This window comes from Humulus lupulus, chromosome 1, assembly GCF_963169125.1.
Source record: "Humulus lupulus chromosome 1, drHumLupu1.1, whole genome shotgun sequence".
NCBI lineage: Eukaryota > Viridiplantae > Streptophyta > Magnoliopsida > Rosales > Cannabaceae > Humulus > Humulus lupulus.
The window spans coordinates 304,619,519-304,689,225 of record NC_084793.1 but is presented as its reverse complement, the minus strand read 5'-3'; the positions used below and the strand labels follow the sequence as shown (position 1 = coordinate 304,689,225).

At 35.5% G+C, this 69,707-nt stretch overlaps 8 protein-coding genes across 9 annotated transcripts; 3 read left to right on the top strand and 5 right to left on the bottom strand.

Moving 5' to 3' along the window:
• Window positions 1-7,488: 7,488 nt before the first annotated feature.
• Window positions 7,489-9,703, bottom strand: LOC133812655 (gamma carbonic anhydrase 1, mitochondrial). The gene is made up of 5 exons (XM_062246446.1): window positions 9,462-9,703; window positions 9,178-9,321; window positions 8,552-8,677; window positions 8,300-8,451; window positions 7,489-8,127 (listed from the first exon to the last, which is right to left on the bottom strand). The coding sequence occupies exons 1-5, from the start codon at window positions 9,574-9,576 to the stop codon at window positions 7,849-7,851; spliced, it is 816 nt and encodes a 271-aa protein (XP_062102430.1). The 5' UTR covers window positions 9,577-9,703; the 3' UTR covers window positions 7,489-7,848.
• A 6,992-nt stretch (window positions 9,704-16,695) lies between these two features.
• On the bottom strand, window positions 16,696-20,490 carry LOC133812654 (soluble inorganic pyrophosphatase 1). Its single transcript, XM_062246445.1, has 9 exons — window positions 20,335-20,490; window positions 19,326-19,471; window positions 19,110-19,138; window positions 18,771-18,836; window positions 18,103-18,210; window positions 17,943-18,008; window positions 17,363-17,483; window positions 17,098-17,179; window positions 16,696-16,931 (listed from the first exon to the last, which is right to left on the bottom strand). Exons 2-9 carry the CDS (start codon window positions 19,462-19,464, stop codon window positions 16,889-16,891), a joined length of 654 nt encoding a protein of 217 aa, XP_062102429.1. The 5' UTR covers window positions 19,465-19,471; window positions 20,335-20,490; the 3' UTR covers window positions 16,696-16,888.
• A 14,129-nt stretch (window positions 20,491-34,619) lies between these two features.
• LOC133812653 (uncharacterized) lies at window positions 34,620-38,272 on the bottom strand. The gene is made up of 11 exons (XM_062246444.1): window positions 36,768-38,272; window positions 36,537-36,647; window positions 36,403-36,435; window positions 36,145-36,322; window positions 35,875-36,059; window positions 35,657-35,793; window positions 35,478-35,573; window positions 35,206-35,275; window positions 35,042-35,116; window positions 34,907-34,952; window positions 34,620-34,795 (listed from the first exon to the last, which is right to left on the bottom strand). The coding sequence occupies exons 1-11, from the start codon at window positions 37,995-37,997 to the stop codon at window positions 34,740-34,742; spliced, it is 2,217 nt and encodes a 738-aa protein (XP_062102428.1). The 5' UTR covers window positions 37,998-38,272; the 3' UTR covers window positions 34,620-34,739.
• A 518-nt stretch (window positions 38,273-38,790) lies between these two features.
• LOC133812652 (eugenol synthase 1-like) lies at window positions 38,791-41,920 on the bottom strand. Its single transcript, XM_062246443.1, has 5 exons — window positions 41,578-41,920; window positions 41,355-41,489; window positions 41,008-41,245; window positions 39,374-39,577; window positions 38,791-39,288 (listed from the first exon to the last, which is right to left on the bottom strand). Exons 1-5 carry the CDS (start codon window positions 41,758-41,760, stop codon window positions 39,122-39,124), a joined length of 927 nt encoding a protein of 308 aa, XP_062102427.1. The 5' UTR covers window positions 41,761-41,920; the 3' UTR covers window positions 38,791-39,121.
• Window positions 41,921-43,019: 1,099 nt separating this feature from the next.
• On the bottom strand, window positions 43,020-45,084 carry LOC133812648 (pheophytinase, chloroplastic). Its single transcript, XM_062246439.1, has 7 exons — window positions 44,911-45,084; window positions 44,724-44,825; window positions 44,492-44,630; window positions 44,192-44,362; window positions 43,806-44,046; window positions 43,498-43,589; window positions 43,020-43,404 (listed from the first exon to the last, which is right to left on the bottom strand). The coding sequence occupies exons 1-7, from the start codon at window positions 45,014-45,016 to the stop codon at window positions 43,131-43,133; spliced, it is 1,125 nt and encodes a 374-aa protein (XP_062102423.1). The 5' UTR covers window positions 45,017-45,084; the 3' UTR covers window positions 43,020-43,130.
• Window positions 45,085-45,408: 324 nt separating this feature from the next.
• Window positions 45,409-48,415, top strand: LOC133812647 (uncharacterized). Its single transcript, XM_062246438.1, has 4 exons — window positions 45,409-46,279; window positions 46,382-46,484; window positions 47,690-47,868; window positions 47,966-48,415. Exons 1-4 carry the CDS (start codon window positions 45,648-45,650, stop codon window positions 48,228-48,230), a joined length of 1,179 nt encoding a protein of 392 aa, XP_062102422.1. The 5' UTR covers window positions 45,409-45,647; the 3' UTR covers window positions 48,231-48,415.
• Window positions 48,416-48,740: 325 nt separating this feature from the next.
• LOC133812650 (phosphopantetheine adenylyltransferase-like) lies at window positions 48,741-50,167 on the top strand. The gene is made up of 6 exons (XM_062246441.1): window positions 48,741-48,973; window positions 49,056-49,127; window positions 49,218-49,277; window positions 49,395-49,489; window positions 49,654-49,723; window positions 49,849-50,167. Exons 1-6 carry the CDS (start codon window positions 48,854-48,856, stop codon window positions 50,023-50,025), a joined length of 594 nt encoding a protein of 197 aa, XP_062102425.1. The 5' UTR covers window positions 48,741-48,853; the 3' UTR covers window positions 50,026-50,167.
• A 2,622-nt stretch (window positions 50,168-52,789) lies between these two features.
• Window positions 52,790-56,134, top strand: LOC133812651 (phosphopantetheine adenylyltransferase-like). 2 transcript variants are annotated; one of them, XM_062246442.1, is made up of 7 exons: window positions 52,797-52,914; window positions 54,646-54,976; window positions 55,059-55,130; window positions 55,204-55,263; window positions 55,369-55,463; window positions 55,628-55,697; window positions 55,823-56,134. In XM_062246442.1, exons 2-7 carry the CDS (start codon window positions 54,755-54,757, stop codon window positions 55,919-55,921), a joined length of 618 nt encoding a protein of 205 aa, XP_062102426.1. In that variant the 5' UTR covers window positions 52,797-52,914; window positions 54,646-54,754; the 3' UTR covers window positions 55,922-56,134. The 2 variants fall into 2 exon arrangements, 1 of the variants encoding a protein (XP_062102426.1); XR_009884004.1 differs by lacking the exons at window positions 55,628-55,697; window positions 55,823-56,134 and having other exon boundaries at window positions 52,790-52,914; window positions 54,857-54,976; window positions 55,059-55,263.
• Window positions 56,135-69,707: the final 13,573 nt, after the last annotated feature.

The following is a 69,707-nucleotide window of genomic DNA, read 5'->3' as shown; positions in this document are numbered from 1 at the left end:
CCATTTGAGGGGGAGGTTACTATACCAAAAGTTCTACACATTTCAAAACCTCTCTATTCTCTTCATCTTCTTCTTCTTTTTGGTTATTTTCTATGTATTTTTAGAGGAAAATTTTGGGGGTTCATCCTCCAAATTTTCCTATTTATGTTTGTAATTTTTAGTTTGTATTTGCTATTCTAGTTATGTGTTTCTAATCTTTTTAAGATTATTAAGGTGATGATGAAACAATGTATAACTAGATAGTGTTTATTTTGTATCTTGATTTCCCATTTTGTGCAACAAAGTTTATGGAATTTTCTTCTTCAAATATCTTCTTTCATCTTAAATATCATGTATTTTGGATTGTTAGCACATATTTACACTTTGTTCTTCATTAGTGCAAAAACATAATATCCTTTATGTAAGATATGTCATTAAATTGTACACATCCATGCTTAGAACAAAAATATTATGTTTTGCCTTATAAATAATGTTCATTGATTTATTTGTTATTTCATTAGATTGATTTACATTAAATGCTTTGAAATTATAATTTTGAAAAGTGAAGAAAAATCCTATCTTTTTATAAGAAATTTGTGCTTAAAATTATAAATCTTTTTGGAAAATGATAGTTTGAATTATTTTAACTATCACTAAAACTTGGGAATCAATATACTAATAAATATTATTAAACTTACACTTTGTGGATTCTAGTATCTAAATAATCTTTTCTTTTAACACTTATTTTCAAATTATTATTGGTTTATTTTTATTCTCTTAAATAGCTTTATTTTTCAATCTTTTATTTTATGTTCATAATATTAAAACTCATCAATCTTTGGAGCTAGGTTAGAATTTATTAATTTTTCCTTAAAATAGTTTTCTTTTCGATTTTAGACAAATCTTTTGGGTTCGATCTCGTGCTTACACGAACACTATATTCCATATACGATTCGTGCGCTTGCGAGTTATAAATATTTTAAACATACTTGTTTTGGGTCCATCATTCTTCCAGCGTCGCGACTCTGTAAGGATGCAAATGGATGTTGTGAATGTGCCTCTCTGGAATGCATAAGCGTCGTGGCGTTGCTTAATAGGTGTAATGCTCCAAATTTCCTAATGAGGTTTAAGACCTTGATTAGGAGGTCGGGAGGGCCATAATTGATTTATTATAGTATTTAATGATTATATGCATGTTTACGTGAATTATATTATTATATGATGGTGAATGCATGCATATGGGCTCATATGTTAATTATGAGGGTAATTTGGTAATTTGGCCACTGTGGGCGTAATTGTATATTTTGGGTGCATGAATGTGATTAATTAATTTAGCCACATTATAAGGTGGATTTGTTCGAGCTAATCGACATGAGACGATCATGAGATGTAAGTGTTCGGTCTAGTCATAACGGGTGTAAGTTTGGGGCTCGGGGTGAGTCTCAGGGTGAATTTAATGATTAGAGCATTACCGGGAATTAAAGGGTAATGGGATATGATTTATTGGTATTTGGGAATATTGAAAATAGCGGGAATTGGAGAGCGTTAATTATAATTAACGGTATAGGTTGGAAATGACGAATTTACCCTTGGGAGTGTTTAGAAGCTTTTAAATTGGCCTAGGGGCATTATGGTCTTTTGACCTTAAGGATTTATATCAGCTTTTGGGGTTTGGAAAGCTGTGGAAACAGAACAAAAACAGAGCCTATCTTCATCACTTCTCCTTCTCTCCCGTACAAGGTTCCTCCTTCACTTTTCTTTGATTTTTGAGAGCCCAAATTGAGGAATTGAGCTAGGAGATCAAAGGTGGGAGCTAGGGAACTTGATTCAGACATTTAAGGGGATTCAAAATCATTTTTAAGGTGAGTTCTAGCCATTGAATTCAGGTTATGCTTTGTTTTCCTTTTGGTTTTCAGCTTATGGTTTTTGATGTGGAAAGTGGGAATCAAAGGGAGTTTTTGTGTTGGTTTGATTGGGATTTGATGAGGGTAAGCTATGGGTGTTGTCTAGAGGTTAAATTGAGCGTTTGGAGGAGGTTTGGGGTTGGTTCGAAGGGTTGGTTCCAAGGGAAAACGCAGGGGAGAGTTGGCTGGTGCGTGCTGGTTTCTTGGCTGATTTGCGAAATGAGCCGCGGCCTGTCTATGGTGTGCCGCGGCCTGTGATGGCTTTAAAGGTGAAAATGGCTCTGTCAGGAGGGTGAGCCGCGGCCTATCAAGGCAGATTTGGCCAAAAATGGGTTTTTGGCCTAGGGATGCTAGCTTAAGGCCTCGGGGTTGGTCCTAGTACCTGGTTAAGTGGGGATTGATGTCCCGGAGGCTAGATATTGGTTTGGAAACTTATGTTGACCATTTTTATTGATGGTATCTTATATTTGGTTATGACTAGGTGACCGCTAAAGGACTAAAAGTTGATCGTTCCCAAGGGTTGTTCTTTTAATCGTTCTAGCTCGACTTTGAGGTAAGAAAACTGCACCCTGTGTACATGAGACATGCATGGTTACTATTGGTGCATGTCGGTTGATTATTATGTATGACATGCTTGGTTATTATGATGCATGTTGGTTGATTAGTGAGTATGACATGCGTGGTTATTATTGATGCATGTCGGTTGATTATTATGTATGACATGCATGGCTATTCTTGATGCATGTTGGTTGACTACTAAACGTGACATGCATGGCTGTTATTAGTGCATGCTGGATTGCTAGATATATTGCATATGATGCATGAGAAACATGTGTATGGGACATGCTTTATATATTGAGTACGATAATGTTCAAAGCTTGTGCCTCTGCGTTTATGCATGGCCCTAATAGCACTATTACCTGTTTAGTAAGCATGCTAAATGCCTCGTTTATGGATATGGAAGATGTGGTATATGATTGGTGGCATGTCTTACTTGTGAAAGACACTGACTAGTCAGGGACCGACTCTAGAGTCGAGAATCATGCATTGAATGGCTCTATGGCATTAATGCCAGACCGACCCTAAGGTCGAAGAACTTATAAGCGCTTGCCTGGTCTATGACCAGATGTTTATGGCCAAGGTATATGACCCCGGTGACTGTTTGTCACACGGCCAAGGGACGCTGTCCGTGGCACGACTCTAGGGTCGGGAGGAAGGTTATGTTGGTGACCACTCACCATGCACCTGTCCTAATCAACTTATGAAAAGATCATTTGTCAGTTAAGCCCTGGTGACCCTATCGTCACATGGCTAGAAGGAGCGATGCTCATTATTGTGACTTTTGGCTATTGTCACCTATTTGCTTGGACTGATAGTCCTGAATGGTTATTATGATTGTTGTTGATATTATATCATGTTCTATTGTGTTTTCTTGCTGGGCTTTGGCTCACGGGTGCTACGTGGTGCAGGTAAAGGCAAGAGGAGGCTGGACCATCCTTGAGTTGAAGGGCTTAGGTGATGACGTGTACATATGCAGCTGCTCGTCCACCACGGCTGAGGTTTAAAGTGGAACTAGGGTTGAACCCTGTTTTGGCGCTTAGAACGGCCTGTTGTAAATATTTTCTGTAATAAACTCTGAAATTATATTTTCGGGATCCCAATGTATATATTAAACGTTCTAGTGAGACGTTACATCTTAACCAAAGTTTTTAATCCCTAAACCGCTAATCATACTTAGTTCACGATTTTGGCCAAATGACTCGATTAGCGAGTTTAGCACTGTTTACAAGGCACACCGTAACGGTCCCTGGAGTTTGGGGCGTTACAATAGGTGTCGCAACTCAAATGTTGTTTTCCTCATAATCAATACTTTGGCTCTAAACACTCCATGCACTCAGCATACGTAGTCCACGAACTATTCCAATTACCACATTTACGTTAAATGTGCCAATTTCTTCTCTGTTAAGGGAGTTCTCCTTAATCCACTCCATCCCATCATTAAATACTAAAAACCTGAAAACAAACATAAAAGCAAGCGTAATACCACACAAACAAACCTAATTAACTAAAATAAAACCTAAAAAGACATAACAAAACGAGTCTAAAACTCGTTTATCAAAAACTAAACCCAAGAAAAGATTGACTTAAGACACTAATTGATGGATTTCAAACACTTATGTACAATATTTTTTCAGGGGACGTTTGGTATAAGGAGTTCAAAATTATCTAATTGATGGGAATATTAAGGAGGATGATAAGACTTTCTAGAAACGTGTAGCCTGTATTTGGTTGTGCATGAGAATATTTGATCAAATTCTGTTAATTAAATTACATTGTGTGGTTGAACGCAAGAATCTTATATATTATTTTTAAAAAATTAATATGAAAATTTTAGTAAACTATGTTGTGATAATTATATTTTAATATTTATAATTTAAATTAATTATACATAAATTCAAAAAACTCAAGTATATTTGATAATTGATATTATAAAAAATTCATAAATATCACAAATCAAAACTAATTATTGTAATATATATATAGGACAATTATTCCATAAGGACTTCACTTTAAGTCCCACCGGTGGAGTTCTCAGTGTTTCTCGACCCGTGAATAGTTTTCGCCGCAATTTTTTTATGACCGTGTATATTGTAGCTATTTAGAACTTTCTGCAAATTTTCAGAAAATTCCGAATAGTTTACAGTACCGAAAACTAGGTTCAAACATGTTGCTTTCCACGCGCAAAAAAAAAATTAGTCACACGTGCAACAACATGTTTGAACCTAGTTTTCGGTACTGTAAACTATTCGGAATTTTTTGAAAATTTGCAAGATGCTCTAAATAGCTACAATATACACGATCATAAAAAAAAATTGCGCCGAAAATTATTCACAGGTCAAATACACTGAGAGCCCCACCAGTAGCTTAAAGTGAAGCCCCGGTAGAAGAAGAATAAACTATGTTGTGAAATGGTATATTCAATTTGCAATTCATCATACGTTTTTTTCATTAAAAAAATCATGTTTTGAAATGTTCTTATTTAGAATAAACTATATTAGAAAAATCATAAGAAAATAATTATGGTCATGAATGAAATATATTGATGTGGACCATTGTACAATGATTAATGAGAATATTTAAAAGGGTATATACTTTTTTTAGACCCTGGGTTAACCCTGTGTTTTTAGAGTCTCATTACCTATTTAGACCATATGTTTTGATAAATTATTTTTTAAACCCTGTGTATTATAAAATAGTTCAAATAGATTCCTAAACCCGATTTTGATCAAAGTTTTTTGAACTAAAATCACAAATAATTCATCAAACTGACAACTCAGAACAAAAATACAATCATTCTACCTAAGAACTGTGTTGTTATATTCAAACTAATTATTGTAATATATATATAGGACAATTATTCCATAAGGACTTCACTTTAAGTCCCATCGGTGGAGTTCTCAGTGTTTCTCGACCCGTGAATAGTTTTCGCCGCAATTTTTTTATGACCGTGTATATTGTAGCTATTTAGAGCTTTCTGCAAATTTTCAGAAAATTCCGAATAGTTTACAGTACCGAAAACTAGGTTCAAACATGTTGCTTTCCACGCGCAAAAAAAAAAATTAGTCACACGTGCAATAACATGTTTGAACCTAGTTTTCGGTACTGTAAACTATTCGGAATTTTTTGAAAATTTGCAAGATGCTCTAAATAGCTACAATATACATGATCATAAAAAAAAATTGCGCCGAAAATTATTCACAGGTCAAGTACACTGAGAGCCCCACCAGTAGCTTAAAGTGAAGCCCCGGTAAAAGAAGAATAAACTATGTTGTGAAATGGTATATTCAATTTGCAATTCATCATACGTTTTTTTCATTAAAATATCATGTTTTGAAATGTTCTTATTTAGAATAAACTATATTAGAAAAATCATAAGAAAATAATTATGGTCATGAATGAAATATATTGATGTGGACCATTGTACAATGATTAATGAGAATATTTAAAAGGGTATATACTTTTTTTAGACCCTGGGTTGACCCTGTGTTTTTAGGGTCTCATTACCTATTTAGACCATATGTTTTGATAAATTATTTTTTAAACCCTGTGTATTATAAAATAGTTCAAATAGATCCCTAAACCCGATTTTGATCAAAGTTTTTTGAACTAAAATCACAAATAATTCATCAAACTGACAACTCAGAACAAAAATACAATCATTCTACCTAAGAACTGTGTTGTTATATTCAATTTTTTGTTCATCAAAATCAAGTGTAGGGGCATATTTGAACAATTTTACAAAACACAAGGTCCAAAAAAATAATTTGTCAAAACATAGGGTCCAAACAAGTAATAAGGTAAAATACCCTATTTAAAACCCACTATTTTGTATGGATTTAAGATTACCTTGTCATGATTAATCATTTCTATTGGATTAACTTTCTAGGAGTTAACAAGTGAAAAAACTCATATCAAACATAGGAATTTTAAAAATTACCATTCCCATAAAAGATTCCCTTATACCAAAAATCCCCTTAGTTTTATTTGTGTTTATTTTCTCCTAGATCTGTAACAATGAAAATTGTAGATTTTTGATTAAAATCAATGTTTTTGCAATGGTGCCATGCAAACTTAATTTTTTAGGCAAAGAAAGATATTTAACGATGTTTTTGAGATAGTGCCATGAAAAACTTAATTTTTTAGGCCAGAATGATGCTTTTGTGAAGGTTTGCAATAGTTTGTGATGAAAATTGCTAAAAACTTTGATGAAACATGACTTTTAACTCGGATGTCAATTTGATGTGATTTTTTAGTATTTTTCTTTCGAGATCTACACGTTAAGAATATGTAAAAACTTAAATTTGGAGTGTGTAAAATACAAAATGTCAACCATTTAAGTCTCAAACTTCATTATGGCCCCAAACGGACAGTTCTTCAAATTTGTTATTCATTCTACCCCTCCAATTTAAGATTCGATGTGTAGATCACAAACAAAATACACAAATTAAAAAAAATTACTTCAAACTAACATTCGAGTGAAAGTTATGCAAACTATCGCAAACCATCATCAAGCATCTTCTTTGGCCTAAAAAAATCAAATTTTCACAACACCATCATTAAGATTTCGTAGGTGCTTCAATGGTGAGAGAACCAAGCTTCCATGGTTTTCATTCTTCTAATGGTCGTGGGCAGGGAGGAGAAAGGAGAAAGGGAAGGAGGAAAAAAATTCATTTTGGTCCAAATTACTCTAATGAAGTGGAGGAGGGGTTAGTCAGTTAAGGCCATTTGTATACTTAGTAAAGGGCATCAGCAAGAAAACGCAGCTAATCAGCCATTTCTTATAACTCGATGAAAAGATTGGAGTTATTTTGTTATCTAAACTATTTTGGTATCTGGAAATGGCAGAGGGGAAAAAGACTTGGGTTTCCAAATGTGAGCTCCACCCTATACACGTTTAAAAGGGCACAAACTGCAACAAAAGAACTGATTGAAAGAAAGACTATAGATAAATCTAAACAAGAAAAAAATCATGAGGTAACGTGCATCATAATACAATACAATAAAACTCTGGAAATAATCCAAGGATGCCTAAAACGCAATAGAATGGTCCAGTTACCTGATTTGATAACTTTTATTAGATGCAAAGCAACTGTTATCTAGTCTAAGAATCAATCAGACAGTCCAAGATGACTTCAATCATCTGAATATATGCTTTCCACTACTGCAGTTTTTGAATTTTTTTTCTTCTCAACAAACAAACAAAAAAGAAGTTTCCGTTCAATCAGACAGGGCAATTGGAGCCTTAAGCCAGAAATGCACACCACGATTGACCTTGACACTACATTCGCCCCGAAAATTATTGGAAACGAGAAAAAGGTGGGTGTTCTCCATACATCCGAGCATAACTAAACACCCATGGATACCAACTGAAAAGAGGTATCAAATAGGGCATACGAAAATGCATTTAAGGAGCCTTGGCTACTTTATCTGGAAGAACATTATCAGGAAGGATAAGCTCGGGAGGGGTTTCACGAACAACACCAAGCATTGAATCATAGTCTTCATCGCGGCGTGCAAACTTCTTGCGGAGCACCTTCTCGAACTCTATCTCATCAAAGCCCTTTGCATTTTCAGCTGCATGAACCTGTGCCAAGTTGGTATAGTTTACAGCTGACTGGGAGATGAAGGCTATCTCTTCTTCAGTGAGCTTCCTCAGAAACTTTGCTGGGTTACCTCCCCATACCTGTATAACAAAAAATCAACAATAGATGATTTTCAAATCCAAATTTTGTATAAAAACTCATTGAATCTTAGTATGCCAGCAAATGCATTCTAACAAAGCAGTTCATACTCAGGTAAACAAACTAGATATAGTCATCGGAATTTCAGGGAATCAATAAAAGTGTAGTGTTGACCTCTCCGTAAGGAATTCTTGTATTCTGCCTTACGAGGGCTCCAGCAGCAACCATGGCATGTTTCTCAACTATAGTTCCATCAAGTAAGGTTGCACCCATACCAACAAAGGCCTCATCCTCCACGGTACATCCATGTAGAACAGCGCTGTGACCTGTTATGTTCAAATTTGAAGTCATCACACAAAATCACAAAATGAAATTAACAAAAGGACTGTTATTTGATACCATTTGGTGGAACATGGCACAACTCACCTACTGTAACGTTATCCCCGATGATAGTTGGTAACACCTTTCCACTCAAGTTAGATTTTGCTACATGAACAAGGGAATTGTCTTGTATATTGGTCCCAGACCCAATACTGATGCTGTTAACATCACCTAATTACAAAAAGAACATCGTGTAAGTTAAAGGAGATAAATCGCCATTATATAGCAATATGTTTCTATACTCCACTCCTATTCTCTTTTTAAGAGAAAAATTCATTCACCATAAGCAATTTTATTCCTTTTTCCATTGCATGAGCAGCAACCGTGATTGACAACCTACAAAACTTATACTATAATAGAACTTGCTACAAATAGTTCTTTTAATGTCCTCAAATCTTGTTAGTCGTTGTTTCGCAATTATGAAATGCATTTCCTCACATAGACTCCAGTAAGAGTCCACAATATGGAAAAATGAAGTGATTTTTAAAACGGAAATCATACCATTGAAAAACCCTAACAGTGAAAAACCCAGTCTGCTACATATCATTACACGAATTAAGCAACAACCCATTACGAAATTGGCTTAGAAAAAGCTAAAAATGACAACAGGTCTATCAAAAGCCAGTTATGTTCGTCGGTAATTTCAATATCTAAGAGCTCAAAAGCTTTACCTCTCAAAACGCAACCATACCAAATGGAGGAGCCACATCCCACCTGAACATCGCCGATTACAGAGGCACTGGGTGCAACAAAAGCCTCCTTATCGACCACAGGAGCTTTATCAAACACATTCATGAGCGTCCGATGCCTCGACACTTAAACATAACAAAATAGATAAAAGAATCGGAGTCAGCCCCAAAATCGTGGATCTCAAAGTTGGAAATACTGGGCGCAATCTCATACTCAAATACGATTCGAGGGCATATTGAGATTGGAGAGTAGAAGAAAGGCTTACGCTGTTCTTGGAAGTAGTAGTTTCCTTGAAGACGAGAGCCAAGGCGATCCATGGCTTGGCCGGTTTCGCGGATCCAGAATCCGACTGTGTAGATTGCCTTACCCAAGGTCCCCATCTCCTTAGGCCCACTCTTGCTTCTCAATCGCTGGTTTCGCTACTTGGATTGAAGGTTGAAGAAAAAGAGGTCTCTCTATTAGTGAGAGAGGAAGAAGAGATGGAAATGTGGGTGGGGAATGGGGATGACCAAAACGGCTCTCTCGCTGGATCCTCGACTATCTATCATTCGACCCGACCCGACCCGACCCAGTTCTAACCCTAATTTTTTTTTTTGAAATATGGCTTCTTTTTTTTTTCAAGAAAAGTTAATCTATGGCTTTTTTTTGTTTTAATTTCACTTTTATGGGTTTAGTTTCTCATATTTTTGTAATAAAAGTTTGTTTATGCCATATTTTCACTCTTAATCAAGCTTTATGAATTTGGAATGATATGTTTGTAATTTGATTATTTTTTTTAGCTTATTTGATTATTTTTTTATATTAATTTTATATAACTATTTTTATATTAAATTTTTCCATGGTTGTTTTGCAATTTTTTTTTAATATGAATTGTGTTTATTATTTTTTTTATTTATTGTAAACATTTTTTTTCTTCTTTTTTTTAGGTTGTACATTTTTTTTTAAAACATGGGTAAGGTAACCAGTTACTTAATTAATTTTTCAAAGTTGTGTAAAAAAAATCATACAGCTAGCTTAAAAAATATTTATCTAAAGGGGTAACCAGTTACTTGTTTGTGTGTTTTTCACATTTATGTAAAAAATAATCTTAGAGACTAAATAACATGTATCAGGAGGGGTAACCAGTTACAGTGCGATCAGTAACTTACTGCCATAAGAGTGGTAACCCGTTATCATAAGAGGTTGACGAGTCACTCATATTAGAAATGAATAAAAAAAACATCACATTTGAAGGAAAAAAAAGAAGAGTAAGTATGATTTATTAACCTAGGTAACCGGTTACCATATAGAACCCAGAAATATACACACACATCAGAATGTGAAGGTAACCAGTTACCTCCTAAAATATACAAACAAACAACGTGAAGGTAACCAGTTACCACAGATCTCAAGACTAAAAAAAAACCAGATCTGACCATGAACCAACCTCCTCCCTCGCCTCCGACCACCACCAGAAACCCCCATCCCCTACGCACAAAACCCCGTCGCAAACCCAGCCATCCCCGTTGTTTTGCACAGATCCGACACCACAAATCGTACACAGCCCAAGCGCCACCCTTCTTCCTCGCCTCCGACCACCACTAGAACATCTCTCACCTCAGCCTATCCTCGTCTTCTTCTTCTTCTTCCTTCTGATGATTCTTCAACTGGGGTGAGATGAGCAGATCACCTTTGGGGAGGAACTTACTTGCTTCCTCAAACCCTCTCTTGAACTGGGAGATTGAATCACTTTCCCTAAATATTTTCTGGGCCATGGCCAAATCAAACTAAAAATTGTTGTCCATGGGAACAAAGGGTTGCAATGAAGAACTTACTGGAAAATTGGTTTCTGGGTTTTCAAGAGACTGATTGGTTGAATAGGGATAACTCTCGCCAAGAGCATCGTAGAATGATTTCTCTGTGAGTTGAAGACCCAATGGGTCGTTAAACATACTGGTCTCCTCCTCCTCCATGTTTTCTTCCATGAGGATCTGGTTGATGAGCTTGAGAACGTAGATTGAGAACTCATTTTCATCAATGGAGTCACCCTCTTCTTCACTTGGGCTCACTGTGGTAGATGGAAAAGATGGTTCTTCTAAAGAGAACAAGTTGATGGCATGTTTTGTATTATGAAACTGTTTGTGAAATCTGAGCAGTCAGTGAAACTTGGATCCATAATAATCCCAAGTCAAACCCCAACAACCCAAACCAGATATAATAACTCCATGTTTCTCTAACAAAATTATTGCTCATGAAATCCCAGAAAACTTGAACGAGAATCAAGGAATTTATCAGAAAAGAATAAAAGAAACGACAAATGAAAGAAGGGAAGTCAGAGTTGAAGAACCTTAACAAAGCAAAGAGAAGGCTCTGGGCTATGGATTCTGGCTTAGAGATTGACAACGAAAAAGGATGTAAAGACTGATTCTTTATGCATATAATATGAACGAGAAGGAGTTTTGGGTATGGTAATTATTATAGTGCCCCTCCTTTTGCTTATTTGTTTAGAGAAATTTTGATTTTCAATATGGGATTAATTTTCCCATAAATTAAGTTTTTCTTAATTAAATTTTCCCATACAAATTAAAGAAAGTTGAACTCCCATATTTTTGCACATTAATAGCTAAAAAGCCATATTTTTGAAAAATCCCCTTTTTTTTTCAATTTTTTTAATTTTTTACAACAAATACAATTGGAGATGAAACATCTTCCAACTAGTATCCACTCTTAAAGCAAATTTGGCTAAACACATGTGTTGCATTATGAGCCGACCAAATAACATTGAGGGGTGTTTGGTATGAGGTTTGAGTTTAGGGAAGTAGAGTTAGAGGATGTTTAAATTAAGGGAATGTGAAACTCAAGTGTTTAAAGGGGTTAATATTACCCTCAAATCAAACTAAAAAATGTGACCCACTTGGAAACACAAACCCCCAAGCCATTAAAAATAAATTTACCAAACATGGGTTGGATTTGACATTCCTATTCGAGAAATTATAGGAAATGACCCAAAATAAAGCCATCAAGAAGCTAATGTCCTCATTTTTAAAATTGTAGATAAATGACCATTTTACATTGTTGATTACATAGATTGTCATTTTTTATAATTTATTTATTTATTTAGGACTGTATGACTTTAATATAGTGGTATATGTATATTAGTTTTGTTTAATTAGTTTTTATTTTAAAGTTATATTGATTTTTTAAGTTTTTTATAGGTTGTTGGTATATTATTTTCCAATTAATGTATATGTTTTTTGTGGTATGGTATATAATTTTTTTTTTGTGATATTTAATTTCTATTTTATTATACATAGTGGTAGTATATAATTTTGTATCATGGTATATACATTTTAATGGTAGTATATAACTTTGTTAGCATAGTATATACATTTTTGAGTAATAATTTTGTAAGTTTTGATGGTATATTATTTTTCAACTCAGTATATATATTTTGTGGTATGGTATATCATTCAACAATCCATAAAAAACGAAAAAAAATCAAAATAACTTTAAAATAAAAACTAATTAAACAAAACTAATATACATATACCATAATATTAAAATATTTAGAATAAAATAGTAATTTGTTAAATGGTGTATTTGGTAATATATGATATTAAATAGATGATTAGGCTATTTTACTACAAAATTAAAAACATGGACATTTACTTACTTTCACACAATATTAAGGGTCATTTTGCACCATGTCCCTTCCTATTCCCACCAAACCAAACCCTTTGGTGTAAGGTTGAAATTTGTGGGAGTAGAGTTAGAGGTGATTAGATTAAGGGGGTGTTTGGTATGAGGTTTGCATTTGGGGGAGTAGAGTTAGAGGGAGTTTAGATTATGGGAATGTGAAACTCAAGTGTTTAAAGGGGTTAAACTTACCCTCAAATCAAGCTAAAAAATGGGACCCACTTGGAAACACAAACCCCCAAGTCATTAAAAATAAATTTACCAAACATGAGTTAGATTTGACATTTTCATTCCCACCAAACCAAACCCCCATACCAAACACGGGAATGTGAAACTCAAGTGTTTAAAGAGGTTAAAATTACCATCAAATTAAGCTAAAAAATGGGACTCACTTGGAAACACAAACCCTCAAACCATTAAAAATAAATTTACCAAACATGAGTTAGATTTGACATTCTCATTCCCACCAAATCAAACCCTCATACCAAACACCCCCTGAATGTGGAGAGTTTGCGTATTGTGTATATGCATTCAACTCTAAGGTGCTTATTCGATCTGATTCAATTTTTTTACCTCAATCAATTTAATCTAATTAAATGTTGTATTTTAAAAATTATTATTCAATCCAATTTAATTTAGATTCAAAATTCAATCTAATCCAATCAATAATTAAATTGGTTTGGTTATTTTAGTGGGTTTTTTAATTTTTAACCCTAATTTCAATATTAAAGAAATAAAAAAATAGCACACAAAAAAAAAAATTATACAAAAAAAAAAAAAACTAAACATCATTAAGTAATAATACTACATTAAATCCTTAACATCATCTTTACAACAAAATTACTACGAAATAGGTGTGTGAGGTGAAAATGAGGGAGAGAAAAAGAGGCGAGTGTGAGAGAATAGAAAGAGTAATGTGAGGCGTCGATGTGAGATGAAATTGGGAGAGAGGGAAAGAGACGAGTTTGACTAATTGAGATAGGTGGTGTACTAAAATGAAAAGAGTCTCTTCAATATTTTAGGGTTTTTTCACTATGGTGTGGAAGGGTGTGTAGTACGCTTAACTGACAACTAATCAAAACTTACAAAATCAAATATATTTATATTTTATATCATAAATATAAGACAATATTTTATATATTTTTTAATAATCTTGGAATGGTTTGGTTGATAGTTAGATTTGAACAGTCCCATTCGCCAACCGATTCAAACCAATTAACATCCAATCCAATTGAATTGGATATCCAACTTTTGGTAATTTGATTGGTTTGGATTGGTATTCTGAGCAACCTTACTCAACTACATGGCAGCCACGAATCTTACATCGAGTCTTGCCTAAAAATCGACCTGACCATCTCGGTGATGCTATGAAATGAACTAACTCACCAGACAGTAACATGAAATCTTCATTGTCGAGAATCCCTGCTTCATTTCCAAATAACATCCCTAGCCATACTGTGTAACTGCAATGGTTTTGGACCGTGAATACAATTCCATGCTCCATATTTCTTACAGTGAAAAAGAGGATCATAAGAAGGTGTAGGGTGGGACTAATAATGGTCATAAGTGATTTTGGGGAAGAAGAAGAAGAATGAAGGATGTTAAATAAGTGGTCAAGAAGATGACGATGAGACAAGACTGATGTTTCAGGTGGTGGTGGCGGGAGGCAAAAGAACTGACACAAATGGCTAAAACTTTATATGGAAATTGGCCATAGGAATAAAGTAAAACGAAAGAAAAGGCAGTGGAACGACTAAATGAGAAAAAATGAGACGAAACAGGGTTAAATATATGTAAATTGAGAGAGCTGAATGTTGGAGAACATTGACGTTGCAGAGGAGAGGACGATTGGTGGTGGGCATAGCAATTTTCAGATGAAGAAATTAAAAACGAGGAAAAATTGTCAATAGAATAACATAATTACCACAAAGCACTCAAGACTGGGCAGACACTCAATTCAACATAAAACTAAGTAGAGTTGATCCTCTAATTTTGTAACGTCCCAATTTCCCTAATAAGACTTAGTGCATTGATTAGTGGGCCAGGAGGGCAATAATAAAATTAATTATGTGATTATATGCATGATTATGTGAATTATGTGAGTTATATGATAATGTGACTATGTTTGCATGTTTATGTTTATTAAACATGCATGTGGGCCCATTTCTTATTAGAATGTCATTTTCGTAATTTTGACCTGTTTTGGGTTTAATTGTAAATATATGTGTGTTTGTGATTGAGACCACATTATTATGTAGATATATTTGAGTTATTCGACACGAGGCGATCCTAGTGAACAAGTTAGCGGTTTAGTCACAACGGGGTCAAATACCCGGTTTAGGGTGAGCCTAGGGGTATTTTGGTAATTTAATACATTGCCGAGATTTATCGAGTAATGATAAATTATTTGGCGATTACTCGAGGATATTGGAATTAACTAAGAAATTATGAGGTGTTATTTGAGATTGGTGAGAAATGGTGGCAAAGACGATTTTACCCTTAACAGATTAAAGAGACGAGGTTTGGGTGAGGGGACATTTTGGTCATTTATTGCCACAAGATGACTTAGGCTAGTAAGAAGCCTTTAGAAAATCAGGAAAACAGACTCTCCAAACTGCTCTCCTCTTTCTCTCTCTTGGAAGTGGGGTTGAGTTCTTGAATTTTTGGCGTGAAATCCTTGAGTTTAAAGCTTGGAGAAGGTGTAATTGGGCTTAGGGTGCAGCTCAAGGTCGAATCATCCATTTGAGGTAACGTTTTTGTCACTTAATCTCCGAGTTTTCCTCTGTTCATGGTGTGTTCTTGGGTTTTTTGGAACTCAAGGTTTGAATCATATTTTGAGTTATGTATCTGATGTGAATCATATTTTGAGTTATGAAGATCTGGAGCTTGAGGCATATCTCTCATTTGAGGAGCAGCCAGTCCATATACTTGATAGAAATGACAAGGTCCTCAGGAATAAGACGATACATTTGGTTAAGGTATTGTGGAGAAACAACAAGATCGAGGAAATGACCTGGGAGCTGGAGTCAGATATGCAGAGTCAGTATCCCGAGCTGTTCAGGTAAATTTCGAGGACGAAATTTCTGTAAGGAGGGGATAGTTATAATGCCCTGAAATCCTTAATGGGGTTTAGTGGCTAGATTAGTAGGCTGGGAGGGCCATAATTGTTTTATTATGCCATTAAACTATTATATGCATGTTTTTGTGATGTTAAATGCATGCATATGGGTCCACATTGTGTTTTACGGGTGTTTTGGTAATTTGGCCCGTTGAGAACACAACTTTAAAAACAAAAAATAGAAAACAAAGCCAAACAAACATATTTTAACTAGTTTGCATTTTTAAAAATATAAAAATGACACTACTCACTAGTAACCTTTCTACTTGTTGAATTTGGTATAAAAAATCATATATGATGATTACTAATCTAGCTATATCCTTTACTTGCTGAAACTGGTATATAAGACAATCCATTAATTTACTATTTTTTTGGGTACAGTTAATATGACAAAATAAGATTCCCTTGTTTATATTTTAAGTAATAAAATAAAATCATGTTCTTTTTCTTTCTTAATTATTGAAGTTGATAGATAATATGAAAAAATAAAATATACCAAAAGTGGTCATCTTTCATAGTATATAGAGAAAAATTAAGTTTTTTTAGTGTCTTTCTTACTAATTAACTATACTAAAAAAATAACTATTTTCTTTTGAAGGCATAATTTGTAATAAAATGATATGAGTTTTGCAGCTCCTTTTTACTTCTAGCTATTTTTCTATTTTGATCTTGTTTATATTTTGTGTATTTAAAAACAAAAAAACAGTAAACAGAAGTATAGATAACTTTCAAAAGCAGCTTTCCAACACTTGTAATTCTAGAAAAGTATCAGAAGATCAAAGTCTTAACAACATAACTTTTAATTAATTATACCAAGAAAGAACCAAATCTATTAGCCATGCTAATAATATTTGGTATTTAAGTAGTTGTCAGCTCCCATCTGCTCTCCCATGGAGTCATTAACTCCTCAAGGTTTCAATGATATAAGAGGCATACAGGTCCCTGCAAAACAAAACAGATAATATATCCTTATAAGAAGATGAAGAACAATAGATCAAGATTTTTAACTAGTCACTTTTATTAAAAATCTCATATCAAAAAGATGTAAGAACGATCATATATTTTCAAAGATGTCATGATATAAAGAGCAAAAGAAATGGGAACCCACATGGAGTACTTTATGGCTTCAATGGCACATTCAGATGGTAAAAAGTCATCAACCACCACCTTCTTGTTCTCATTCTTTTTGTCTATTTATCATGAAAGTTAAGCTCATATATTGCAAATTTGATAGAGATTTAAGATAGAACATGAATAAATGAGTGATCTATGAAGAATGCAAGTTGTAAAAATGTAATGCTTCAATCTTATGATCAATTAAAATTAACAATAAGATATCAAAAATGTACTAAGTGATTTATTTGTGTGGATACAGTCCTCAAAGAATCGTCGGATTTCTGCAAGCCGATGGGGTGGTAGCTCCTTGATGTCAGAGTAATGGCGGAACTCAGGGTCATCGGCACATACAGCAATGATTTTGTCATCTCTTTCCCCCTGCAATTTGATTATATGTTATTATAATCTCAAAATATTTAAATAGGTATATTAGATGTTCCACATATTAAGATTCTTAAGAAACAAAATCATTCCTGATCACAGGGAGACAAGGCCAATAAGAAGATGAAAGATGTATAACAATGTTTAAAGAGATTCCTAGATGCTGCAAAACAAGCAGAAGAGACTTGCAATATCATTTTTCGGGTTAAGATTAGCAATGCATATGGACCTCTAACTATACAAACTATAATCTAGAATTCAAGAGATTTTGCAACTTAGAATCAAAGATTTAAGAACCCTGTCACTTGTGGACAGAAAAAGCAGTCCCATGACCCCCACCTGTAAAATTCCACATCTGTATCCACACACAACCAGAGAACAACCATTGTTCGATTGAATGTATGCAAACATTTTTATCCATATAGGTTGACATTGAAGGAAAGGCATGCCTCTTACCTGATCAAGCATAGGCATTAATCCAATAGCCCGAGCTCGAAGGAACGTACCAGGCAACACAGGCTCCTGCAGAGAAAAACCCAGGAAGATTGTTTAATTAGTTATAGTTGAAACTTTAATTAATGGAAAATGGTGCATCCAAAATACCAAAATGCAGTACCTGCATCAATACCAGAACATCAATAGGATCACTATCCTCGCAAAGGGTTCGTGGGACGAAGCCATAGTTGTGGGGATATACAACTGATGAGTAAAGAATTCGATCAACCTAGTTTGAACAAATTTATATATCAGTTATTCTCCTCGCTTACAATACAAAAGTTGTGCATGCCAATCCCGTGGGAACAATATTTGGCAAATATTTAAGTAAGAGCAAGAAGTTGGTTCTTTGATCACACACTCCAAATACAATTGAAGAGAATAAAACAGTAAAATTTGAAGTAGAGTTTATTAAAAACACCACACTGGATCATTTTAATTCTTGACACTTCACCATCAACATAACAGAAAGGCATTTCTAATTTTTAACGTTTATTAAGACAATTGGGAGATATATGAGTAAACTTTAACTTATAATACAGGAAGTTTTAACCATACAGCAAGGCCAAGTGACACTAAGTAATTGACATCACTCTTTCATTCAACTGTGACTAGAATATTCAGTTTTAATCCGTTGGCATTAGCAATACTGGAACCATATCTTAATCCTTTTTTCTTTTTCTTCCTTTTTAATTTTTTTTATAAGTAAAAATTACAATTGGACTAATTACATTTGATGGCATAATATGGGGAGATTTATATAAAAGCAATAAAAAGAAGATATCATACTTTTATGAGGCCACTATTCTTGTCCAGTTCGTACTTAACCTTGCTGCCTTTGCCAATTTCAATCACCTGAAGAAAACATTAATCAGAGTTAAGGGTTGGTTGTGTTTGGTTCATCAGTGAACATGGTTCTATCAAGTTCACAAATTTTTAAACTCCTGCTATACAAATTAGGCAGATGCTGGATGAAAAACAAAATTCCTATAGGTATTAATTTCATCCGTTGGACAAATACAAACTCTCTCAAATACCAATACTAATAAGGTTTTGACAAAACGAAATCAAGCAGCTACATCCAATCAGAAAAGCAAGACAGCAAGTAACAATAGAAGCAAAGCTTACAACGTTGAAAAATTCAGGGGCGCCAGGTCCTACATAAAGCAAACAACAAATATTAGGTATACTGGTAAAAATTACAACACACAAGAGCAATTTGGTTTATATAATATCACCATCATTGCAAGTAGGCAGCTGTGATAACCCTTCAACCAAAGTAGTTAATAAAAGCTAAGTTACATAAAATAGAGCTAAATTGAAAAGAGAAATCAAACTTTATACCAATCTCTAAGTCATGCCAAGGATGAGCAGCCACAGATCTTCGCGACATTGAAGAAAGAATTCTTTCGTTTAGAGCCACAGGGCGGTGTATGGAATTGTTCACACTTGATTCTCCATGTTTGTTGTCAGCCTCAGCCATACTTAACCTGTTATCCATGCTCATTCTTTAGTATAGCTTCACAGATGTTGAAATTATGTTCTTTTAAAGAACATTGAAAACTTAATTGTATAGTTACTCTTTTATCATCATATTCATTGAATTGCTGTGACGTAACTAGCATTTTTCAATTGTCAACTAAATTGGTACCCTTAGAAGCAACTCAAAAAGATTTGCCAGGCTGAAAAAGCATTAGCTTTGGCCAAAACTGGATTTAGCTAGGTTATATATACAAAATCAAAACACTATAGCTCAAATGGTTAGGCATAGTTAGGCATGTGATCTGCTCCCACAAATTTGAGGTTCGAGTCCATTCTATACATACAGTCCCAAAAATATCTGTAGGGTTAGGCAGGGATCCTAATTAATTTTAAAAAATATGTCTGAATAAATTTAAAACATAAATTTTCAGAAAATCATACTAAAATTTGGGAAAAAAGGTTACAAAACCAGAAACAGCCACATGCAACTGTGGTAACAATTTGAAAAGGATATTTCAATTCATCAAAATGGTGGTCAAATAACACAAATTAAACCAAAATAACTACGAGATCATCGTGTTCATGTAGACTAAGTACAGACCCAAATAACCCAGCAAACACAGCAGCATCAGAAAAAATGGTACAAAACCCATCATAGAAACAACATAGATAAAGATAAAATCTGTACAAACTTTAACCAAATATGCAATCTTCAAGAGCTTTACTCAAATGGGTATCATTAAATTTGCTCAAAAAAATAAAAAAACCCAGTAAGATACATCATAGAAGAGACGCACTATAAAAGAACAGCTTTGAGACTGAAAGCTTCAATGGTTGATGAAGCCATAGAATAAGAAACAGGGGCACTTACAGAATACCAATATTGCTGAACTGAGCACTGATTTTTTCTTCGAAGGTCCACAAATGGAGATACAGAGAGAAAGAGCACTGCGAGCACTCTTATAAAATAGTTCAGCAATATCTGTCAACACTTTTCTTGGCAGTCATATCTCGGTGGTCAGTCATAAGTCAACACGAGTCGTCAGATGTAAAAAGCAAGGCAATCCAACGGTTACGGATTCAAGTGTGTGTCAGAACATTATTTCTCGTAATTTGGTCAATTGAATTAAAAAAACTAAAAAAAAATTAGTACTCAAAATCGCATGCGAATTCCAATAATGGCGGCATACGTACGCAAACTTTTTTTCATGTTACTTTTATTGTTTTCTTTGTTTGGAAAATTAATTTCACTTTCTATTTTGATTAAGCTAAAACAACTTTTAATCCAATAAGAATAGTCCACGTGTACAGTTCCCTCACTAATTACATTATTTAGATACTTTGGTTTGGTTGGCTTTTGGGTTGTTTGTCACTTGGGGAAAGTATATGGAATATCTGCTTATAATATTCTTCTTGCCATCACTTGTGGTGGTGACTATATTTTTCTTCTTTTTATGCCAATAAATTAAAAAAAAAAAAAAATGAATTTGAAGACTATGCTTAATGAGAAAATTAAATAAATTAATCTGATTACTAATCATGCCACAACAATAAGACAACAAAAAAAATATTACATTATTACAAACGTGGAGTAGGTATAAATATTTATGGATGAGTAATTTTTTATTAATAGGTTAAATACTATATTTTGTGTTTTTGTAAAAATTACTGATCCGAACTTTTGTTTTGTTAAATGACAAATTAGTTATTGTGTTTTATAAAATGGAACAAAATAGTACTTTATATTTAAATTTGGTCAAAAAATTTCAAATATAATATTTCATTCTTAGCTCCTTGATTATTTTTCTTGCTTCTCTGAACTCACTGCATCACTAATGACCTGAGAATTGATTTTATAATTGAATTTTTTTTTATCAAAATTAGGTATAAGGTACTATTTTGTTCTATTTTATAAAACTTAAGATCTGATTTGTTATTTAACAAGATACAAAGATCCATCGATAACTTTTGTAAAATACAGGGTCTAAAATGATATTTACCCTTATTATAATAATTATTAAAAGTTATAGATATGTATCTATAAATTCTTACAATATATATATATATATATATATAATTGAATTGGATAGATGAATTTATGTAATGGGAATAGCTCATTGATCAAAATAGAAAATTATTTTTATACTCTTATGTATCATATGTTTATTTTAGAATTAATTATGGTGCAAAATGTACAATTAACACAAGTGTGACAATTATATATATATATATATACAAATATAATTTTGAAAAAAATTTATTAAATTTTGCTGCATATATAGTCCCAGCAGTAACTTTTATTTAAATATATTTATTTCGGGTGAAAATTCATGTGACGTCTGGTGGAGTTAATGAAAATTAAAGAATAGAAATGTAAATGATAAAATGAATGAAATAAAAATTAATATGAAAAAAAAAAATTGATGACAAATTTATTAATTTTTTTTAATTTTGTATGGAAATTGTCTTTTCTTTTACTTTCAAATGAAATAGTTATTCCATCAAAAGAAAAAACTATTCCATTAAAATGATATTTAAATACTCTAAAAATGCAACCAAACAAAATAAAATGAAATGAACCATTCCATTCTATTCTATTACGGCCAACAAATCACAACCAATCACCACCTAACAAGTATGAATTAATCCTCAAAGTTTTATGTGAATTCTTCTATAGGGGTTTCATTTTAAGCCCTACCAGTAGGGCTCTCAGTGTTTACAACTCGTGAACAGTTTTCGCTATGATTTTTTTTATGACCGTGTATATTGTAGCTATATAAAGTATCCTGCAAATTTTTAAAAAATTATGAATAGTTTACAGTACCGAAAACTAGGTTCAAACATATTGTTGTACGCGTGACTAATTTTTTTTATACGCGTGGAAAACAACATGTTTGAACCTAGTTTTCGGTACTGTAAACTATTCAGAATTTTCTGAAAATTTGCAGAATACTCTAAATAGCTACAATATATACGGTCATAAAAAAAAAAGTCACGCCGAAAACTGTTTACGGGTCGAGAAACACTAAAAGCCCTACCGATAGGACTTAAAATGAGGCAACTATAAAAGAATTGTCCTCCGTTTATATTTATATATATATCCTCCATTTAATTCTGAACCACATCTAATATATATATATATATATATATATATATATGTTAAAGACGTGGTGTTTCTGGCATTAGGTTTGGATACCGATCACTTGTGGGTGGCCAAAAAAAGTCTGAGATAGTAGTGGTTGTCATTGCCAACTTAACCTATTATCACATTGTTTTTTTACTTTTCTTGGCTAGAAAGCCTATTAGCACATTGTTTTTTTCCTTTTCTTGGCTAGAAAGCCTATTATTACACTGTTGATGATAGAAAGAATTAGGAAGTGTATACAATAAATATGAATTGAAATATTTATATATATTAAGGGTAAAAAGTTATGTGATCCTTTACTAATTTATATATCTAAAAATATAAACCAACAATGATAATATTTAATATTAATTAACATATAGTTGTCTGGTATAAAAGTTTATTAGGTGTGTGGGTGTAAATCTTCCAATTAATTAATGAGAAACTCACAAAAATACTTAAGATTTAAAAAAATATACTAAAAATATGAAATCTGGAATATTTTTTTACAGAAACACATAGTGGCATAATCATAAATAAAAAAAAAAAATTATTGTAAACAAAGTTTACAAATTTGTAACAATACATCTTTTTGTAACCAAAGTTTACAAATTTGTAGCTAAAGTTAATAAGTTTGTAACTATATGTTATAATTTTGTAAACAACATTTATAGACTAAATTAAAAATTGTAACAACCGATTACAAAATTGTTACAAACTATTATACGTATTTTTGTAATTTTTTGTAAAATTCTATATTTTTAATTTTTTAAAAAAATATTTACAATGCTATGTGTAATTTTTCCTTGATTAATAGATAAAGTCGACTTTGGGCTAAGGTGGACTAGGCCACCTAGGGCACTTAGCTCAAGAATTATTTTTTTTTACAATTTTCATTAAATTATAAGCATTTTTTTAAATTAAAAATTAGAGGAAATTACGCCAAATATGATATTTGAAAAATATGGCAGTTTTTTTTTCTTAAGTTTCTTATGACATTTTCTTTTGTTTGCATTTTTATGAGAGTTTTTTCTCATATATTTGTAATTTTTTATTTGTATACCATATTTTATTTTTATACAGTTTTAGTAGCTAGTTTTAATACGTTTTGAGGTTATTTTTATAATTTTATTCTATTTTTTATCATTCATATTTTTCTAAAACATTTTTTTACATTAATTTTTGAAAAAAAAAAGAGACCTTCACCATGCTTTTTATTCCTATTTCGTCTTCTTCTTCTTTTCTTCTGTTTTAAATATTTTTCAACGTTTTCTCCACGGTATCTAGTTACCACCATCAAAATCAGTTTTATTTTTTTAAGTGGTGTGGTGGTAACTGGTTACAACTATAAAAATAATTTTGATTTTTTTGTAATGTACCATTATCAAAATACCAACTGAATCGTAATTGGTTGCTTAGTGAGATTTGGAAGAAAAATAAACTAATTTGATCGTGAAAGTAACTGGTTAGAGCTACGTCTTAAAAAAAATTAGATCTGGAAAAAAAAGAACCAGTTGCGATGGTGACCAGCTACTTAGCCAGACCTGAAAAAAAATAAGATCCAAACAAAAATCTAAACTGATCATAATTGTAATTGGTTACAGCTAGGTTTAAAAAAATCAGATCTAAAAAAACAGAACCAATCGCCATGGTGTCTCGTTACTTAGTCAGGAGGTGTGAAAACAAAATCAGATATAAACAAAAGAATATAAATTGATCGTTATCGTATCTGGTTACAATTAGGTTTAAAAAAATCAGATATGAACAAAAATAATTAATCGACATGGTACCTGGTTACTTAAAGAGGTCTGTAAAAAAAAATATAATCTGAACAAAAAAACTTGAACAAATCGTGATGGTAACCGGTTACAGTTAGGACTGAAAGAAAAAAAAATCAAGTCTGAAGTGCAAAATTAGATTTAAAATGCAAAATCAGATATGAAAAAGAAGAACAACAACAAATAGAAAAAAAAAATAACATTAAAATCAGAAAGAATAATGAGATTGAATAAGGTAACTGGTTACAACTAAGTAAAAAAAAAATCAGATCTAAAAACAAAACCAGATCGTGACAGTAACTGGTTACTTAGACAAATCTGGAAAAAAAAATCAGATATGAAACAACAAAGAAGACAAAGACAAAGAAGAAAAGAAGAAGAACGTGAAGAAGAAGAAAAACATGAAGAAGAAGGAGAATGCAAAGAAGATGACGTCTGTTTTTGGTTGCCGGTGTGAGAGAGCTCCCATTGTTGTGAGATAAAATAATTGACTGTCATTGTTGTGAGATAAAATACACAGAGTGAGTGAAAGATATGTGAGAGAGATGGGAAAGTATAAGAGAGACTGTGTATTTTTGTTTATGGTATTTTTTTGTAGTATTTTTTGGGATTCATATTTTGTGACATAAGTTTTATGCCCATAAATATAGAAAGTAACTTGTTTTTCCCATATTTTGGTAAAGTGCCCTAATTATTATTACTAAAATGACCCTTACTCCATATTTTGACTAGGGCGTAGTAAAAGTGAGGGTAAACCTTGGCGCAGAATATTTTTGGATAGACTGGGCCTGGCTGTATGATCTTCGCAAAAGCCTTCGTGCACTTCATGCATGATGGCGCTTAGCTCCGTCCCGGACACACACCTAAGGTAAGGCATGGACAAACCCCGGCGATAGAGTTTTCCATCCATCATGACATATCAGTGAATCTGGGACGGAAGCTTCCTAGCCGCGACTCTGTCTGCTGGCACCTCCCCGACTGTCAGATAGCGGATAAGTGGTCCCATCCAAGACGTGGAGTGGTCGATGGCGTGGACCGCGGGGGCTCTGATGCTTGGGACGGGGAGATGGTTGACGGGGACTAGCCCGGCTAGTTCTGCTTCGGCGTTGGTGGCCAGCTTTGCTAGTGTGTCCGCGAAGACATTTTGCTCTCTGGGGATCTGGCGGATGGAGTGCTTTTTGAACGCCTGCAGCATCTCTCTCGTCTGGGTCACATAAGCCGCCATTCTCTCTCATTTAGTTTGATATCCCCCCGAGACTTGCCTGACAACTTGATTAGTGTTCAAAAGTATCATTTTATTAATCTTAAAGTGTAATATTAATTAAGTTTTAAATAACATTTTCATGGATTTATTATCATATATTTCATATTTGAAAATATTAATTATTGATTAATTTGTGTTTAATTTTCAGGAAATAAAATGTACTTTTGACACAAACAAAAAGAAAGAAGAAAGAAAGAAATATAATTGAAAGAAAGTGATGATAAAGTGGTATTTTTGAAGGTGACTAGGCCCAAAAACGGAGCCCAGCCCAAGCTTTCAGCAGCTGCCACGCTGCCACGTGGCAGCAGGCCATTAGCCCAGCCGCCTGACGCAAGCTGTCAGCCTCCATCCAAGCCGCGCCGAAGTCAAGCCGCGCCGAAGCCAAGCCGCTGACACACCTAATGCATGCCTGCTAGCCTGACGCCTGCCACGGTCCCACACCGCCTGACGCGCTAGCCTGCGGAGCCAGTCAGAAGTCGCCACCTGTCCCTGTCGTCAGTCCTTGTCCCCCACTTTACCAGCAGCCACTTCCCATTTTCATCAGCTTTTTGAGCCATTTTCCCACTATATTGTACATGCTTTTACACATTTTGGGTCCTATTTTCACTATAAATAGATGACCAAATGTAGGGAAAAAATCATCAGATGGGAGAGTGGGAAAAATACACTTTGTATTGTGTTTCTTTTCTTATTTCTAGTTTAATTTTACTTGTTTTAGGTGACAAAAATGAGTGAATTATTTTAGAAATATTGGTGAGGTTAGAGTATAGTTGTTGTACTTTTCATTCTCAATATTGATATTGATTCTTCTTTTGCTTCATTTCCATATCTCATTAATTATTTTGTTTCTCATATTCTAATTTCTTTTCTAAAATTATTTAACATCTTTTACATAAGTCAACTAGCTGGGAATCGCTGTAGATTTCCAGGTTCGCAGCCCCTACTTCCCGGGCCAACCGCAGCCCAGCTAAGACAACTTCATGCCCAGCTTCGCTGTTCGATGCCTTGAACTGGAAACGTAGGTGTACGCCCTGATTTTCCCACGGGCTAATTAGCGAGCTGAGATACGGCCTAATCATGATTACCATGTGGACATCCCCAAGATCGGAGCTGCCATCGTAAGATCTTACCTCCTTAGCTCGAGGTAACCTAAGGGTTTGCCATGATTACTTAAGGATTGAGTCTGGACTCTGAAAGTCGCAGGTCGAGGGAAGCATCCAGCTCGTGGTACGAGCTAGAGTTGGAGGCTGTGACCTTTTGTAAAGTCAACCACGCAAGGTAAACGTGCATATATCAGACATCACGTGTCTGATATATCCCTGACTTCTCGGACACGCAGCGTGAACGTGCGTATTCAGATACCCACGACTGGGTTGGGCCGTGCGACCCATTATCCCCTTACCTATTGATTAGACCACACTTATGTGTCAGGTTTTAGGAATTAATCATGAATATCACAGATTTGACATGATAGGTGAGAAGGTCACGGGATGACCTTCTTACCAACTCCCAGGTGCCTTCTCCTATAAATATGGAGACCCTGGGAGTTACAAAGGGTTGGATTATATATTGTAAGAAATACCCTGTAAAAGAATACCCAGTATATAGCAATAATACTGACTAGTGGAGTAGAAGGATTTTAACCTTTGAACCACTTAAAAAACGTATTTTGAGTCACCATTTCATTTCCAAGATCATTTATCTATTTCGGTTCAACATAAGCACTAATCCCTTTCTCTTCTTTTCTTAATTACCTGTTGGCAAAGAACCGTGTCAACAATAGGGCATTTTGTAACTGGTGTCCCTGATCCGCCACATGCATGGATATCTGATTGTAGCCGGAGTAAGCGTCCATGAAGCTTAAGATCTCGTACCCGGACGTAGCATCCACCATTTGGTCGATCCTGGGCAGCGGGAAACAATCCTTCGGACAGGCTTTGTTGAGATCCGTGAAATCGATGCACGTACTCCATGTTCCGTTCAGTTTCGGCACCAGAACGGGGTTATCCAGCCACACGGGGTATACAACCTCGCGTATGAAGTTGATTGAAGACAGCTTCTCTACTTCCATCTTGAGGGCCTCGACCCTCTCCGTCCCCAAGGTTCTTTGCTTTTGGCGGACTGGGGTCGCGTTCGGGTCTATGCTCAATGCGTGGCAGATGATGTTGCGGTCGATCCCCGTCATATCCGAGTGAGACCAGGCCAGAATATCCTGGTTCTCCTTAACTTGGGCGATGATGGCGGCCCGGACCTCCGCCAGAAGATTTTTCCCGACTTGGATGACCCTGGCCGGATCGGTGTCGCTAATGCACACCTCCTCAATCTCGTCCATTGGCTCCAGGACGCAGTCGTCCCCTATCCTCGGGTCCAGGTCATCTTCTTCCTGGATCACTCTCTCAGCAGGTGGGGGAGGAATCGGGTCGATGAGGTCCTCAAAGGGCTCGTCCCGGACCATGTATATTGGCCGGGCGGACATGTGGTAGCACTTCCGGGCGCTAATCTGATCTCCCCGGACAATCCCCACCCCTCCGTTGTCGCAAGGGAACTTCATGCAAAGGTGACGGATAGAGGTGATGGCCCCGAACTTGACTAATGCAGGCCGGCCGAAAATGACGTTGTAAGCGGTGGGGCAGTCCACCACTACGAAGGTGCAGAACTTGAACGAGTGCTGCAACTCACTGCCCAACGTTACGGGCAACTGGATCTTCCCCATGGGGAGTAGTGCGTCTCCATTGAAGCCGTAAATCTGGGTCGGGCACGATGCCAGATCTGCCTCAGTCAAGCCAATGGCGGTGAAGGTGGGCTTGAACAAGAGGTTGACGGAGCTCCCGTCATCTACCAACACACGGGATACCAACTTGTTGGCGATCTGCGCATCTATGACCAGCAGGTCATGGTGCACGAAATGGACGTTGCGGGCGTCGTCCTCCGTGAAGGTGATAGGGAGGTTCATCAATTTTGGGCGCTGAGCCAGGGCCTGGACAAGGGCGCACACCTCCTGATCATGGTCGAGCTCGCTTAGGTAGCGCTTTTGATCGTTCCTGGACGGGCCTCCCAGGTGAGGTCCGCCCGAGATGGTGGCTACATGTCCGTCCACGCGAGGGGGTGCCGTCCCGGATGGATAAGGCATTCCAGGGCCAGGTGCTTGCGCGACGGGGGCCCCCTGAGGGGTCTGTGCCATCGGTCCTTGTGCATACCCTCCCTGAGGCGGTATGCCCTGGGTGCTCCCGGGACCGTGGGTTGTTTGGGACCGGCTGACAGGCCCGGGACTCCCACGGGCATCCTGACCCACTGGTGGAGATTGTAAAGCCCCAAATTCTCTGATGCATTTAACGGTGTGAACAGTAGGCCGGGAGGGCCATACTTGCTTAATTGTATTATTAATTGATTAAATGCATGTATATGTTGATTATATTATGATATGATGTGAAATGCATGCATGTGAGTCCATACTTCTTTATACAGGGGTGTGATGGTAATTTGGCCCGTTGAGGGTAAATTGATTATTTGTTCGCATGTCGCTGATATTATTTGAGACCACATTATGATGTGGGTTAGTTCGAGCCATTTGGTATGAGACGATCAAAGAAATGTTAAACGTCGGTTTGGTCATAACAGGCTTAAGCTCGGGGCGAGTCTCGGGGTGTTTTAATGGTTAGAGTGTTACCGGGTATTAAAGGGTAACGGGATGTGAAATATTGGAGTTTGAGAATATTGAGATTAGCGGGAAAAGGGAAGCGTTAATTATGATTAACGGTGTAGGTGGAAAATGTCAAAATTGCCCTTAAGTTGGTTTTAGAGCCTTAAATGACCTAGGGGCATTTAGGTCATTTGGCTAGGATATATGTGGTTTTAGAAGGCTGTGGAAACCGTTCAAAACAGAGCAAAAACAGAGAGTCTTCTTCTTCCTTCCCGTACATCATTTCCTCTCTATCATTCTTTGAGGTTTTTGGTCCCAAGTTGAGGTGGCAAGTTAGGGAATCAAAGCTTGGAGGTTGTGGTCTTAGTTCATCATCTTAAGAGGGTTCAAAACCAGTTGGAGGTAAGGAATTGTCTTTGAATTTCAGGTTATACTCTGTTTTTGTTTATAGTTTTCAATTCATGTTTTTGGATGTGGGAAGCATGAATCAAAGGAGGTTTTTGGTGTTAGCTTGATTGGGGTTTGATGATAGTGAGTTAAGGGTGTTGATAGGGGGTTGAATTGGGTGTTTGGAAGAGGTTTAAAGTTGGTTTGAGAGGCTGGTTTTGAGGGTAAAACGCAGGGGCAATTCTGAGTTCGCGTGCTGGTTTTGGGTTGAACTGGGCTGGGTGCCGCGGCACAGCTTTTGCGTGCCGCGGCCCACGCGCGTCTGGCAGATGGAGCTTAGAGGCGTGCCGCGACACGGCTTTTTGGGGCCGCGGCCCATAGGCCAAATTTTGTTAAAAATGGTTTTTAGCTTAGGGATTCAAACCATGGGCCTCGGGGTTGGACCTAGTACCCGGTTGGGTAGTATTTGAGGTCTCGGGGGCTGGGTTTTGGTTTGGGAATCCTCAGTTATCACTTTTTATTGATGAATCCTACATTTGGTTATGACCAGGTAACCGCTAAAGGACCAAAAAGTCGATCGTTCTCAGGGTTGTTCTTTTGTTCGTTCTTGCTCGAACCAGAGGTAAGAAAACTGCACCTCAAGTGTAACATGCATGGATATTCCTGAGGCATGTTGAATGTGAGAATATGGACATGGATTGTATATGGAATGCCTAGCATATGTTGCTCATTTGTGCATGGCACTGGCTTATTAGTCAGGTTTGGCAAGGGTGCTAGTATCACTGTGAAGCTGTGACTTATTAGTCAGGTTCGGCAGTGGTATTGGGCATTGATCACGATGAACTGACTTATTAGTCAGGACGGCCTTGGCGTGTGTCACGCAAGCCAGTAAGATTGGATTTAATCGATTATTAGCATTGAATGACTCAAAGAGCATTAATGCCAGACCGACCCCGAGGGTCGATGAATGAAATAAGCGCTTGGAGGCTAGTGGCTTACTCAGCAGCCACTCTCCCACTTGAATTAGTGACATGCATGGCAGTCACTCAGTGCGGTGTACCAGAACCCGTTGAAGGCTAGTGGCTTACCCATCAGCCACTCTTCCATTTGATTTAGTGACTCGCTTGTCAGTCACTCAGTATGGTTTATCAGGACCTCATGTGGTGTTCACTCATTCGTTTGAAAGCTTTATGCTCAGTGCGATTATAATGATAATCATTTGATAATGTTTACATTAAGTGTTATGTTCTCTTGCTGGGCCTTGGCTCATGGGTGCTATGTGGTGCAGGTAAAGGGAAAGAGAAGCTCACCTAGCCTTGAGTGGAGAGCTGATGTGGTGGTGTGTACATATGCAGCCGCTTGACCACCACGGTCAAGGTGTTCTCAGAGGAACTAGGGGGTTTACCCTATTTTTTTTTGCCGCTTAGGTCGGCGGGTTTGTAACTTTACAACAGTAGTGACCTTTTGTACTGAGAACAACTTGTAAACGTTTTGTTTAGCTCTGCAGAGCAGTTGTGATAAGATCTCCATTTCCTTTTTACTGGTTTTATACCTTAACCTGTTAATTACACTTAGAGCACATTTTTGACCAAAGGACTCAGGTAGTGAGTCAAATTTCCGGTCCACTGTTCACCGTAACGGTTCTGGGGTAGCCAGGGCGTTACAGGGGCCGGCCTCGCTTCTTCGGGGACCCCGGCTCAGGCTTGCGGATCGGGCTGTTGCGCTCCCGGAAGTGGGCTAGCTAGGGGATTGGTCACCGGACCCTGCGCGGCTATGAATGCCTACAGGGCTTGGAGAGATTCTTGCATCCGCCGATGCGCCTTCGCCTGCTCAGCAATCCTGGCCTCCTGGTCCAGGACTTGCTGCCTCAGTCTAGTCACCTCCAGGTCCTGCTGGCGGGGCTCTCCTTCAGGGATCTTTGGATCCGCGGCTTCGTCATGGTACTCCTCCTCGTTTTCCTCCTTTTCATAATACTCCTCCTCGTTCTCTGTTCCACCCTCATAGTCTTGCGATTCGTCAAGGTGAGACGTCTGAGGAGGAGCGTTCTCAGGAAGATTCTGAGGAAGATGCTGGGAAGGCAACGGATCTCTATTGCCCTGCTCTGGGTTACTAGGGTAAAAATGGTGTGTCTTGTATTCACCATTGTAGTAGAGGTTTGGTGTTAGCACTAGCTTTCTCAGGCTCTCAATGAAAGCACCAAAATGTTTACCGAGATTTTCAGAAACTATATTAATGAATATTAGGTAAGACTAATGTTATGGAATTTAGAAGATAAAAACAGGATTTTTACGTGGTTGGGGCGTTAACGAGCCTTAGTCCACGAGTCAGTTGTATTAGAGCTTGGAAAGTCTTTTACAATGGAGTTTCTCTCTATGTTTTGACAAAGTAACTGTATACAAGTCGAAAAGAGCCCCCTTCTCTAGTGCTCTATCGCCTGTATTTATAGGCTCATAGGAGCACTGGGCTTGGGCCGGGCATGACTCGGGCCCATCAAAGATATGGGTACCCTTGGCTTCCCTGGCGGAAGCCCAATACAAAGGATAAAAATACAAAAGACTAAGAACTATTTAGGCCCAATAGGGGCAGCCCAAGGACTATATTTTGCCCGACAAAATGGGACTTTTGGTCTGGGTACTCCGAGTTACAAGGTAGATACAGGGGACAAAACCAGTCAGTGCACTGGCAGCGCAGGTCTGAACCAGCAACGTGCAATCCCGAGGTGGCCTTTTTCGCAGGTGAAAAGTGGGGACAACCCCCTCGCTTCGTGGGGCGGCTTTAAGGGTCGCGGATGCCTTTTCTTGCCAACCTGGAGGACATGAACCGAGTTCGTTTACCTCTGTCCCTCTTCGTTTACCAGAGGCCCGGATCGTTTACCAGGGCTCCGGGATCGTTTTGCGCATAACTCGACCGTATCCCCAATTGGCCATACATCTCCCAGGCGACTGTCACGGATCATCTTCCTGGACACCACCCCTGGTCCGGAACCACACCCCTGGTCCGGAACCACACTTGGGCCATCGTTCTTGGTTACTCCCGTACTATGCGGGCCTGGGCTGGGCCCATATCCAATCGCCCAGACCACGGGCCTGGACCATCGTCCCGGGCCCACGACAGGAAATGGGGATAACAGGTTTAATTTTAATTGGGATTGTTTTGGTTTTGGTTTTTAATATATCTTAATTTTTTTATTTATTTTAAAATAATTTTAATTTGTTTTTTATTATAAAATTTACTTTTAATTAATTAATTAAAATACTTGAGGGTATTTTGGTCATATTGAAAAAATATTTGAATGAAATTGGGCTCAAGGTACTATTTTGATCCATTTTGCAAAACAGAAGGTCTGAATTGTCATATAACAAAACACATGGGTCGATTGAGTATTCGGGCAAAACACAAATGCCAAACTGGTATGTTCTCTAGGTATTATTGTCGCAAATTTTCCTTTTAAAATCATAGTGATGATTTTGAGTTCGCTGCCCTAACAAAGCTAAATGTTTCTTTTGACATTTTTCTTTCTTTCTTTGGTTGTAGTTATTTTACTTGATGTCATAGGATGCTATTTTTTTTCCCCTTTTATGGTTTGTGAGTTTTGGATTTATATTTAAGGAAAAATACTATTTTGGCCCCTGTATTTTTTCTGAATACGTGATCGGCCCCTGTGTTTTGTTAAATGACAATTCGACCCTATGTTTTACAAAATAGATCAAAATAGTATCCTAGCCTGATTTCAGCAAAATATTTTCAATTATAAGATTAATTATCGGGTCGATAGTGATGCGATGGGTTCAAAGAAGTGGAGAAAGTGGTCGAGGAGCTGATAATGGAATATTATATTTGGAATTTTTTTGACCAAAATTAAGTATAATGTACTATTTTGATCCATTTTGAAAACACACAAGGTCTAAATTGGCATTTAACAAAATACAGGAGCTGATCGCGTATTTGAGAAAAACACAGAGGCCAAAATAGTATTTTCCCTACATTTAATTAGTTTTGTTGTTCTTATAGGTTGCATTTTGGTTACTTTTTTTGTGGGGTTCCTTAGTTAGGCTTAGGAGTTTTGTTATCAATGTTGTTAACCTAAATACTTAACAACTTAAGTGCTACAAAAAAAAAAAAAAAAGAGTTTCACCACTATTTAACCTAATTACACTATTATCTTAAAAGAATAATATTATAAATATAAACTCTATTTTTATTTAATTTATAAAATTTAAAATAAATATTATTGTATATTTGGTCGAAAAATTAACATCATATATTTTTCATTTAAAAATGAGTACTTTATACCCACACAACTTTTTTTAAAGAAATGAATAAAAGTGACTAGTTATCATATAATTATTCCAATAAATAGTGTAAAATATGATAATTTCTTTTTTTTTTTACAAAAAACAATGTGGGAATTATTATTATTTGTATATTTCAAATAATACACATATCTTTAGATAAGCATTGCAAAACAGTGGATCTAAGATTCTAAATGGTCCTTTTAATTTAAAAAAAACAACAACAACACTTAGACTGCTATTAAACATAAGGTAAATAAGAATAGCCTAATTAAATTGACAATCCTTATTCTCAAGATGGGAACAATGAAAAAAAAGAAATATGAACTTGTTAAAATGACTACACTATTAAAATATATATATTTTTAGCATAAATGCTTTTTTGGCAATCAAGTGGTTGAGGTTAAAAAATAATAGCAGTTAAGTTTTTTTAGTAAAATTTTCAACAAAATTCTAAGTTTTTAGAAATAATTTTAATATTTTTCTAAATATTATATATCTCTACATATTTTTACACATCATAAGTATAAAATAATTCAAAATTATTTATTTAAAAACTAAGAATTTTGTGAAAAAATACTTAATTGCCACTTGTTATAGATTTCAAGAACTTGATTACCAAAAAAAAAAAAAAAACATCATGAGAAAATTCACAACTTTTTCACAAAAAAAAAAAAAATGTAGATTTATTTTATTTTACATTTATTTAAGTAGCAAAGCTTTCACTCTTAATCTGAAAAAAGTCTTCTATAATTACGCATCAGATAAAAATAATACATAAGCTACATGATTCACTGTCGATTATTTGAACTTTTTCTGTATATGCTCATGAATTTGGCCAAGAATTCTGCAAGTAAAAAAAAAAACTTTATTATCCTAATTAACTAAGCTAATATTGTTGCTCAAAATGACAAGTAACTTAATTCATATAATTGAAACTATATATTATATATCTTACCTTCTAGTTTTAGCAAAGCACTTGGTCCAGTTGGTAGTTTCTTGTCCTGTAACAATAATAACACTTATGTTATTTTCACAATTTTAGTAACTTAACAATGTAAAATAACTTAGAATAATTTGAGTGTGAACTCACATAATAGCCATGCCAGTAATAAAGTTCCCTTTTAATATTAGCTTCTATTCCTTTTAGAAACTGTTCCACAAGCTTCTGCAGATTGAAAAATACTACTTTGTTTACCAAAAAAAGAGAGGAGAAAAAACAATTGTTTGTTCTATTAAGGACCAATTATGCAATACCTGTAAAATCAGTTTGGGGTCAACAAACTCAAGTAGAAGCTTTTGAAATCTTCCTCTTATGACAAATAACCTGAACACCCAAATGACAGTTATCCTTAACCAATTCGTATAAATATATATGTATATATATACACACACAACCAAGAGACGAGGGTGTCGAGTGTGTCTGGAAGGTTATTTTGCAAAGAATTATCAAAACGAGATTATTGTGCAGAGTGACTAAAAAAAAGTTATTTTGTCAAACACTCTCACAAACCAATGTGGTTAGTTACATGTTAGATGATGAGTTGGCTAGGATTTCTGCTGAGATTTCAACCAGAACCTCTTCCCATCCAAGTGGAATTGGTTGATCCTCCACAAAAGGATAGCTGCAATTAAACAGTACCCCATATAAGTTGAATCTAAAATGAAATTGTGAGACATAGCTAAGCTTTTCTTATATGAGTCTCACTTGTGAGCCTTGCATGCTTCAAGGGCCATGATTGCTTTTCTAAGATTCTGTTTTGATTTGATAGCAATCTTAGCTGCAAACTCCATAGACAGATCAAAGTCTTCCTTCCTTGCTATCTGAATGAGTACTTCCATGATCTGAGAAAGTCAAGGGTATCAAGGAACATTTATATGTAATTGCCTAGATTAGCCTTGGACATAGTTGTTCTGATACTTAACCTCATGAGTTACAGGAGCATTGACTTTGATAGTTTTGCATTGATTTTTCACTGACTCAATTATCTCTGTATCATCTTCACAGCAGAGGATGAGTTTACATGAATGAGAGTAACAGTCAAAAATCCATTTTATCAGATGTTGGATGGTGTTATCTGTTGCTTTGTCCACATCATAAAGAACAATTACTGTGAACAAAAATTGACAAAAACCATGTTAGGGAAAACTTGTCTAAAGAAAATTACTCATGTTTTTCAAAGGATCAGATCAGACCTTTATAACTAGTGCTGAGATTAGCAATACTGATTTCAGGTGCAACTGTATAATCTTTGACAATTTCTTTAACTAAACCCATTAAAGCATATTTGGCATTTGATTCCTTGTGAACATTGAGCTCCAAATGGTGAGCACTTGATGTTATTGGAACAGCCACTTGCGTTGGCCGGTTTTCCTATTAGCATGTACTTCAATGTCAAACCAGTCAACACAACAAAGCATTGCATATTAAGAATATGAAATTTTGAGTGTTACCTGAATCTGAAAGTATCTTAAATCATGTGATATCTGCAAAACAGGAAGAGAAGATGAACTCATCTTAGCCATTGAAAGGTTATTCATTTGATCTAAGATGTAAAACAATGGAAATTTGATTATCAAGAACATACATTCCAACTTGCATCGCCATATAATTCGCGCAGAAGAGCCATTGCTAGTGCTCTTCTTCCAGAACCAGATGGCCCCTTCAGCAAAATATGGGGGCAAATGTCATCTGATACCTAAAATCTCAAAAGGGAAAGAAGTTATTGATAAGTAGTTACTGATAAAACATGTCAACAAAGACAGAACAGTAAAACAAAGCATGGGAAAAGTATATGCAGACTAGATCAACTACTTACAAGTTGCTTGAGAAGTTGAGCCTCTTGTTTATGTAAAGTGAATCCATTCAAGGAAGCAGGTTGATACTTATCAGCCCAGAACTGTCTCAGATTTTCAACCACATAAGCTTTCTCAATGAATGCGGTCTCATTGAATGTGGTTCTAGGATTCTTCTCAGGTGACTTTGAGGTCCTACAAGGACCTTTCTTCATACAACCAAACCATGTCTCCTTCTGCTTCTTCTTCCTATTTTCTGTGAATTTTTTCATGCTCTCAGTTGTTCTCACGCTCACTTCACTCAGTTTACTACTCTCAGTGCTAAACCTACCACTTCCTGGCCTACTTGCAGAAGAAGTGAAGATTGAAGTTGATGACTTATGATGGTTAATATTGTTATTTGCTCTAGTACTTCTCAAGTGAGGCATAGTAGAATCTCTTTGAGATACTACTTTCGGTTTTGGACAAAAATGGTTTCCTGAACCTTCCTTCTTAGGTAATGCCTTTACATTCCATTCTCGAGAAAAGAATATATCACCTGGCGAAATAGAGTCAGTACTCTCAAAATTTGCAGTGTTTCGAGTGGGGTCTCTAGCAAGCTTTGCATAGGCAACTCTTTCATTGATTTCGCCGATTGAGGGCGCCACCACCACTTTCACTTGAGGAGCTTCTCTTTGTTTAGACAATGGTGAGACTGTTCTCTCCTTCTCAGAAATTTGATCATAAACAATCGGTTGCTCCTTATCTCTCTGCCTTGTTCTTGGAGCACTTACTGATCTCTTGCTCATCATATAGTTTGGTTTCTTGCTCACTCTACTAACTTCAACAACCTTAGTTTGCTTCCTGTGTGGATACACAAACTCATCTTTATCCAAATTATGCTCTTCCAGGACTTGTTCATAAGGAGAAACATAATCAGAAGCCTTCGGATCAGGTGAAAGGGCATTGGTATCTTCTCTTCTTGATGGCTTATAAGGTGACTTACTATTGTGTCTCCTACTACGAGCTCCTGAGCTGTTGTCTGCACCAAATTCATGCCTCGATGTGTGCCTGCGGCTGAGCTTTAAAGGGCTAATGTTCCTTGGTTTAACAAAGTCTAAACGTTCCTTTTCTGGAACATGATCACGCCAAGGACTTTCATTGAAGTCTGTCTCAGTATCAGACGGCTCATAACCGCTACGCCTCTGCTTGGACAAGACATTAGAGGTCTGAAACTGAAGGGTTCTGCTGCCATATCTAGGTGAGGTTTGCATAGTTGCATTCAAACTCAAGTACTATATAGTCAACCCCACTTAATCAAAATGATTTTAAGTTGGATTAACACACTAAAATGACTCAAAAGAAAGAACCCAGAATCAAAAACTACCATAACCTTGGGAATCTGCCATAAACGACAGATAAAAGGAATGAGCTGGGAATAGGTCCATGAAAGGATTAACATGCTTTAACTTAGGTGGGCTAGGCTAGCGATGCTTACAAAGAAAACGCATAGTTGGTGACAGTGAAAATTGAGTAAAACGACACGTTTTCTTTTGTTTGGTTCTGATTTGTGTGCTCTTATATCTCTAAGTCCAGCTAATAAATATAGAAGAAGTGGTAAACATCTCTTGGGTCGTCTTTCCAGTAAATTCTATGCTGGCTTTCGAGGAGGGTTTTGTCTTTGTCCTGTCTGTTGGTGTTGGATGAAGAAGAAGAGCTTGGCAGTTTTAACGGTATCAACGAAGAACTTTTGGAGAGAAACGACATCGTTTGTCAACATCAATGGAGAATGAAGACAATAGTTATTTATTGTTGTACTAGTTAAAGCAATTTATTTATTTTGTATTTTATTATTTCTTGTCATAGTTGATACTTTCAGAAAAAAACAAATAGAAAAATGTTGCAAAGCATTAGCAAGATAATGATCATAATTACATTCAAATATAAATAAGAAAAAATCAAATCAAATTAAAATATTTTATAACTTTTTTATTTAAATTTGTATTAAAACATACAAACTACTTTTCATATGTATTTCTTTTTATATAATAAGAAAAGAGAAACAAATAAAAATAAATAAGGGTCTTCATAAAATTTTGAGGTGACTATAATGCTCATATTTAATTTACTGTGAAAAAAAAAAAAAAACTTAATTTAGGTAGTTAAAATTATTTAGTTCAGTCAAGGACAATGTAGTAATGTACATTTATTTTTCATAATTTTTCATTTTCAATAGAAAATGGACTCTGTGTTCTTCAAAGGATGACAGTTCTTTCAACTGAAAGTGTTGTTGATAGCAGTCTCTGAGTGACACAACACCGAGTTCATTACAAACACACTGAGTTCACACCGAGTTCTGACAGTTAATTTGCTTCGTTTTACAAATACACTCTAGAGTCTAGACAAAACGGTCAAGATATTGGTCAACAGTGGTGTATTTGACCTCTGGAAAAAGCTCAGTTGCATCCACAGCTGAAGAATCTCCAGTCTCAAAGATTGAAGCATCTCCTTTCACAAAGGAATAGTGACCAAGAGACATGATGAAGTTTAATGGAAATGGAGACTCTGAAACCAAAAAAAAAAACCCCACTTATGGTAATGTAGTAGTGTAAACATTATAGTGACAACTTAAATTCATGTTAATTATTACCTTTTATTTTCTTAAGAAGTTGGTCCTCCGGAACATAAATTTTCTCAAGGGTCTTGCCAATTTTTTTCTCCCATATGGACACAATCTCATTGAAAGACAAGATATTAGCAGGTGGTCTTATGTAAAGGGTCTTGTTCAAGGTTCTTGGGTCTTCTACTCCTTTTATAGTATAAGTTGCTATGTCTTCTTCCTCCACATACACTCCTAAGAAGAAAAAATAATAATCATCATCATATTAATTTTGAAAACTAACGAGTGTTCAAGATAGATTACCTTTGTAAATAGTAGCAGTTAGCTTTTGAATGAAATTTATTGAAGTTTTCTATATACTATGATGTGTAAAATAGAGGTGTATAATGTATAGAAATATACTAAAATTATCCATAAAAACTTAGAATTTTGTTTAAAAAGTTTACTAGAGAGACTTAATTACTAATGTTTTTTAAACTCAATGGCTCGATTGCCAAAATAATTTCTCACAAGTAATGTTTGGTTGATAGGAATGGTTAAGAAAGAAATGGAAAGAAAAGAATCTTTTTGCCATTCCTTTGTTTGGTTCATAAAGTTTCAATGGAAAAGTGATTATATAGGAAACATTATTCATTCATGTGTTTTAATTGATATTCCATTTAAAAACGAGTGGAATGGCCATTCAATTTTACTATTTACATTTTTGTTCAATATCTCATTGAATTTTTTTTTCTCCTGCACTTCTTTTTATAAAAACAAAGAACCATATAGTTAATTTTTGTCTCTGCTATCAATCTTTCTTAACAATTTTTGTCAAATAATTAATGCTATTTTTATTTAAAAATTCACTAACTATTATAAATTAAACAATAACTTTGATATTTTTATTAAATATTTTTTCTTTGAAATTTATTGTCATAAGTTATGTATATTGTTATCATTATTTAGTTTTATGAATATGATTATAACATATAGTTTACTTACAATTTTTAAGTATTAATAATATTTTATTGTACAACTTCTTTCTACAAAATATTTATGTATAATATATATAATTTATTTATTTAATTTTCCTATAAGGATAATTTAATAAAAAAAAATTATAATTTAGAATAAAAATGATAATTTGGTATATAATAAAAACTAACATTAAATAATAATAATAATTTAATTTAAAAAAATCATTGATAAAGTAGTAGAGTACTATATTTTGGTCAAAATAATATAAATTTTATTCCATTCCATTCTATGTTATACCAAACATAACAATTCTTATTCAGCTACTGATTCCAAAATCTCTACCAAACAAAAGAATCAAAATTTCATTCTATTCCTATTACCATTACCACGACCATTCTATTTTTGTTTTGCAGCCAAACGTCACCTAATATGCCAAACAATGAAAAATTCAAGGGGCACATATGCTAGAAATCCTTAGGGGTGTTTGGCAATGGGAGTTTGATTTGATGAGAATGAAAATATCAAATCTAACTCATGTTTGATAATTTTATTTTTGATGGCTTATGGTTTTATGTTTCCAAGTGAGTCCCATTTTTTAGCTTAAACACTTGAGTATCACATTCTCTTAATCTAAACCCCCTCTAACTCCAGACCCACAAACCCAAATCTCATACCAAACACCCCTAAGAGATTTTTAATAATACCTTTGGGATTTCCATCTCCAAGGATGACTACTTTGTCTCTTGGGGGAGCTGTTCCATTATGCTGTCCCATTTTAGGTAGAAAAAAGCCTGCAAAACAATAGTTAGAGACTATGGTGTAGGGCACTCCTTCAGCTTCCATCACTCTCCTGAAGTTTGCTTTCTGCCTAAAAAAGCTTTCAGCTGGCTCAACAGTTTGGACTCGATCCACATTCGTTCCGAATTCAGATGGCAGAAATCTCTGTCATTTTTATTGTCATTAAGATTAGGTGACTAATGACACTTTAGTTTTCTATCTTAACATAGTCTGTTCAAGAAAAAAAATATGTATCAATACTAGATGTGCTTGCCTTGATATTTCCAGCTTCTTTGATAGCTGCAATGATTCTCACTTGATCAGCTATCTGATCTTTCCCAACACAAGAGATTACTATGTCAACTTTCTTGATTGATTTCACCAAACTGTTGTGATCATATAAATCTCCCTGAAACAACAAAAAAAATGAAAAGTCTCACATGACTAATTCTTAAGCTTATTACATATTTTCAAAGTTTCATTTGTTTTTTACTCACATATAGAATTGTAACTCCTGAGCTCTTGAAGCTCTCAATCAACTGTGACTTTTCAGGATTAGAAGCTGTGTTCTCTCTGACCAGTACAAAAGTTGGATGCCCAGCTTTAGCACTGTTCTTCACTATGAATTCTCCAATGTAACCAGTCCCTCCTATTACCAAAATCTTACTTTTCTCAGCCATTATAATTTTTGCAGGAAGATCTCAGTTGGGAATGAAGTAAAGGGTTTGAGGAGACTCAGGACAGAAACTATTACTCTTGGCATAGCAGAAGAAAGAAAGTAATGAAAAATATTAAATATAAAATATAAGCTCATATCTGTAAGCTTAATTTATTTTTTTTGGTTAGGATTCCATTAGTTTGGTTGGCACACACCACAACCTACCACTATTAAAAACATAATTTGGCTCTACCTACTACAAAGAGGGTTCAACATCTGTGCAAAAACAATTGCTTCAATAAATTATTTGCTTCGGTATCAGTTGACCACCATATAGTTTAATTAATATTAAAATGGTTTTTTTTAATATATTAGATGTATTATGTAATTGCAATAGAAATGCTTTGGTAATGCTAAAAATAAATTTGATAAAATTATATTCAGTGAGGGGCTTCACTTTAAGTCCTACCGGTAGAGCTTTCAATGTTCTCGATTCGTGAACAGTTTTCGACGCAATTTTTTTTATTACAGTATATATTATAGCTATTTAAAGCATCTGCAAATTTTCAGAAAATTCCGAATAGTTTACAGTACTGAAAACTAGGTTCAAACATATTGCTTTCACGCACATCAAAAAAATTAGTCACATGTGCAATAATATATTTGAATTTATTTTTCGGTACTGTAAATTATTCGGAATTTTCGGAAAATTTGCAGGATGCTCTAAATAGCTACAATATACACGATCATAAAAAAAATCGCACCGAAAACTGTTCATGAGTCAAGAACACTGAGAGCTCCACCGGTAGAGCTTAAATTTTCCAAAAGGAGAATTTCCCAATATATATATTTATATTGATTTGGTAGATAGAATAGTATTTTGGTATTAACTAAAAGAAAGATATATAAGATACTACTGAAGTAAATAATAGGATAGTTTCGTAAAAATATTGTTAATGGCACTTATTTCTTAAACCAAAAAGTTGCATAAAATTATGTGATATGATTTTCAACCACCTAACCTTCAATGATATATGACTCTACTATGAATATGAGATAAGATGTGAATGAAAATCATGTTATGAAGGCTTATGGGAGTAAAGCTTACACAACTTGATTTTGACATATTTTGGAGAAAATGAAGTCTCAACTGCTCCCAAACTTGGCTATTTTGACATATGTTAGACTAATAATAGTTAAGACTACATTAGCATTGTTGATTTGTCAAACATATATTGCTTAATCCCAGGGGTAACATAAGGATGTGTGACAATGCTCAAGTGCCAAAGAAAGAATCAAAACTTTTGACATTAATGAATTTACAGTATAAATTACAACTATAACCTATATACGTATACATGAATATTAATGTTGCAAAATCTTTACGAGTGTTCAAACTGTTTGGAGAGCAGCTTGAGTTGGTAAATTTGACAACCATTCTAGTAAAGCCTTGTTCACAAGCTCTGGAACTTCATCATGTGGACAGTGCCCGGCCTGTAAATTTACCAGAGAGCTATTTGGGTAAAACTCTTTGATTCGAATAGCCTTGGCAGGGCCAACCCATGGGTCCAAATCACCCCACAGCAACAAGAGTGGACAAGTCAACTGACTTAAGACACTGTCTAGAGTATATTGAGTTTGATTCACCATGAACCGACTCATCAATCTGCAAAACCAAGCATATCAGACCATGACAAACATTTCTATAAACCATGAAGTTATGAGAAGAACTATGGAGAGGAACAAGTTTAATCTGAACCTGTAATAAACTTCTCCGGCATTTGGATCAGCTGCTGGCATTGTTATAGATTCCACAAGATAGTCATCCACATTGGTATTATTTACATACACCTGTGTATTAAAATAAAGTATATATCATATGAAGACATAATGTTTTGATAAATACATGGTGTCCCAAAATGTGATTATCACAAGTTCAAGATTGAGAGATCGAAATTCGAACCCTCAAGTGTAATGGGCTGAGAGAATATCAACATTAAACTGGTTAAGAATGAGCATTTTTATGAGGTTAAATATATGAAAGAAGAAGCCTAGAAACTGACTCACACTTTTTAAAACGGATAAAACTCGAGATGGTTGCTTTGCTTGCCAGAACAGAAATCCAAGTACTACTCGCTGAAAAACTTCCTTCAGTGGCTTCAGTATAACTTTTTGGAAGGTTGATTCTTCAGTTTTAATAGTTTCACTATTTGGATTTCCAAATTGTCCTGCAGAATTTAGCAGGGCAACCCCAATAACTTGTTCTGGCAACCCAGCAGCTGAAACAAGAGCAGTAAATCCCCCAAGGCTGCAAATGGACCGTGAGTCATATGATCATTTTTTAAAATTCCAATTCAAAAGAAGATATGATTAAATTCAGAATTATCTAAAGACAGAAAGACATTCACATATAATAAATTTAATCTCAAGTGGGGACTTAAAGATGATATTACCTGTTTCCAACTAAGACAGCTGGTTCTTTCACGATCTCCTTCAAGAAATCCACCACCTGATCCTTCCATACCATGGCATCATATTCTACAAGTGCCTTCTCACTCCACCCAAATCCAAGCAAATCTATGGCATAAACCTTGTGTCTTTTAGCCAACTCTGGTATGTTATATCTGTATATTGCAAGAACGGGAAGGGAGAACAAGTTAGGAGCTAAGAACTTTATACCACTTCTTTAACAATCTAAGAAACCATTATTCAACCATGAGGGAAAATAGTGAGATAGGTATTAAGTAGAAAACCTCCAATGATATGCAGAAGCACCAAACCCATGAATAAGAACAACCGGAGAGCCTTCTCCTTGTACAACATAATGAATCTTGCGACCCCTCCATGTCCAGAAATTGTACCCCTCCGGTTTGAATTCTAGTCTTTCAACACCTAAACCGATCAAACAAACCTAATTAACAAAACCCCATTTTCATAATGCAAGCATAATCAATATTTTCTTTTTGAAATGGTCAAGAATTTTACCTTTAGCAGGCTCAGCTGTCAAAGAAGAGCTCATGACTGAAATCCCAGAAGCTACAATTCCTTTGAAAGCAAAACCCCTCCTACTCATTTCACATTTGCTTCCTTCCAAGAAAAAAAGCAAACTCTCAAACATACAAATAAGAAAAATAAACTAAGAATAGAGAGTTGAGAATAGAGGGGAGCTTACTGTTGTAGTGAAACGTTCTTGATGGGCCAATGAGCCTGTTAGAGCTACCGATTGAGTTAAAGAGCTCTGTTCTGAATGGTGTGGATACAGCACACGAGGAAGACATTGTAACCGCTGCTCTAAAGCCTCTGAAACAAGCACCGAGCTATAGAAGAGTGTGAAAAGTAAAATGGGGCTTTGGGGCCGCATTTTCTGTGGTTCAAGTAGTTTCGGCAGTGGTGGCGAACTCTGGACCAGACCCCAAAGAATGATTTTTTTTTTTTAATATCCAACAAAACAGGACACTTTCTTTGTTTCATTACATAATACTTCCGTATGTTAGTGTCGTGTCGAGATGGAACGACATGTCGTACGCTTAACCCTTTTTTTCCTTTTCTCACTCTGTAAAATGTTTTTCAAGAAAATGCAGGTGGAGTTGGTAGTTGGTAGTAATGATTTTACGTCTAAAACTATATCTAACCTATTAAAGCACTTAACTGTGTTCGTTAACCGCTTAATAAGTATGACAGTAGGATCTAAGATCAATTTCAAACGATTTAACCAAAGAATTCATCTCATGCAGAGTGTCAGTGTCTCAGTCAGAATGAGTTTTGTTTAGGTCGTATTTTGATTGCTCTGTTAAAAAAGAACGGAAATTTCTAGGTGGGTTCGTACTTTTCAGTGTAAATGTTGGTTCATATTAAAAAGGGGTACCTTTGCATTTTGGTGAAAATCCGACTGTTCTTGGATACCCAATTATGAATTTTTCCGCCATGGAAGCTCCTGTCAGAATCTTCTCCAAACCCACCATACTCAACCTCAACCTCAATCGCCACATCATCCACAGAACGACACCGTCGTCTGTTACACTATCCCTCAAACGACATCGACTCACGAAGCTGCCCCAACTCTCTCGCTCGTCCCTCTCACCCATCTGTCGATCACCCACATTCCCTTCGGAACCAAACCCCTTCAAACTCTTCCAACCCTTTTCTTCTCTATCCCATGTCAGTCATTTCCACTCGCCGCCGCTTTCTCATTCGACCGACCGCGTTCTGGGTTGGAGCCCAGCTGCGCAGAGCGCAATTAACGGAAACGGTGGCGTTTTAAGGGGAAATGATTGTGAAGTGACGGTGGTTTTACTGGGATGGCTTGGGTCCAAGACGAAGCACCTTAAGAGGTACGTGGAGTGGTACAACTCCAGGGGTTTTCACGCTGTCACCTTAGCTACCGATGTCAGAGAGGTTTTGTGGTTCGATTTGGGTCGGAGAGCAGAGGAAAGAGTGTTAACCATGGCCGGTGACCTCGCTTCGTGGGTCTCCGAGAAGGGACCGGACGGTAGAGAACGGTGTTTGGTTTTTCATACTTTCAGCAACACGGGTTGGTTTGTGTAGGTACTCTTTGATATGAAAAATATGCTTTAAAAAAAGAAAGAAAGGAAATCACCCAACTTGGGATAAGATTTTGATGATTGTTTTGTTGGTTTTTGCAGATATGGCGCCATTGTTGAAGTTCTGCAGCGTAGACCAGATTTGATAGAAAAGGTTAAGGGGTGTATCGTGGATTCAGGAGCTGCAGAGCCATTCAATCCCAAGGTCTAATATTTTCTTACTGTGTTCAAGTTGTATATTATGTTTTTGAGTCGAGTACTAATCATATTATAATTCATCTTTGGCTTTTAATCAACATGCATTCTTGTAGAGATCTTGCTAAATGAATTAGATGTATAGTTCCCTCTTTTGATGGAATCAGAAATGAGTTCTTGTAGAGATCTTGGTAAATGAATTAGATGTATAATTCCCTCTTTTGATGGAATCAGAAATGAGTTACTGCATAATGAATTAGATGATTGATTCTTTATGGAGACCTGCCTAATAGTATGTTAGTTTCTTTGATCTACATGAGACCTACCTACCTAGTACTATGGTAAGAGTTTTTTGCCTCCCAATAATGAGGGTTGTTGGGAAAATGAACTAAAAACGAAAAAGTCCTCTTAAAAATTAATGTCAGATTGAATTTTGTTAAGTTTGCTGATGTTCATGGGACCTACCTATCAATATGCTACAGTATTTTGTTTCCAGTATTTATGTTCTTTTTCGATCTTTGCCTCAGTATCATGAGGGCTTGGTACCTCTATTCTGGTTGGTGAGGGGGGTGGTTGTAATTATTTTTTTCCTTTGATTATGATTAAAGTAACTAGGAAGTGATGGTATGGAGCAGTTGGAAATTAGAGCTGCAATAAGTTAGTCTTACATAATGTGACAGTCAATTTGAATGCATAGTCCCTTTTGGTTTGATCTGGCTCTGGATCTCTGGTGACTGAGGAGGAAAATGAAAATTTTCAGAGAAATTGCATTCTCTGTTCCAATGTGGCATTCCCATCTCACAATCTCTTTACTACAAGAAAGCATCTTTGTGCTGCACATTTTACCAATAGATTGCTTAAGTGTGATAAGGAAGATATACATATAGAGGCAAGAAAAGAAAAAATAAGGGGAGTTCAAGTGTGTGGGAGTTGTATGAATGAAAGAGACTGAAGATTCCAAACATGAGATTTGAATTTGTTGAAGTTCACATGTCCTCACGATTACATCTCCTGTAAATGTTCTTTGCGTTTGAACTATGTACATTGATCAGATTGCTTTGTCATCTTTGTCTATGCTTAAGTCTATCTAATAACTCTAGTTTATTTTGTAACCATACATGATTCAATTTAAGCTAGTCTATAATTGTACAGGATTTTGGTTATTTCAACTTCTATTGAAGGGTACTATTTGTAACCTTCCTTTAATCGTGGCAGGTTTGGGCGGCTGGATTTTCTGCTGCAATTCTGAAGAAACGCAGCTCATCAACTTCCCCTACAGAGATTGAAGCACTTTCAAACAAACAAGAAAAGGAACAACCAATTGTTGAAGCAGTACTTCTATCACTATTGGAGACGCTCTTTGCGGTTTTATTAAAGATTCCAGATGTGGATCGGTAAGTATTCAGCAGACTCATCGTTCCGGTGTCACAACTAACCAACCATGTTTTCCAAAATTGATTAACACTATCATTTTTTTTTCTTCGGTTGCAGGAGGTTAAAACATGTAGTTTCGATCCTCTCAAGAGAACAGCCTCCTTGTCCTCAGCTTTACCTATATAGTACAGCCGATAAGGTGGTTCCATATCAGTCGATTGAGTCATTCATTGAACAACAAAAAATAATGGGAATAGAAGTGAAGTCCTGTAACTTTGGTACATCTCCTCATGTGGATCACTACCGGAGTTTCCCCAACTTGTACTCATCAGAACTTGAGAATTTCTTAAGAGAGTGTTTTGCCACTGTTAGGCAGACTTAGAAACCAGCAAATCTGTACTAGTTTTCTGTTTCGACTATTCACTTGATACTGCTATGCTAGCATTATGCAACCCAGCAAAACCAGCAAAAGGGTTTTCAGAATTCAAAACTGTTTCATTCTTAGCTGGTACTATTATGTTGCCCATGTTTTAGTTGATGATAAAATAAAACTTGAACTGATACTAAGTGTCTGGTTTCTTACTTTTAGACTTCTTTCATCTTTTACCACCTAAAAACTAGTAAGATATTTTTGTTTGGCTAAAAAGAAAACAATGATATTGACTTTCATTAAATCTCGCCAAAATAATGTTTGACCCTTCTCGTTGGTTTAATGGATTCATTCAAAGAAATAAATGTTAACTGTTGATGATTGCACTTTTATAATGATCATCATAAAACTCATCAAAGTCATTGCCCTGTATTCCAAGTAAAGTGAAAAAATGGTCCATTGTCCTTGTTCGTTGTACCTGATCACACCCAAAAAACATATATATAGACCCACTTGAGTTTCTTCACCACCAACTAAATTCCTATTAACGTCCAAAGAAAACCCATTTGAGGCTCAAACCCACCAATCCAACCAAACCACCCACACACTCAACGAAAGCTTTGGGCTTTCTACAGATGGCGGTAATGGAAGAATCGGTGGTAAAGTGGGAGATTTCGCCGCCCAACACTTATGGAGCGGTGGTTCTCGGCGGTACCTTCGACCGATTACACGACGGTCACCGTCGTTTCCTCAAGGTCTCTCTCTCTCTCTCTCTCTCCTTTTGATTTTCTTGTGTTTTTTATGGGAAAGTTCGAATGGTTGAAGTGGTATTCTCAGGCATCGGCAGAGCTCGCAAAGGATCGAATTGTGATCGGAGTTTGTGACAAGCCCATGTTGACAAATAAACTGGTGATTAATTATACCAATTCAGATTAAATTATGAAAAGATTCAATTTTTTGTTTTTAAAATCAAACTCAATTGAAGTATATATATTGCAGTATGTTGAATTAATACAACCCATTGAGGAAAGGATTCGTAATGTTGAAGATTATATAAAGGTAAATAAATTCAGTGCAAGTTCCATTCTTTTCTTCTGTTGATTATACTGTAATTATATGATTAAGTGACTAACTATATATATATATATAAATATATTCATATAAATGGGGTGATAGTCTATAAAACCAGAGCTCACTGTGCAAGCTGAGCCAATCAAGGACCCTTATGGCCCTTCTATAGTTGATGAAAATTTGGAAGCTATAGTGGTCAGGTTAGTTTTGGATCAACTTCTTTTTGGGACATTTCATTGAAATTTATACATGATGATAAGTATTATGATTTGGCCATTGAACTGGTTTTTCAAGTGGATTAGTTGAATTTTGTTTGATTAATGAGCCAGAAGAAGAAAAGTTTGACTGATTTTGGTTATGGCAGTAAGGAGACTTTACCAGGTGGAGTTTCAGTCAATAAAAAGAGAGCTGAAAAAGGGCTTTCACAACTAAAGGTTTTGACTTTGTTTCTTTCTACTCTCTTCTGGTTTTGGATTATCAAACCCAGTTTTAGATTTGAATCAATTATGGAAGTTTAGTGGGTAATTAAAGCTTTCTCTGTTGAGAAAATTCAATGCAGATTGAAGTGGTGGATCTGGTTTCTGAAGGTTCTAGTGGAGATAAGCTTAGTTCAACAACATTGAGAAAACTTGAGGCTGAGAAGGCCAAGAATCAGCAAGAAACTATAGCCAGAGATTCTATTACTACTGCTCCTACAACCACTCCAGAAGGAATTGGAAATGGCTCAAAAATTTAATGTCTTTTGGGTGATTAAGGCTTTGAGAAATGACCATGAAAACCAAGCGTTTTACTTTGGAATTCTTCAAAAGTTTGTATTGCCTTGTCATAATGTTCAGCCATTTATTCTCTAAATCATTAAAATTGATAAATTTGTATTTTGGTTGTTGTATGTGGTATTCATTTTCTGTCGTTTTTTTGTTGTTGTTGTTTAGGAGTTAATTGTCCATTAAAATTGTAGCATCAAAATTAATTGTGTAATATTTTAAAAAAAAAGTATGAAACCAATAATATTTTGTTAAAGATGACTAAATTAATAAAATATTTTACATCTTTATCACTTAACGTAATATTTTGGTTTATTAACGCTTGTTCGTAGAACTGATTTTCAGAAATTATTATTGTAATTGTCCAATTATTTGTAAATGGATCGATATCATTTATAGACGTGTGCAACTTATGATTTTGTTTTCTTCACCAACTAAGATACACTAATTTTAGATTTTTAAGATTATCAAGTATTTATTTAAATTAATAAAATTCCAAAACATTGGAAGATTATATTTAATGATAAGATTGGATATTGTTGATACTAAAATTTATAATAATAGTTGAATAATTGAAACTATGGAATAGAATGTAAATACATGCATTAAATTAATGTTAATTAAAAAGTGTGTGAATGTATTCTTATATTTAACAGAATATTAGTATATTTAATGTTAAAATATAAACATAACTTAAATTTAGATAAAATTAAACAAATAAATCATTAAAACAAATTAAAATAACACATTTTACAATCACAATTTTTTAAAAGTAATAAAACTATACTTTTTATAACTTAAATAAAATTTAATTAAACTTAAACTTCGCATATCAGAATAATATCATATTAAACATATAATATAATATAATCTACTATCAACTAACAACTAACAACAAACTTAAATTTAAAATCCATTTATAGTATTAATATTATATTAAACATATAATATAATCTTGTTATCATTGTCAAATTCAAAAACTAGAATAAACATAAACTTAACAAAAAAATAATAATTAAAATAGAATATTTTTAATATATTTTATGATAATTTAAATAACTAAATCATATTTATATAAAATAATAAATGCATAATATCATTTTTTTTATTTTATAAATTTATGTGATAATTTATTTTTTATCAAGTAATTATAGCTATTTTTCTTTATCAAATTCACTAAAAGACATTGTTAGATACATTCGAAATTAAAAATAGTTGATGCATGTATCCTATTGTTCTACATTATGATTTTTTCCTATTATTATTTTATTTCTATTTAAATATTATTGTAATTTATATATATATATGTAATGTAGTCATGTAAATATATATATGTTAATATTGTATTTAGATGTTATATATATATAAATTATTGATATATATATATATACTATAAAATTATAATTTATTCTATTATATATATATTTTTAATTAAAAAAATATATTCATTTAAAATATTGAGTGGTATAATGTCTGTGCCATCGTTCTTAGAGTTCATTATTATATGCTCCAAGAAATCTCTCCTGGACCTCATCTATTGTTGCTCACATAACTTGAGTTGGGCTATTTCCTATAATTCATATAAAAGTTACCTCCTATAAGACTATACCCGGAGCAAACCAGGCCTAACCGAAATTTGCTGGAGAGCCCGACGCATGTTTTATCTCTAAAGAGTCTAAAGAGTCAAGAAATGGTGAATGGCATTTTTTGTTTTGTTTTTTTTTTGTGAAAATTACACTTAGTACCTAATTTAATTTAACCTCTTTAATTTTTACTCATTTTTTAAAACTTTTAGATTAATACCCAAATTATTAATGATTCTACCTATTGTACAGTGATCTAGTGTAACTGTCAGTGAAATATTATTTAAAGAGGGAAGTAAATGATACGACAGAGGCAAATATTGAGATTTTTACATTGGACTTCTAGTAGTGTTTTAATGGTAATATGAGAAATGTGCTTTAAAAAGTGGGTAATATTCAACTAAATATTATTAGTAGCTATTTTTAGTTAACTAATCTTAAAACTGGGTATTTTTCAAGTTATCCCTATTTTTTAACGGGTTTATACTTTTTTGGACCTGTGTTTTTTCTCATTATATGTTTGGATTTGTATTTTGACAAATTATTTTTTGGACTTTGTGTTTTGTAAAATGGTTAAAATAAAACTCTAAATCTGATTTTGATCAATGTTTTCTCTACTAAAATCACAAATAATTTACCAAACTAACAATTCAGAATAAAAATAAAATTATTCTGCTTAAAAACTGTGTTGTTATATTCAATTTTTTCTTCATCAAAATTGAGTTTAGGGTTCTATTTTAACCATTTTACAAAACATAAGGTCCAAAAAATAATTTGTCAAAACACAGGGTCCAAACAGGCAATGAGACAAAACACATGGTTCAAAAATATATAAATAATTTTTTAATTAAAAATATAGTAAAATAAATTTTATTAAAATTATAGACAATATTTACAACTATAAAAATATGAAAAATCATGCAGGCTGATTCTACGTAGTATTATATACATATAGTGAACTAATTAACGATAAAAACTATTAACTTCATACACGATTAATTTTTTTAAAAAAATTGATTAAATTGGTAGATTGAGATAAATTTAGAATTTAGTTAGTAGAGTACCAAAACAAAAATAGCAAGCCCAAGCCCAAGCCCAAGCCCACATTCTATCTAAATCACATTTCAGATCCTAATAAAATAAAAATTTCAGATCTTCATCGTCTGTTTTCCAGTTTCCACCATCTCCCTCACTTCTGAGCTATCTCTTTCTATCTTCCTCACTCGGTCTTCGAAGTAGTCTTGCTCGGATCTGGTGGTGTACTCTATTTTAGACAAGGTAACCGTATATTTTCTCTTCCTGTCAAGGTTTTGATGGCATTGCGTTTGTATTTTTGTGCTTGATTTGATCTCCTTTTGTTGTTCTAAATCATGATTTTGTAAATATGAGTATGCTTAATTTTGTTTTTGAAATTTTTTGGTTTTCTTTGTATATGTGTAAGTTGTGATCTGTTAGTGTTGTTCGTAAGATTAATAAGTTTTTTGTCGTTTTGGATCATATGGGTTGTTTATTTGAGTTTAATTTTGGTTTTGGTAGAGGTTACGTGCATTTTTTTTGCTTGTTTGTTTCTCTACTCATATTAATTCCAAATTCTTTGACTGATTATAAGTTTTATTAAATTCAAACTGGTTGTTTGGTTGCAGAAGAAATTTATTTTTCAGGTCTTTTACTATTATCAGGAATTTAGATTTTTTTTTTGTATGTACTTCTAAATATTTCTATTCTTAATTCTTCTATATTTTTTAAGTGTAGTAAAGTTATAAACTCTTACTTATTTCTAAATCTAAATATAATACACGGAGTTGAGTTTAGTTTTCTGTGTTTATGGAAAATTAGTTTTTTCATCTATGTTTCTTTAAACATATGTAGCTACTCTATTTAGTTTTTGAAGGAATACTAAATTGAATCTTGCTTATGTACTGATTTAATATTAATATGCTATAGGCATAATTAAAACAATATAATTTATCTTTTCAATGTTTCTTAAAGCTTCCAGGGTTGAAATCAGATTGTATTACTTCAACACTTTCAATCTCAGAATTTTTGTTCAAGGAGTAGATAACCATATTTAATTCAGTTTCACTAACCTTTTCAATGTTCCTATAAAGTTTCCAGAGTTGAAATCAGGCTATTAATTCAACATTTTCCGAAAATGAAATTATTCTAAGAATTTCTGTTTATAGGAGTTGGTTTTTATTATTTCGGGGTTTTTTTTTACTGATGAGAGAATTGATGATGAGATAATTTTTCTGTATTTGTAATGTGTTTGTGAATGCGAAAGTTTGTGTATACTTCTGAATTGTTGCAATGGGGATTAATTTTGTGTAAAGGAGCAATTGTTGATTTTTTTGTTTTTCTGAGTAGAAGGAACTGTTCAGTTTGGACGATTGATTAACCGGCACTGTTAAAGTTTTTTTTATAAAAAAATCATATTCTGTTAAAGCCACACGAATTTCTGTGGAGTCCTTTGATAGCCATTTATATAATTGTTAGGATATATATTTTTTTACTTCAATATTTCTTCCTTTAAGTCTGATTAAATTAATTAGGAAATGACGGTATGAAGCTGTTGGAAACTAGAGCTGCAATAAGTTAGTCTTACATAATGTGACAGTCAATTTGAATGCATAGTCCTTTTTGGTTTGATTTGGCTCTGGACCTTTAGTGATTCAGGAGAAAATGAAAAATTTCAAAGAAATTGCATGCTCTGTTCCAATGTGACATTCCCATCTCACAATCTCTTTGCTGCAAGAAAGCAACTTTGTTTTATGCATTTTACGAATAGAATGCTTAAGTGTGATAAGGAAGATATACATATAGTGGCAGGAAAAGAAAAAATAAGGGGAGTTCAAGTCATGATTCCAACTCCTGTAAAGGTTCTTTGTGTTTGTACTATGTATATTGATCAGATTGCTTTGTCATCTTTGTCTATACTCAAGTCTATCTAATAACTCTAGTTTATTTTGTAACCATACATGATTCAATTTAAGCTAGTCTATAATTGTACAGGATTTTGTCATCTTTGTCATCCTGCCAAAATATTGCTTGACCCTTCTTGTTGGTTTAATGGATTCATTCATAGAAATAAATATCAACAGTTGATGATTGCACTTTTATAATGATCATCATAAAAGTCATCAAAGAAAACCATTTGCGGCTCAAACCCACCAACCCAACCAAACCACACACCCACTCTACTAAAGCTTTGGGCTTTCTACAGATGGCGATAATGGAAGAATCAGAGGTGAAGTGGGAGATTTCGCCGCCCAACACTTATGGAGCAGTGTTTCTCGGTGGCACCTTCGACCGATTACACGACGGTCACCGTCGTTTCCTCAAGGTCTTTCTCTCTCTCTCTCCTCTTTTGATTTATTTATATTTTTTTTATGGGAAAGTTTGAATGGTAGAAGTGGTATTCTCAGGCATCGGCAGAGCTCGCAAAGGATCGAATTGTGATCGGAGTTTGTGACAAGCCCATGTTGACTGATAAACTGGTGATTAATTAGAGCAATTCAGATTAAATGATGAAAAGATTCATTTTTTAAAAAAAATCAAACTCAATTGAAGTATACTGAATTAATACAACCCAATGAGGAAAGGATTCGTAATGTTGAAGATTATATAAAGGTAAATAAATTCAGAGCAAGTTGGAATCTTTTCTTTTGTTGATTATATTGTAATTATATGATTAAGTGACTAACTATACATATATTTATATAAATGGGGTGATAGTCTATAAAACCAGAGCTCACTGTGCAAGCAGAGTCAATTATAGACCGTTATGGCCCTTCTATAGTTGATGAAAATTTGGAAGCTATAGTGGTGAGGTTAGTTTTGGATTAACTTCTTTTTGGGACATTTCATTGAAATTTATACATGATGATAACTATTATGATTTGGCCATTGAACTGGTTTTTCAAGTGGATTAGTTGAATTTTGTTGGATTAATGAGCCAGAAGAAGAAAAGTTTGACTGATTTTGGTTATGGCAGTAAGGAGACTTTACCAGGTGGAGTTTCAGTCAATAAAAAGAGAGCTGACAAAGGGCTTTCACAACTAAAGGTTTTGACTTTGTTTCTTTCTACTCTCTTCTGATTTTGGATTATCAAACCCAGTTTTAGATTTTAATCAATTATGGAAGTTTAGCGGGTAATTAAAGCCTTCTTTGTTGGGAAAATTTAATGCAGATTGAAGTGGTGGATCTGGTTTCTGAAGGTTTTAGTGGTGAAAAGCTTAGTTCAACAATGTTGAGAAAACTTGAGGCTGAGAAGGCCAAGAATCAGTAAGAAACTATCACTAAAGATTCTATTACTACTACTACAGAAGGAATTGGAAATGGCTCAAAAATCTAATGTCGTGTGGAAAATAGCCTCACATATTTTATTATTTGAGAGCTATGCCATTTAAATAGACATGGTACAACTTATAGAGATATTTGGTATTTGGTATTGAATACCTAATATTCTGGAGTAATTACAATAAAATCAAATCATCTAATTGCAATTAAATCAGCCTATCAAATATCTAAGAAAGGAAATATACAGATTGGTTTCACATTCTATGTAACCAATATCTCTAACAAATATTTAAATAATATTAGCTAATAAAATAAAAGAGCATTTTCTACACCCTCCCTCAAGCTAGTGCATAGAGAGTCCATATGCCTAGCTTGCAAACATTCTCGTTGAAACTGTCTTTTGATAAACCTTTAGTGGACATATCAGCCTGTTGTTGTTTGCTAGGAATATATACAACACATAACTTTTTTCCTTCAATTTTTTCTTTGATGAAGTGTCGATCCACTTCCACATGTTTCGTTCTATCATGATGAACTGGGTTATGTGCAATGCTGATTGTTGATTTGCTGTCGCTAAATAACTTTAGAGGCTCTGTTCTTTGAAGTTTCAGCTCCTGAAATATGCGTTTGATCCAGATTAATTCGCATACACCTTGAGCAAGGGCTCTAAGTTCTGCGTCTGCACTGCTTCGAGCTACCACTGATTGTTTCTTACTTCTCAAAGTAACTAAGTTCCCCCAAACTTTGGTACAATAGCTCGTGGTTGACCTTTTATCCTCAATAGAACCTGCCCAATCTGCATCTGTGAAGGTGTTCACAACACCTCGTTCTTCATTTTTCTTGAACAATAATTCAGTCCCGGGTGTCTTCTTTAGATAGTGCAAGATTCTGTACACGACTTCCAAATGTTCCTCTAGAGGATTATGCATGTATTGACTAGCCAAGTTTATAGCAAAAGCAATGTCGGGTTTGGTATGAGACAAGCATTACCCATTAGTTGTTGATACATTCCTCTGTCAACAGTCTTATCTTTTTTATTTTTGTTGTACTTCCCTTTTGGTTCAATTGGTGTAGCTACAGGTTTACAACCACTTATTCCGGTTTCTTTGAGAAGATCCAGAATATATTTCCTCTGAGAGACTGCAATTCCTTGTTTAGTTCTTGCCACCTCCATACTTAGAAAGTATTTCATGGGTCCGAGATCTTTGACTTTGAACTCCTGGGCTAGCACACCTTTAAGTTTTTCTTGCTCTCCAAAGTCATCACCTGTTATTATCATTTCATCGACATAAACAATGATGAGAGTCACCTTACCCTCTTGTGAGTGTTTGAAAAACAAAGTGTGGTCTGATTGAGCTTGTTTGTATCCATGCCTTTTTATCACCTGATTAAATCTTTCGAACCACGCCCTTGGAGATTGTTTTAAGCCATAGAGAGATTTTTTCAGGTGACATACATTCTCTTTTCCATACCTATCTTCGAATCTTGGAGGAATCCTCATAAAAACTTCTTCCTTCAAATACCCATTAAGGAAGGCATTTTTGATATCTAGCTGCTGCAAAGGCCAATTTAGATTGGCAACAATAAATAGTAGGGCTCTAATAGTGTTTAACTTTGCAATAGGAGCAAATGTCTCATTGTAGTCCACACCATACGTTTGAATGAATCCTTTTGCAACTAGTCTCGCTTTGTATCGATCTATTGTTCCATCAGCCTTGTGTTTAACTGTAAACACCCATTTACACCCCACCACATGTTTAGCGCTAGGCCGATTGACAAGTGTACATGTAGTGTTAGCTTCTAATGCCCCAATCTCCTCATACATTGCTTGCTTCCATTCTTTCTATGAGAGAGCCTCAGTGACGTCCTTGGCAATTACCACTTGCTCAACTTTCGATAGGAAAGCTCTATAATGAGTGTTGACCGCGTTTTTGGCCAACGACGTGTAGACGTCCAAACGACAAAAACCTTCAAGAGAAATAAACGACACAGACGATTTTTATAGTGGTTCAGCCCCAATGTGTTGGTAATAGCCTAATCCACTTAGAGTTGTGATTATAGATCTGCACTCAAGATCAGATGAACCTGAGTCAACTGAGTTTCTTCAGTGCAGATTACAAGAATACAAGAATTCTCTCAAAATACAAGTACTCTCTCTCTAGAAAATTGGAATTCGAATCAAAAGTCAAAAAGTCCCCTTTATGATGCCATAAGCCTTGTATTTATAGGCTCAGGATCGTACAGATGATGTCCCTCATAATCAGGATATTTGGTTATTCTCACTATATTTAATTTACATTAATATTCAAAACATAACGATACACTATATTCATGGGATAAACTGAGAGATTCCCGCGCAAGCCAAGACCGATTCTTGTTGAAGCCGTTTTTGGGATTTTTCACGTAGCCCTGCTCTGTCTAGTCGATCCATATCATATTCAGGCTGGTCGACCAAACCTTCACTGGGCGGACATGCACTTGGCTGGGCAGACATGCACTTGACAATACAATGTATCAATGAATCTTGAGTTTGTCTATGAGTCTTTGAAATACAATGTGTTTTGTGGTTGTTTTAATGTCACTTAGGTTATGGGTAATTCAATTTTGTCTTCAATTTCATAGAAATTTAAAGAAAAATGAGTTTTTCAATCTAAATTGCATGTATGTGTTTATGGGTATTTGATGATATGAATGTGGTCTCTAGAACATTAGGAATTTTACAAATTCCCCATTTTGATCTTGTTATTGTGTATTTTGGGTGAAGAAATGTGTTTGTGTTAGATGGAATTTAGGGCTGTATTTTTTTTTTCGAAATGGGTTTTGGTTGAGGTTCGGGTATGGGGTATGGCCGATTGTTCCCTCTTTTCTTTTGAATATATGGATATGCCTAAGGTTGCTTGGGTGTTTAGCTTAGTCTGATCGGATAGGCATTGCTCGGAAATGGCCATTCGGTACCCCTCGGACCCTAGGCGAGCCCCTCGGACCAAGCTGCTTCTCCTCGAATGCACGCACCAGCCCTAGGACCTACAGCGCTCCTCGGACCCTAAGCGAACCCCTCAGACCAAGTTGTTTCTCATCAGATGCACGCACCAACCCTCAGACCTGCAGCGCTCCTCGGACCCTGGTGTCCGCTCGGACACCACGCTGCTTCTCGGTCCCAGACGCAGCCCCTCGGAACCCCAGCATCCGCTTGGATAGGCGCGCAGTAGCTCGGCACCCAGGCGCACCCCCTCGGAACCCTAGCATCCGCTCGGACAGGCGCGACAGCAGCTTAACACCCAGACGCAGCCCCTCGGAACCCCAGCATCCGCTCGGACGGGCATGGCACCTGATCGGACACTACATGGGCCACTCGGACACCAACCTTCTAAACACTTTAAGCACTTTTTAGGCACTTTTAGGCACTCTTAGGCACTTTTAGGCACTAAAATAATTTTTCCTCATGCATGCTAAAATTTTACTATTTAGACAAATTTTTTCTTAGTAGAAAAATAAACACTGCTTTGCTGACTTAAATTTGTATGGTTACTCACCTCCCCATTTTTATTTTTTGTAGATGAATCGCTTGGACTATAGGGGAGGTGACAACCACACGAATTCTGATACGTCTGTCCCGCAGTCGATCGACACCCCTCAAAGCAGCGACTCCTCATCAAAGTCTCCTAATAGTCGCACTCCTGAGGATCGTCTTCGCCGCTTTAAGAAGATCCTCTCTCGTTCAGCTTTATACTTTTTTCACGAAGAGCAGTTCCTTCATCAAGCTGAACAGTCGACAATGAGGGTAAAGAAGTCCAACAGACTCCCGCAGGACCAGGATCCTCAAGTAGCCCGTAGAGCGGTACAAAAAGTGGTGGAACCTTGAGGATCCTGGCTACTTGAGGATCCTGGTCCACTACTTTTTGAGGGGTGCGACTGTTAGGAGACTTTGACGAGGAGTCGCTGCTTTGAGGGGTGTCGATCGACTGCGGGACGGACGTATCAGAATTCGTGTGGTTGTCACCTCCTCTATAGTCGAAGCGATTCATTTACAAAAAATAAAAATGGGGAGGTGAGTAACCATACAAATTTAAGTCAGCAGAGCAGTGTTTATTTTTCTACTAAGAAAAAAATTGCCTAAGTAGTAAAATTTTAGCATGCATGAGGAAAAATTATTTTAGTGCCTAAAAGTGCTTAGGGTGCCAAGGAGATGGCCGGTCGGGTGCATAGTGGCTACGGTGTGTCCGAGAGGCCCACATTATGTCCGAGCGGATGCCGTGGGGTGGCCAAGCGGATCCCAAGGCATCCGAGGAGCTAGCGCGCGCGCCTGTGTCGAGGCATCTGGGCTGTTGGTGCCGAGACACCCGAGGAGTCAGTGCGCGTCCGAGGAGTGCCGAATGGCCTTGTCCGAGCGGATGGCCAGCAGCTCCAAGCATCCGAGGGGCTGAGACGTGAGCGTCCGAGCGGATGCTGGGGTTCCGAGGGGCTGTGTCTGGGTGCCGAGCTGCTGCCGCGCTTGTCCGAGCGGATGCTGGGGTTCCGAGGGGGTGCGCCTGGGACCGAGGAGCAGCGTGGTGTCTGAGCGTGCACCAGGGTCCGAGGAGCGCTGCAGATCCGAGGGCTGGTACGTGCATCCGATGAGAAGCAACTTGGTCCGAGGGGTTCGCTTAGGGTCCGAGGGCTGGTGTGTGCATCCGAGGAGAAGCAGCTTGGTCCGAGGGGTACCGAATGGCCATGTCCGAGCAATGCCTATCCGATCGGACTAAGCTAAACACCCAAGCAGCCCTAGGCATATCCATATATTCAAAAGAAAAAAGGGAACAATCGGCCATACCCGAACCTCAACCAAAACCCATTTCGAAAAGAAAAAAAATCCCTAAATTCCATCTAGCACAAACACATTTATTCACCTAAAATACACAACAACAAGATCAAAATGGGGAATTTGTAAAGTTCCTAATGTTCTAGAGACCATATTCATATCATCAAATACCCATAAACACATACATGCAATTTAGGTTGAAAAACTCATTTTTCTTTAAATTTCTTTGAAATTGAAGACAAGATTGAGTTACCCATAACCTAAATAACATTAAAACAGCCACAAAACACATTGTATTTCAAAGATTCAAACAAACTCAAGAAAAAATTCCCTATGAAGTTTCGGCCAACGCATGTATTTTTCATGGAATTTTGAAAAAAAAAAAAAACCACACAAGTGAAGATGAAGGAGAAGACTTACCCAATCTTGAAGAACTCTTTGATTTGCTTGAAGAAATGAGAAGCTTTTCCTTGAGAATCCTTGAACTTTTCGGCCAAGGAGAAGGCTTATGGGGTTTCGGCCAAAGAAGGAAAAAAAAAAGATGAGGGAAATTTTTGTTTTTGCTCTCTTGTGTGTGTGGGAGTATAGGGGACTATTTAAAGGAAAAAAGTGGGAATTGCCACTTATTTTTGGACCTTTGGAATTACTTAGATATTTTTTCTCCCCACGACTATGAGCAGTTAATTACAGTGATCGTGGTCTGTGGAGTCGTGGTCTGTTGCATGGCGGGAAGATGGACAGTTGATTTTTTTTTAATTGTGCCGTTAAATGTGGAGAAAAAAGTTTATTATGTGAGAGCATCATATAATAAACTTGGGGGGCAAATGTTATCCCCAAAATTTGAAAACGATGATGTGGCAATAGAAATGACAAATGGTTGGGTGATTTGGCTTAGGCGTACCCCGGTAGACCAGTGAAGAATGTTAACTGGCTAGTCAAGTGTCATGACCGACCAGGCATGACCTTGTCCGACCAGTCACATGTTCTTCTGCCCAGGCATGACCTTGGCCGACCAGGCATGTAGAGTCCAAGAACTTTACTTAGCTAGTTAAATAATAGTATAATAGTAATAGTAGTAGTATTTTTATGACTGTGGATTTTGGTTCAGACCGGGATTTAATTGGACACTCATAGTAGCACTTGTAGATTTTCTAAGTTTAACCTATAGTTTAAGAATATTAATTTTAACCTAAGGTGTGATTATTATTACTGATTATTAATATGATAATTATTGTAACCTAAGATTTAGATAGAGTCAATGGGATTATGTCATTTGACATATGCATGATTATTAAGAAATTATTATTTTAATGATAAAATAAGGGAAATATAAGACTTAGTCTTCACCAAAATCTGTTAGGAGCATGACATTTAGCACAATTTTATTTATTTGTGGATTAGGTTGATATTTAGATAATTAAATAGATTTTTCGTAACTTTAGGGTACTGTAACTTCCGACTTGTTTTTGACCCAGTTATATTATGAATTTCGAAAAATAATATTTCTTAAAAGTTGTAGATAATTTAATTAACTTTCTAACGATATAAAGAGAGTCTAAATCGGAGTCCTACAACTCCAGATATGTTGATTTTACTGCAGGGGAGTTTAGAGTTACGAGATTTAGGGAGTTAGAAGTTAGGATTCTATTTGTTTTTATTATTTTTGTTTTAAAAATCAAGCTTTGAATCCTTAAATCTCTCTGAACAATTTGATCAATTCCTAAGCCTTTGGCTGAAGGATATTCAAATATTTTCAATTAAATTTATTATTTTTATTCAAAGCCAAAAAGAAGATTTTTATTCTTAGAACTCTATAAATAGGACCTAGCACCAAATATTTTTCATTCATTCATCAAGCTAAGTTCAGAGGCTGCAAGTTGCTAGGTTATTGTGAGAGTGTAAACACTTGGGTTGGGAATTATAAGCTTGATCATTATAAGCTTACCAAACACTTGGGAAGTAAGGTTCTATTCACATTTCGGTTCAAGGTTTAGATTGATCATAGAAGTACTCAAGGTATCCCAAACTCTAGTCCATTTCGGTATTATTTTCTTTAAAGTTCTCAGTCTTCTAACATTGTTCCTATTCTTGGTTAGGAAATCTAAGTTCTTGAGCACAAGGTTTTTGGTAAGTATATTTTGATAGCATAAATCCTTCATCACTTTTCTTCAATATACTCACCCTATTATAAATGGTTTTTAGGAGTGTTCCAAGGTCCCAAATCAGTTCTCATATCCCGGTTATTTTGGTAAGGAAAATAAGATAGGATTTATGTGTTATATGATTTTATATGTTATCTTATGAATATGTGTTATGAAAAATGCTATGTTAAGTATGTTTGTAGACTTGTACATATGACTTATACAACTAATAAACCCCAAATAGATTATGGGCATATGACTTGCTTAGCTAGCAAGACCCCACTAATCTAATGGGCATATGACTTGTTTAGTTTATGGGACCCCAAGTAATAATGGTCATTATAGTATGTATGTGACATAAGTGTTATGATATGTTTTATGTTACGTTATGAGATTTATGTGTATGGTTATATGTTAGATTTTCCTTGCTGGGCATTAGGCTCACTCCTTTTTGTTTATATGTGCAGGAAAATAGTTTTAGTGGCGGGGAAGGTTCTTGGAAGCTTGGGGAATGTGTATTGAGGCGGAATGGATTCAAAGAGCCGAGAGTTTCGATTCGAGGATGAAGTCCTTATTTATGGTTTATGTGTATTTTTCCGCACTTATTTATGTAATCTCTTTTTATTATTAAGTTATGTTTTTCCTTTTTAAAACAATGAGATCTCATATCCTAACTTAAATTTTATGTAAGTTTGACATTTGTTTTTACAAGTTTTAATAAAGTTATGATTTTTTTACTTGTAAGTTCTATTAAGGATTAAGATCTATGTGTAGTTTTTATTAATGGTCCAAAGTCTAGAGTAGTTGGGTCATTAAAATTGGTATCAGAGAAACGGTTCCTTCGCATGAAGTTCTCCTCGATACACACACTCAAAGCTCCGAATCTGACCGCCAAGTAAGTATTTAAGTTATAGTTATTTTGCTTATGTGTATAGCTAACGATTTTTAGTATTTATGTTTTCAGTTAAGTATGAATGGAGCATTAACTTATCCGAGCCATTAAGGCTTTAAAGAGTATAAGAGAACCAAGAAACATCATAGGAACACTAGAGAGAATCACTCGGAGATTGCTTTTGTTCCATCGAGAGATGGGTTGCCTTCAAGAAACTAAGCAAATCATGATGAGAGCAACAGAACAATATGTATTAGTAATTAGATTGTTTAAAGATTTTCATCCTGTAATAGCAGCCTTAGAGGAAATATGGGAAACAATGGATGATGAGGATGAACTACCGGCAGCAATGCGATATTACTTTCTTCTAATTAGGTTCACTTCAAAATCTGAATTTCAGTTTACCAATAAGCAAAAACATAGGATTTTCACAAACCTTCTTAGAGGACATTTTGATGCAAATGATAATGAAGATTATGAAGAATTGGATGATGATATGTTAGATGAAGGATCGGATGTAGAAGATCCGAATTTTTAGAATAGTATTATTGTTTGTTTTATTTATTTCTTTGTTTTATGGTTGTAATAAGTGAAAACTTTTTCCAAATGAATATCATGTTATTTCATTATCATGTATGAGTTTGATTTTTTTTATTTTTATTTTTGCAATCATAATAAATAAAATAAATAATTACTAAGTTTGGTGAGGGTGGATACTTATTATTGATTTGGTTCATTGAAACTTGATTCATTGATTTGTATCCATCCTCACCAAACTTAGTCATTATTTATTTTACTTATTATGATTGCAAAAATAAAAATAAAAAAAATCAAACTCATACATGATAATGAAATAACATGATATTCATTTGGAAAAAGTTTTCACTTATTACAACCATAAAACAAAGAAATAAATAAAACAAACAATAATACTATTCTAAAAATCTGGATCTTCTACATCCAATTCTTCATAATCTTCATTATCATGTGCATCAAAATGTCTTCTAGGAAGGTTTGTGAAAATCCTATGATTTTGCTCATTGGTAAACTGAAATTCAGATTTTGAAGTGAACCTAATTAGAAGAAAGTAATATTGCATTGCTGCCGGTAGTTCATCCATTGTTTCCCATATTTCCTCTAAGGCTGCTATTACAGGATGAAAATCTTTAAACAGTCTAATTACTAATACATATTGTTCTGTTGCTCTCATCATGATTTGCTTAGTTTCTTGAAGGTGACCTATCTCTCGGTGGAACAAAAGCAATCTCTGAGTGATTCTCTCTAGTGTTCCTATGGTGTTTCTTGGTTCTCTTATACTCTTTAAAGCCTTAATGGCTCGGATAAGTTAATGCTCCGTTCATACTTAACTGAAAACATAAATACTAAAAATCGTTAGCTATACACATAAGCAAAATAACTATAACTTAAATACTTACTTGGCGGTCAGATTCGGAGCTTTGAGTGTGTGTGTCGAGGAGAACTTCATGCGAAGGAACCGTTTCTCTGATACCAACTGTAATGACCCAACTACTTTGGACCATTAATGAAAACTACACATAGACTTTAATCCTTAATAGAACTTACAAGTGAAAAGATCATAACTTGTAAAAACAAAGGTAAAACTTACATAAAATTTAAGTTAGGATATGAGATCCCATTGTTTTAAAAAGGAAAAACATAACTTAATATAAAAAGAGATTACATAAGTAAGTGTGGAAAAATACACATAAACCATAAATAAGGACTTCATCCTCGAATCGAAACTCTCGGCTCTTTGAATCCATTCCGCCTCAATACACATTCTCCAAACTTCCAAGAACCTTCCCAGCCACTAAAACTATTTTCATGCACATAAAAACAAAAAGGAGTGAGCCTAATGCCCAGCAAGGAAAATCTAACATATAACCATACACATAAATCTCATAACGTAACATAAAACATATCATAACACTTATGTCACATACATACTATAATGACTATTATTACTTGGGGTCCCATAAACTAAACAAGTCATATGCCCATTAGATTAGTGGGGTCTTGCTAGCTAAGCAAGTCATATGCCCATAATCTATTTGGGGCTCGTTAGTTGTATAGGTCATATGCCAAAGTCTACAAACATACTTAACATAGCATTTTTCATAACACATATTCATAAGATAACATATAACACATAAATCCTATCATATTTTCCTTACCAAAATAACCGGGATATGAGAACTGATTTGGGATCTTGGAACACTCCTAAAAACCATTTATAATAGGGTGAGTATATTGAAGAAAAATGATGAAGGATTTATGCTATCAAAATATACTTACCAAAAACCTTGTGCTCAAGAACTTAGATTTCCTAACCAAGAATATGAATAATGTTAGAAGACTATGAGAACTTTAAAGAAAATAATACCGAAATGGACTAGAGTTTGGGATACCTTGAGTACTTCTATGATCAATCTAAACCTTGAACCGAAATGTGAATAGAACCTTACTTCCCAAGTGTTTTGGTAAGTTTATAGTGATCAAGCTTATTATTCCCAACCCAAGTGTTTACACTCTCACAATAACCTAGCAACTTGCAGCATCTGAACTTAGCTTGATGAATGAATGAAAAATGCTTGGTGCTAGGTCCTATTTATAGAGTTCTAGGAATAAAAATCTTCTTTTTGGCCTTGAATAAAAATAATAAATTTAATTGAAAATATTTGAATATCCTTCAGCCAAAGGCTTAGGAATTGTTCAGAGAGATTTAAGGATTCAAAGCTTGATTTTTAAAACAAATAGAATCTTAACTTCTAACTCCCTAAATCTCGTAACTCTAAACTCCCCTACAGTAAAATCAACATATCTGGAGTTGTAGGACTCCGATTTAGACTCTCTTTATATCGTTAGAAAGCTAATTAAATTATCTACAACTTTTAAGAAATGCCATTTTTCAAAATTCATAATATAACTGGGTCAAAAACAGGTCGGAAGTTACAGTACCCTAAAGTTACGAAAAATTTATTTAATTATCTAAATATCAACCTAATCCACAAATAAATAAAATTGTGATAAATGTCATGCTCCTAACAGATTTTGGTGAAGACTAAGTCTTATATTTCCCTTATTTTATCATTAAAATAATAATTTCTTAATAATCATGCATATGTCAAATGGCATAATCCTATTGACTCTATCTAAACTTTAGGTTACAATAATTATTATATTAATAACCAGCAATATTAATCAAACCTTAGGTTAAAATTAATATTCTTAAACTATAGGTTAAACTTAGAAAATCTACAAGTGCTACTATGAGTTTCCAATTAAATCTCGGTCTGAACCAAAATCCACAGTCATAAAAATACTACTACTATTACTATTATTATGCTACTATCTAACTTAGCTAAGTAAAGTTCTTTGGACTCTACACCGCTACCTCGGATCGATGACTTGTTTGATCAACTCCGAGGCGCGACTGTATTTTCAAAGATCGATTTACGGTCCGAGTATCATCAGCTCAAGGTAAAGGGAGAAGATATTCCTAAGACAACCTTTAGGACTTGTTATGGACATTACGAGTTCTTGGTTATGTCCTTTGGTCTTACCAACGCACTAGCCGCGTTTATGGACTTAATGAATATGGTCTTCAAAGACTACTTGGATAAATTCATCGTTGTGTTCATCGACGACATCTTAGTATACTCCAATGATGAAGTAGAGCACGAGGAACATTTGAGGTTGATCTTGACGCGATTGAAGGAGCATCAACTCTACGCCAAGTTCAAGAAATGCGAATTTTGGCTTACGCAAGTGGCGTTCCTCGGGCACATTATATCGAAAGACGGAGTTGCAGTAGACCCATTAAAGGTAGAAGTCGTGAAGGATTGGCCCAGACCAAAGAACGCATCTGAAGTAAGAAGCTTTCTAGGGTTAGCAGGTTATTATAGGAAGTTTGTAGAGGGCTTTTCTAAGATAGCCACTCCGCTCACCAACCTGACCCGAAAACAACAAAGATTCAACTGGAATGATAAGTGTGAAAAAAGCTTCCAATTGCTTAAGGATAAGCTTTGCTCAACACCAGTACTCAGTAAGTTTGTAGTCTACTGCGATGCATCGAAGCAAGGATTGGGTTGCGTACTGATGCAAAATGACAAGGTGATAGCCTACGCCTCACGACAATTGAAGGAGTACGAGCAGCGCTATCCAACTCACGATATGGAGTTGGCAGCGGTGGTCTTTGTGTTGAAAATATGGCGCCATTATCTTTACGGATAACGGTGCGAGATTTATACAAACCACAAGAGTTTAAAGTACTTCTTTACTCAGAAGGAGCTCAATATGAGGCAGCGCAGGTGGTTGGAGTTAGTAAAGGATTACGATTGCGAAATCCTATACCACCCAGGAAAGGCGAACGTAGTTGCCGATGCGCTTAGTAGGAAAGGTTATGGAAATTTAGCAGCTTTAGCCGAAATAGAAAAGCCGTTACAGCAGGAGATAATCAGTGCCGGAATAGAAGTAGTTGTAGGCAAGTTGACTAATTTGTCTATCCAATCGAATCTGCTAGAGGACATACGGAATGGTCAGAGACATGATGACACACTGGCAACACATATGGATGCAGTCAAAGAAGGCAAGGCTACAGATTTCTCAATATCTAGCCAAGGTTTATTGAGATATAAGAATCGGGTATGCGTGCCGAATGATCAAAGTATTAAGAAAACGATTCTGGAAGAAGCGCATAGCACCCCGTACTCAGTTCACCCAGGGTCTACCAAGATGACTCATGACATCAAGGCAATATACTGGTGGCCAGGAATGAAGAAGGACATAGCAGAGTATGTATCCAAGTGTCTTAAATGCCAGCAAGTGAAAGCAGAGCATCAGCGGCCTGCAGGTTTATTGCAACCACTTAGCGTACCATAATGGAAGTGGGACGATATAGCTATGGACTTCGTGACGGGTTTGCCAAGGACGAATAAGCAGCATGATTCCGCTTGGATAATAATAGATAGACTAACCAAGTTGGCTCATTTCCTGCCTGTTAAGACTTCATACACGGCATACCAATATGCAGACATCTATATCCAAGAGATTGTACGGTTGCATGGAATCCCCAAGACGATAGTGTTGGATAGAGGATCAATGTTTACCTCAAGATTTTGGGGAAGTTTACAACAAGCTATGGGTACTAAGTTAAGTCTTAGTACAGCTTTTCATCCTCAGACAGATGGGCAGTCTGAGCGTACGATTCAGATTTTAGAGGATATGCTACGCGCGTGTGTACTTGATTTCGGAGGATCATGGAATAAGTACTTGTCGTTGATAGAATTCTCCTACAACAATAGCTACCAGTCAACGATCGGGATGGCACCTTATGAGTTGTTATATGGAAGAAGGTGTCGATCACCGTTGCACTGGGACGAGGTAGGAGAAAGGCAGCTTCTAGGTCCCAAAGCTGTTAGACAAGCTCAAGAAGCAGTATTGCTTATTAGACAACGTATGGTTGCTGCTCAAAGCCGTCAAAAAAGCTATGCGGATGCCAAGCGACGCGATGTGGAATTCCAAGTTGGAGATAAAGTCTTCTTGAAGATATCTCATATGAAAGGTGTAAAGCGGTTTGGGAAGAAAGGCAAGCTTAGTCCCCGATTCATAGGTCCTTTTGAGATATTGGACAAAGTGGGAGCAGTTGCGTATAGACTAGCCCTACCGCAAGCACTAGCAGATAGTCACAACGTGTTCCACATCTCGATGCTACGCAAATATGTGTCAGACTCATCTCACGTCCTCAAGTATGATACGATAGCACTCCAGAAAGACTTAAGTTACGAGTAACGACCGGTTAGCATCCTGAATAGGGGGATGAAGCAGTTACGGTCCAAGAGCTTTCCTATAGTCAAAGTCCTATGGAGTAATAGTTCTGAACGAGAAGCAACGTGGGAGTTGGAGGAGGACATGCAAGGCCGGT

Bases quoted from the DNA above. Each gene is read 5' to 3' on its own strand.
- LOC133812652 (XM_062246443.1), bottom strand. From the start codon at position 41,760: ATGGCTGAGAAAAGTAAGATTTTGGTAATAGGAGGGACTGGTTACATT. The intron at 41,490-41,577 runs GTGAGTAAAAAA...TTGTTGTTTCAG, and splicing joins CAGGAGTTACAATTCTATAT to GGAGATTTATATGATCACAA. The intron at 39,289-39,373 runs GTAATAATTAAC...TTTTGGTTTCAG, and splicing joins ACTTCTTAAGAAAATAAAAG to AGTCTCCATTTCCATTAAAC.
- LOC133812648 (XM_062246439.1), bottom strand. From the start codon at position 45,016: ATGTCTTCCTCGTGTGCTGTATCCACACCATTCAGAACAGAGCTCTTT. The intron at 44,826-44,910 runs GTAAGCTCCCCT...TTTTCTTGGAAG, and splicing joins AAGAACGTTTCACTACAACA to GAAGCAAATGTGAAATGAGT. The intron at 43,590-43,805 runs GTGAGTCAGTTT...TTTAATACACAG, and splicing joins TTTTATCCGTTTTAAAAAGT to GTGTATGTAAATAATACCAA.
- LOC133812654 (XM_062246445.1), bottom strand. From the start codon at position 19,464: ATGGCTGAGGCTGACAACAAACATGGAGAATCAAGTGTGAACAATTCC. The intron at 19,139-19,325 runs GTATAAAGTTTG...TGCTTTATGTAG, and splicing joins TTGGCATGACTTAGAGATTG to GACCTGGCGCCCCTGAATTT. The intron at 16,932-17,097 runs GTGGGTTCCCAT...TTTGTTTTGCAG, and splicing joins GAAGCCATAAAGTACTCCAT to GGACCTGTATGCCTCTTATA.
- LOC133812651 (XM_062246442.1), top strand. From the start codon at position 54,755: ATGATCATCATAAAAGTCATCAAAGAAAACCATTTGCGGCTCAAACCC. The intron at 55,131-55,203 runs GTGATTAATTAG...ACTCAATTGAAG, and splicing joins CCATGTTGACTGATAAACTG to TATACTGAATTAATACAACC. The intron at 55,464-55,627 runs GTTAGTTTTGGA...TGGTTATGGCAG, and splicing joins TTGGAAGCTATAGTGGTGAG to TAAGGAGACTTTACCAGGTG.
- LOC133812650 (XM_062246441.1), top strand. From the start codon at position 48,854: ATGGCGGTAATGGAAGAATCGGTGGTAAAGTGGGAGATTTCGCCGCCC. The intron at 48,974-49,055 runs GTCTCTCTCTCT...TGGTATTCTCAG, and splicing joins GTCACCGTCGTTTCCTCAAG to GCATCGGCAGAGCTCGCAAA. The intron at 49,128-49,217 runs GTGATTAATTAT...TATATATTGCAG, and splicing joins CCATGTTGACAAATAAACTG to TATGTTGAATTAATACAACC.
- LOC133812647 (XM_062246438.1), top strand. From the start codon at position 45,648: ATGAATTTTTCCGCCATGGAAGCTCCTGTCAGAATCTTCTCCAAACCC. The intron at 46,485-47,689 runs GTCTAATATTTT...TAATCGTGGCAG, and splicing joins CAGAGCCATTCAATCCCAAG to GTTTGGGCGGCTGGATTTTC. The intron at 47,869-47,965 runs GTAAGTATTCAG...CTTCGGTTGCAG, and splicing joins AAGATTCCAGATGTGGATCG to GAGGTTAAAACATGTAGTTT.
- LOC133812653 (XM_062246444.1), bottom strand. From the start codon at position 37,997: ATGCAAACCTCACCTAGATATGGCAGCAGAACCCTTCAGTTTCAGACC. The intron at 35,794-35,874 runs GTTAAGTATCAG...TGACTTTCTCAG, and splicing joins ATGCTCCTGTAACTCATGAG to ATCATGGAAGTACTCATTCA. The intron at 35,117-35,205 runs GTATTGCATAAT...TTCAATCTGCAG, and splicing joins ACCCCAAACTGATTTTACAG to AAGCTTGTGGAACAGTTTCT.
- LOC133812655 (XM_062246446.1), bottom strand. From the start codon at position 9,576: ATGGGGACCTTGGGTAAGGCAATCTACACAGTCGGATTCTGGATCCGC. The intron at 9,322-9,461 runs GTAAGCCTTTCT...GTTATGTTTAAG, and splicing joins CTACTACTTCCAAGAACAGC to TGTCGAGGCATCGGACGCTC. The intron at 8,452-8,551 runs GTGAGTTGTGCC...TGAACATAACAG, and splicing joins CGGGGATAACGTTACAGTAG to GTCACAGCGCTGTTCTACAT.